The sequence below is a fragment of the Zophobas morio genome, unplaced genomic scaffold, assembly GCF_036711695.1.
Source record: "Zophobas morio isolate AGI-343-1 ecotype UQ-CSIRO unplaced genomic scaffold, CSIRO_AGI_Zmor_V1 ptg000007l, whole genome shotgun sequence".
Lineage (NCBI taxonomy): Eukaryota > Metazoa > Arthropoda > Insecta > Coleoptera > Tenebrionidae > Zophobas > Zophobas morio.
Window position 1 is genome coordinate 7,510,856 of NW_026972112.1, and position 72,089 is coordinate 7,582,944.

The window sequence follows — 72,089 nt, forward strand, 5'->3', positions numbered from 1 at the left end:
GACAAGACTGATTTTGGCAGATGACATACCTTCCAAGAAAATGGAGGGTGGGTGGGCGGGGCTAGTACTTGTTAAGATAAGACTGATTTTGGCCCTTCTCACATTTCGCCCATTTTTCAACAATTAACTGTAACAAATATTTATGGCTCACATCAGTTCACCCGAATTTATCGGAGAACATTTAGCAGGGCCTAGATTGTTCTGCTTTCTAACATCTGGGGATTACCGGCACGCGACAACTTTAAGTTGTAAATATCTCATGCTATTGTACTACTGTCCGTCTCGTTACTGCAAATAAAATTTTATAGGGTAGAATGAAATTTCCAAAACTAGACCACGCATTTTCTGATTTGTAATAGATATTTTTATTTTTAAAAGATTAACTTTCTTTTTAAAGTGACAGCTTTAAGCAACTTTTAATTTGTTTTAGATAAAAATAATAAAAATAAAAAAGAACGTCGTCACACGATAACTGAAATGATAACTGTATCAAAAGCTTTTATTTTTGTTACATAGGTCCTTGTTTGTATTTTGTGTAAAGTAAAACATTAGTTTTAAATCCTGTATTTATAAATAATAGATTGTTATTAACTTTAAATTAAGCCCTTTATTAATTAAAGTATAGTAAGGCTTATTTTCCCATCTTTTGATTTACGAAATGACGTCAATGGTAGCGATTTATTGCAAATAAAGCTTTGATAAGAAAGGAAGTATTATAATGTGATCAAAAAAGTATGACAAATCATGGCACGCGAGATATTTTTAATACTAGTGTAACACAGGGTATCAAAAATTATTGTCAAGAATAGTTTAAAATACTCTTAATAACCCATGATATTTGTAAATATTTACATTCCAGAGTATTCAAAGCATAAGAACAAGTACAACCGTTGACAGATCTGGTTGCTCAACACTTGATTTTAAGTTAAATATGACTAGGTACTATTTACCTATTGTAAACCACAAAATTGCATTCAATTAATAAATTAATCAACTTGTTTTCTAGATATCTGTCCATTGTTTCTCCGAAACGATATTATTTTATAATTATCACTTAAACACATATCGTGATTAATCGTTCACCATCCATCATTCAGATACAGATCGACGTCTCCAAATCAGTTGCCTCCAGTTCCAAATATCATTCCTCATTATTCTACATACTCATCCAACTCGGGCAAAACCACACATGGTATATTTTCAAGAGCCTCCTTTTAATCGTAGGTAAACACGCGTCACCTGCCTCGAGATTCTCTAAATCGAATCAATTAACCAGAATATTTACTTTTAACAAGACACTAATAGCTGCTTGAAGCTTTGCTTTATTTACGTACGTGTCCAAGTGGCAGCATCCCAGACACGAATCCTCCCTTTCATTTTAAACAAAAAATAAAAAAATCTCGAAAGATTTCAATCAGGATCTAATCCTCAATCTTTCAAGCTTTCATTACTTTACAATCAAAACAAACATATCGCTCGCGCTTATCGATAATGGGGATTTGTTTTTATCAGAAACATTGTTGACCAAGTGATCCATCAATTTCGCCTAATCTAATTAGATGCCTTGGGAGATACGATTCAAATACTTAAGAACCTGCTCGTAGATCGCAATTAATCTTGTAATTACATGTAATTGACAAATAAACACGTAGATTAGTGAGGTGATTGCACAAACGTGGCCTTAAATCAGATGAGAGCTTCCAAGTGGTTTATCTTAGTCATTTCGTGGGGAAAGGGAAACTATTTGGTAACACAACGAGCCATAAGTTGCCTTACACTTATCACTTAATTAAAATTAAACTATCGATTAAGTGTTGTTTTTCTGAGATTGGATGCGACATGACACACTTATGGAATTATGTTTTAAGTAATATCAGAATTTGTAGGTTGGAAAAATTGAAAATTGGCACATGTTTCGCAGGCGTGTAATTTATTTGTGGTTCTCTTTCTCAAAATAATTCTTCTAACCTATTAGGAAAGCAATTGAAGATGCTGCTACAAGTGTATCTCAAATAAAGTTGAGTGCGTTTCATACATAAGAAGTCCATTAGGCGGACGTTTAACTAGTGTTAATTTGTTTGCAACAGACATGTTATACCAATAACTGCATAATTATCGATGGATTAGTTAAATAATTAGCGTCAGTCGAGAGCTTGATGGAACGTAAATACGGGATCAAATTTACAAGAATGTTCAGCTACCGTTTACCAGATGTATTTCAATAATGCGGTCCAACCGTGGGATTGTGTTTGAAAAAAAGTATACATAATTATTATTGTGTAATAATAAAATGTCTGTAATTAAAAAATATTTAGCTATTTTTTTTTTGCAAAAAATGTAGTTTTCAATTGAGAACATATGGCGAAATGTTAAGTAAACAGAAGTCATAAAAGCGGAGATTCCAGAAGTGCATACTTGTGCTTAGTTGTGATTTTTTACCTGGAATCTAACGGCAAATATTGAGCAAATTATTTCAATGTTTGTGAAGACTATTGTCCTGAATTTTCTAAATTTATGCATATTGATAATTTCTATTTTGTGTGGAAATTTTGAGATTTCAAATTTTATGAAAACATACATAATAGTATTGTTATTTTCTAGTTATTGTTTTCATCACGCAGGTGTGATACTAGTTTTGTAACAACAAAATTAGATATGGACTTATCTTTTATTAGTTAAGTGGCCATGTCCTGTAAACTTCAAGACAAATAATTACATCGCTGATTGAAATCTTATAACGTACCTATAATGCTAGAATTTTTAAATTTCATTAAATTGGCAGTTAAATGACGCACAGATTGATTAAGACTGGCAGTTTGTTATTTAAAAAATATATCAAATTCAATATTTACCTTGTGTTAATCGTGTTATCGAATTGCATTTTTGCCTGAATTTTCATAAGTTTGAGACACGATTTGATTTCAAACATACTTAATTGGAAGAAAGACTTCTTATTGATTGTCTTAATTTTTTAAAATAATTTCTATATGTTACTGAAACTTTATTTTTAATTAAGACATTAATGTAATTATAATTGCAGTATAGTTACATTGTTAGAATCAGCAGTGTTTGTCTACATTATAGTTAAAAAACTATAACTATGAAATTTTAATAAATAAAAATCAAATTTTAATACGAATAGAAAAGAAAGGAGAAAAACTAGCATCAACGTCTACAGGAATCGGTAGAATTTTGATAACTGACACCGCCGTGAAACGAACAAAATATTACATAATAAAATGGTTATACAAGCTATCTCAATTAGTAAAACATCAGCTTTTGCATATTTACATTCATTTGAAACAAAAAAATACTTATTAGATACTAAAGTCAGGTCAGGTAAGACCAAAGTTCCATCAGTGAGATACCAAAATTCTGTAAACGCCATTTAGAGAAGCTTAACTTATTGTGTCACATAAATGAAAAACTATCTTGTCAACTGAATAAAAATATTTGAGTGTACCTACATTGAGTGTTAAAACCTTAAAGTGTTACACGTAGGTACGATAATCTTTTATGTGACTTTGGATGTATGTTCTACAAGTAGATGATAAAGCAATAACTTTGTCGTGGCACTTAATGATATCTAATTGTAACTAAAACTATATCTTGTCATATCCAGAACATCCACATCGCGGATAAAAAAAAAGTCGAATCACTCATTGAATGTGAAACGCTTTTATTACAACATATTACTCACCAGTTGTAATCAAGATTATTTAGTGAGTAAAACTTTAAATTTATTTATTTATTTATTTATTTATTTATTTATTTATTTATTTATTTATTTATTTAGGAACAGATTAGAACAAATTTAGGTTGGATTTTTGAACATTTTACGCGAGTAAAAATTATAACACTATGTTTATTACGACTTAAAATTACTGTGTTAGAAGTTAATATAAATAATTAACACAATGGAATAAAACCTGAAACAATTAACTAAGTAAGATAAAAATAAAAAAGTTTGAAGATAATTCAGCAACATCTTTGAGATTAGGATTTATAAAATTATACTTTTATATTGTATATTGTTTGAATGTCACTTGTGCGTCAGTGCATTGTTTTCCTATGATTACGTACATTTAATCCATTGAACACTGAATCACTAATAAAAAAACTGTATATGATAACATGTATTTATTTAATAAAATACTAGGTATATGCTAGTGCCATGCTACAATATTATGCGATAGTATAATAAGTAGTATGTAATAGTATATTAACCATAATAGTTAAATTAAAAACTGTCCAATATCTATCGACACAACGGTTCCTTTTAAATTCACTGTTAAAAAACCTCTATTAAAAATGCGTCATTTACCCATTGTCATCTGTAAACTCTGTCTCTTATATAAAAATTTCCATTTTTTAGAACTGACGTAATAACACCGTATCTGTGATTTATTATCTACTAATAATTTGATTTTATTGAAGATTAAAAATAATTAAATGATAAAAATTTTGGCAAGAAATTAATTTTGTTCGATTTTCGAGTCCTGTGAATAATTTTCGGTAATTGTTTTAACATTTCACTTAATTTAATAACTCAAAGTTTAATTTATTACTTGGTAAAATTAGAATCATCAATTTTGTTTGTCGTTTTTGACTAAAACTACCAAATTATTTTCCATTAGTAAATTTAACTTAACTCAGAAGATAGATAGCCATTTTTTAATTAGTGTAATTATAGTGTCAATAGTATAAAATAAGTCATTTACTAGTAATAATATCCCAATATCTATAAAGCTCTCTATCCTAAATGACAGTTTCAGTAGAATTTACTCTATACTGCTAAGTAAGTTATCGATAATCCACATTATTTACAGAATTACCACGATTTAGTAATTTCCAGCTATCGATAGTCGACTATCGGATACAAGGCTAATTAGAAAAGTTCCAGTTTGTCGTGATCGATAGCTATTTATTAATTAAAATAATGGTGGAGACTATCAGTACCATTATCACACACTATCGATGGCAAAAGCTATTGAATCATTCCACAACTTAAACCTATAGAGAGAGAAATCTAGGGATTTATTTCTAAAACCATAACACTGTGTTTGTAAATAATTATGCCATCAAGGGTGACTCTGGAATTTTTTTATTAATTATTTCGCCGCTCGTTTTCTTATAATACACTTCTCTAGTCATATAAATGTTATAAAAATCTTCCAAAACCTCAGGTTTTACAATTATTGTTTGTAGAAATATCCACACTCTCGACAACACTGCAACTATTTTTGATTTAACCAATAAAATATACCTATTGTTGCTATTTTTTATACACTATGTTCTATAGGGTGAGTTCCTAAGCACGTGGTCGTCGATACTTCATTAATTGTTTGATATATAAAAAAAGGATTACGTATAGGTACTCTAAAATTATTTGTAAATGCACAAAGTGTTCTGTTCTTAAGAAGTAACACACAATTTGGTTTTGTTAATACTTTGTGGTGCTGTACGCATCATTTTGCTGTGGTGTCAGTTTAATCAAATTTTAATGTACTGAGTGTTTATAAAAAAAATAAACTTTACAATTTTCAAACATCGGTATTTCAGTTTTTTAAAATAGAACACCCTGTATGTCATTCTTGTATCTTATTCTTCCAATATGTGTTAAAAAAGTAAAGAATCGCACTAACCATCAACTTTAAATATGGGAAACATTTAACAAAAAAAAAAAAAAACAGAGCAAGAAATAAAATAAGATGCAATAATAAAATACAGATACAGGGTGTTCTGTTTGATAAAACTGAAGTACCGATATTAGAAAATTGAAATAATTATTTTTTATAAACAAATTTTATTTATACCACAATAAAACGCGTAGCTTTATTTATTTCTCCACAAAATAATGTAACACAAATTTAAAAAATTGGTCGAAAGTTGTTTCGGCAGAACTTCCCTCGCGCCTAAAGTACAGTGAAATATATCCAGCTTTTGAGTTGAGTTTTTTATTTACAGGATATTGTGATGACGTCATCAACATTTTTGCAAGGACACCTTGTATTAGTGCACTGTAATACTAAAAATAACAGTATTGCATTCGCAAAATTTTCTGGGAAAATGGAGTGAGCCGTTCCTGATTTAATCAATAAAATAAATTGACTCATTCGTTAATTTTTTTTTGAGCCACCTGTTTAAGCAAATCTGAAAAATACGAATGGATTGATAAATCACAAGTAAAAACTCATCATATTTTGCAAATTTCGGTTAGATTTAGGAATTTAACTCGTTACTACTGAAATTTGCAATTTAACACCTTTAAATTTCACAAGTTTTTACAAGATTAATAGGGGCAAAATCAGGTCAATCAAAGTACCAGAACCGCCCACCCGTCCCCTATTTTCTTAGAGGATATATTATTTGCCAAAATCAGTCATATCTTAGCAAGTACTAACCCCACCCACCCACCCTCTCTTTCTTAGAGGACATGTGATTTGCCAAACTCAGTCTTATCTTACCAAGTACTAGCCCCACCCACCCACCCTCTCTTTTCTTAGAGGATATGTCACTTGCCAAAATCAGTTTTATCTTACCAACTACTAGCACCACCCACCTGCCCTCTATTTTCTCAGAGGGTAGTACTTGCTAGTACTTGCTAAGATGTCTTATTTTGGCAAATGACATATCCTCTGAGAAAATAGGGGCGGGTGGGCGGGGCTAGTACGTGCTCAGATAAGACTGATTTTGGCAAATGCCATATCCTTTGGGAAAATATAGAAGGGGTAAATAAAGTTATAAGTATTACAATTATTGTATTCAGTTTTAAAGTTTTTCTAAAAATTCTAGGTGTCGGGTAAAAATTCAACACGGATTCACACACCATAAGTACAGGACTATCTTATTTTATAAAATTTAAAAAACTTTTAATTATAAATTTTGAAGATGACGTCATCAAATTGTTAGTGGGGATAATTAGCCAACTGTTGGTTAGTATTTAACCATCTAGATGATATTTCTAACGTATGCGTAAAATTTGACAACAATTGGTCCAGCAGTTTCGGAGATTACGTATCTAATTTAAATGCATACAGACAGACAGACAGACAGACGAAAACGGGAAACCACGATTTTCGTACTCCAGAGGTCATGACACGTCGAAAAAATATGAAAGTGGCAATTCGACCGATGGACTCGATTAATATATTTTCTTACGCTCGGGAAGTAAAAAACGAAAAATTCAATATCGAAAAATAGAAGGAACAAAATTTTGAAAAATCGAAAAAGTTGAAAAGTCGATAACCTGACGAGCTCTGACCTGACCTGATAGGGTATGTCATTTGCCGAAATAAGTGTTATCTTAGCAAGTACTAACCCTGCCCACCCACCCTTTACTTAGAGGGTATGCCATTTGCCAAATCAGTCTTATCTTACCTCCTATTTTCTCAGAGGATATGTCATTTGCCAAAATAAGACTTATGTTAACAAGTACTAGCCCCACCCACCCGCCCTTTATTTGCTCCAAGGGTCATACTTGCTAAGATAAGTCTTATTTTGGCAAATGGCATATCCTGTGAGAACATAGGGGCGGGTGGGCGGGGCTAGTACTTGCTCATATAATACTGATTTTTGCAAACGCCATACCCTCTGAGAAAATAGCGAGCGGGTGGGCGGGGTAAAACTTATTTTGGCACATTTTGGATAGGAATTATTCGGCAAAATTTCAGGATGACGTCATCAATTTTTTGGGAGGGATTAAAGAATAAATTGCTTACCGATTTACCATGATTACGATAACCTTCAAATATTTACAAGACTTCCGAGCCATCGACTTTGCAGTTTCAAAGTTATATTGCAAAATATTCTTATTCAGTTTTAAATTTTTTCTAAAAATTCTGGATGTCTAGGGTGAAAATTCGACACGGATTCACATACCACAAGTACAAGAGTAGGTATAATTAGACAAATTTTAGTTAGTATTTAACCATCTACATGATATTTCTAACATAGGGTAAATGTGTACAAGAGTGCGAATATGTATAAGAGTACGCACTGATGATTTCTGCTTATTAGTGCCATCTGGGTAAGATGAAGTTATACCATTCAGAATTTAATACTAAACCTGAGATAAAAGTGCAAAAGTGATCTGAATATAGTTTATAGTTTGGTCGTACTGACGATTTTATGTTCACACGTTGTGTGGATGTAATTTTTACCGCTCATAGTTTTAGTTTTTTGTAAGCTACGTACCAGTTCTTTTATTTTACAGTAATAATTTTCATTAGCTGTAACTTTTAAGGTCTCGTTATACACTAACAGTTTTATACTTTCTATCCATCAAAAGCTTTTAACTTTGAAAACATTAGGTTATGTACAAATGTACAAGAGTGCGTAGCGAGGTATTGTATAAGAGTGCGCATTGCTTGCAATACGTAGTCTAATAGTCTTGGAGATACATATCATACGATTATGAATTATTTAACTCTACTACTTTGTATTGCTTCTCAAGTTGTGTGGTGGTGGTTATGGTTAATTTTTTTTTATTTTTACTTCCTGAGCGTGTTGTAATCGAGTCCGTCGACCGACTCTCTACTTTTACGTTTTCTCGACTTTTCAAGACCCCTAGAGTACGAAGAAATAGGTCTCCCGTTTTATCTGTAGTCTGTAGTCACTTATTCCCATTTATTTTCACCTTAGAAACAAAGATTTTTTCATAAAATGTAATGCGCACTCATAAGCGTTCAAATGCGTACTCTTGTGCAATGAACTATCTAAGAGTGCGCATTTACACATCTTGACAAAAATTGAAATTACTCTTAAGATATAGTGGTCTTGGGACGTACAATTAAATATATCTGATCTCTAAACATGTATATAACGAACCCATATCATAAAATTTGTGTATCTAAAAAAATTAAAAAGTTGTTGACAGTTTTACACTAAGTGCGTACTCTTGTACACATTTACCCTATGTACCAAATTTGACAACAATCGGTCCAGCAGTTTCGGAGATTACGTGTCTAATACAAATGAATGCAGACAGATAGACAAACAGACAGACAGACAGACAGACAGACACACAGAGAGAGAGACGGAAACATGAAACCACTTTTTTGTACTCTAGAGGTCATGACTCGTCGAGAAAATATGAAAGTGGCAATCCGGCCGTTGGACTTACGCTTACGCTTACGGTCGGGAAGTAAAAATAACCCGACTACGATTTTTTGTGAAACCTTCCATTGCAAAAAAATTCAAGAAAAAACCAAAGAAGAAGTTAATCAGAATATGGAAAAACACGTAAGATGTTTCAGTTTTTTTTTATTTTTAATAATAATAATAGTTAATGTGATATCGAGGAACGCACGCTTAGTGACTCACCTTGTATAAACAGTTCAAAAAAATATGGATATATTAATTGACCACAAACTAAGGAACGAGTCATATTATAGACTTTAAGTCAGATTTATATAATAAAATTTTAAGATGACATCATTATGTTTTTGGAAAGGGTTAGTAGGTGAATTCTGATTAGCGTGTGCAAATTTCAGAACAAACTGTGTTGTAGATTTTAAGTTAAATTGTAAACATTTTGATTTTTTTTCCAAAAATTCCGAGGTTAAAATGGCCTTATATCTACCAAGTACGTATTTTAAAATTATTACTAAGTACTACTAAAGCAACTTGATAGGTACAGATGTAAAAAATCAACAATTTACCTCTAAACTCATACTTACTAGGTCTTCATTTTCTACCCTTCTGGAGATACTAGTACATATATATCACATATTTTTGATTATCCACTAATTATTATTTTTAGTTGATTTTTTTCATTAAAATCTAGCCACAAAAAAGATTTAAAAAAGTTACAGTAATCAGTAATCACCGGATCAAAAATAATTTATACTTTTACCAGGCTTGGATTCGGTGAAATTTTACTAGAACCTATACCTACTTACAAAAATAGGGAACTTATAATAAGAACAAATTTTCAAATGACGCATTTGGTTGGCAAAATGTAATAAATTTTGCTGTTAATTTTGATGATATCTCAAAAATTGTTAACAAGGAAAAAAATACCATACACTAAAGTCGGTGTGTCTTCGATGGTTTTTAATGACTACAAAATATTTTTCTTGTAGGTAAACGTAACCAAGCTATTGTAAGACTGAAAAATTATTCATTCTTATTAGCACGTCTTATATAAATTAAAGTCTTATATAAATTAAATATGTAACTTATGTAGGGTGATTTTTTAAAATTCTGCTCTAGTTACCCATGATGCTTATGCCAGTAGTTTTAATTTAACTGCTGACGTAAGCGTCATCGTCATGGGTAAATCGAATCAATTAAAGCTGTTTCATTTGTTTCTATGGAGATATATATATCTATAGAGATTTCTTTTTTTAATGGTTAAATCACATATAATCAATCAAATTAGCGCAAAGTAAAGTATTGAGTTAATTCAGTTTTAAATTATTCCGATATGACGTAATTTATATTATATAGGCATTAGAAAAAAAAAAAAAAACCATTACACGTGTTAGTAATAACAATTCAGTTTAAACTAAAAAATAAATTTTTATATTATTACTGTTTATTTAAAACAACATAGTGAAATTAAAAATATTTTTCGATAAAAATTGCGCAGACCATTTACTACCAGGTAATTTAGTGTTATGATTACGCAAAAAAAATTCGTGCTCATCACCAGCCCCCTCGCAATTAATTTTCTCCGCACCGCACACCGCTGCATCCCCCGCTTTATAACAAAAGTAATTTTTCCACCCCTCCCCTCCACGCGTCATAACTCATCAGTTTTATCGACAGAGAAAATAACTTTCCAACACATTCGGCCTTACAATAAAGGCCGAAAAACAAGCTACAATTAACCCAAATCGAAACAACTTGCAAAAACCACAAAAATAAATTACCTCTCGCCGAAATATATCCCGAATCGGACCCGCTCCTGCGACTTTGACACAAAATCAAAACAAAAGTACCAACACACAGAGTCGCAAGTCCCCTGAAACGGACGCGGTGGTTGCCACGCAACTGCGGGGGTAAAAGGCGTGGCCCGAAACTTTCCCGCCAATCACACTGCGCCATTTCCGCGCACTGCTCGAGTGTGTGTAATGTATCGTCTAATGTCGCTGTAATGCATGATATTATTAGGATAATACATTTCAAATCGGTTAGTCTATGTACAGCTCGGCTGCTGCTAAGTTGGCGTTGGAGCGATTATCACCTGCCACCCATTGATAAATACACACCGACCATGGACGAGTTTAAATTCTTGTAACGATTGTTTTTGACTGTGTGTGGTGACTGTGACTGCGAGATGGCACAGTATGTGGAGGAGGCGCACTTGGTGCATCATCAGGACTCTTACCAGTCGAAACCTCTAAACATGGACACGAAAATCCAGGAAAACAAGGGTTCTTTCTGTATAGATGCTCTTCTTTCGCGGACCGATGATAGGCCGACGTCGCCCGATACCTCACGAAGTATATCGCCGACATCTACAAGAAGTCGAAGTCCTCCGATTTCACCAGGAAGCGAGGAAGTGCCCCAAACCGCTTTCGTGCCAAGGCCGGGACTTTTGAACCATATTTACCCGAATGGGGGCAATTTTTACGGGTACCAAGCTCAACCGCAGGCTTCTGCGTTCCACAGTTTAGATGGTGCTATGATACAGAAGGTGCAGTTGCCTGTTAACCACCATAACCACAGTCAACTGCACCAGATGCAGCTGGAGTGGCTGGCCAGGACGGGGATGTTCTACCCGAGGTTACCGGACTTGACAGGTTAGTTCCGGTTTAAGAATAAGAAACTAGGAAAAAACTAAGAACTAAGTCAACCCTGGAATTAAATGAATTATACAAAAAAGTAGCACTATCTTGCAACACATAAATGTAGAAGTCGTAAAGGAGAATTTCAGTTTGAAGTTTACGGTTGCTGAAGTCTTGAAATCAGTGGTTCTCTGTGTCCGTTTCCAAAAAAAATGATGTCATTAATCTTTAGAGAGAGTTTTATAACTTTTATAACTCTTAATGTTAAAAAATAGTTCAAATGTTTATTTCAGGTTTGTGATCTGAATAGGTTGAAATGTAAAAATAACATAGTAAAAATTTCCTTCCTCTAAGTATCCTTATCTGACAGAGTTCAAAAAGATTTCCTCTTTTTTTTTTGAAGCGGAAAAACTAGTATTTGGGGAAAAACATGAGGTTTAGAAATATTTTACCATAAATAAAGACGAAACAGAATTGGCGGGTAATTAAAACAACACGAATAACAAATTCTGTTTTCGAATTGAAAATGAGTTGTGTTTGTATTATTATTGCTGAAATTGTTAAAACCTTCTATAAAAAGGAAACATCCTGTATATTGGTGTATCCCATTTGCAAATACACTACACTCGATTATGTCAATATCCAATGACACTAACATCCAGAAACGTGTTAATTGTATCATATATACCTATACTTACTCTAGAATGTGATTGGTAGACGACTAATAGGTATTGGGAGACAAATCTGTATATACAAGAAATAATCATTAGGTATATCAACTTTTAGCATTTCTTTTTGTCAAAAAATTATATAAAACAACTAATAGGTATGTTTTCAAAGGAAAAATGCTGATCAAATTGTATAGATGTCAGTAAAGAATAATTAGTTTAATAAGAAACAAAAAGTTTGTTTTGATTTAGTTTTATTAAATTTTTTACTTATACAGGGTGTACCTACCTAAAGTTTACAAGTCTAAATTTGAGAGAAATTATTTACAAAAACAAAATATCGATTTATATAGCTATATTGCAGAAGGTGTTGTCAGATACATTCTGAACAATTTTTTTAAATTTTTGTAATCTTATTATAAAATAAAGAAAAATATAGATAAAGATGTGATACGTACTTACAGGAAAAAAAACGAGTGATATGGTTAAATATCTGAAAGAAAAATGAAGTTCTACATTCGGACCAAAAGATTTTTTTAATCACCCTGTATACAGGATACCTCATTTAAGAGTTAGCTGACGTTGTTAAAAAGTAATAAATGTTTTTGCAATTTAAAAGGTTCAATAAACGAACAATCGGTGAGTTGGGTTCAGGACTGTGGTAAATCTTTATCTTTTTGAGACAGTGAACATTGGTTTAACAGATAAGCGTATTTAAAATTTTTATAAAACAATGAATGCTAACTTAAAATTTTATCAATGAAATTAGATTTAAATCTTTATATTAAATCCGAGATAAAAAGCTTAATTTTAGTATTAATAGCCGTCTTTCTTATAAAAGCTTTAAAAATAATCAGCTAATAAGATTGCCTACAAGTGGATAAAAAACTTGGTCAAAGGTTGTTGCCACAAAAGTTACAACTTTTCCAAAAAATATAAAATTTGATTTTGCTAATTTTATTTTTTATGATAACCGCTATAAAATAATATGTGTGCAGTAAATGTTCAATGAATTGTTCCATTACAAAATTTGTGATGACGTCATCACCATTCTAACAAGGACACAAATGTCAATTTGAAAATGTAGGGTGTAATACTAACAATAACAATACGATATTCCTAAATTTCCTGGAAAATTCGGTGAACCATTCTTGATTTAATCAATAAAATGGCTTCATTCATAATTTTTTTTGAGTCATGCTGTAGCAATTCTAAATAAGGTGTCATTTACAACAACCATACTTTCACATTAAAATATCAGAGAAAACAGTGAATTGTTAATGGCTGCTCTGCTACCGAGGACTAAATTTTGCATCGACACAAACGCATTTTTCCAAGAAACCATAAACTCAGAACAGGAAGCGGTAACGGCCGACGTTCACAATAATTATTTACGATTGTTTCCACTTTTTTGATAACTTGTCTAATTTTTGGAATGCAAACAAATATATTTTCGCATTTTGTTATTAAAGAAAAAAACAATGTTCTTAATACAAAAAAAATGGTCTAAAGTGAAATGCGTTTTTTTTATTTTTTTTTTCATAACACGAAACCTAAAACATGTTTAAAATGGTAAAATTTATAGGGAAATATCGATTTTGTAATTACGCTCCGCCCTTCGGCCTGACAACGAATGAGAGATTGATCCCGATTGAGATCGAAACGGAAGGGTGGAGCTTATCATTTCGCTATTTTTTTCCTTAATACACTTAGGTTCCTTTGAACAACAAGGCCATATTTCACAAAAAAAATAAGGATTTTGCAATTAAGCTCCGCCCCTCGGCTTACGACGAATACAAAAAATTCATCACAATTGAGATCGGGTGGGTGGGCGGGGCTTATATTTTCTTTTTTTATTAATACATCTACGTAGTCATTTTTTCACAACAAAGAACTTAAAACACGTTTAAAATGGTACATTTTAACAACAACTAAGAAAACATTAAATTTTGGAAGAGAAAAATAAAAAAAAATTGTTGACATCTTGGTTTTCGTCACACCATAGCCGTAAACCGACTTTCACGGTACATATTTGTCATATGGAACCTATTACCACACCTTCCTGGAGTACACTTGGGAAATATTCGTAAACGTATAAATATTTAATAAAATAAATTATTAAATATTATTAAATCCCTTCAAAAATTATTACATTATTCACAATAAAATAAATATATATTTGTAGTTGTGACTGTTACAAAAATAATCAAATTTAAGTTATTTGTTAAAAAATGTTTTTTGTTTGGTTATACTGGTGCATTGTGTTTTATCAAAACAAGGTAAAACATCAAAATTATCTAAAAAATGTTTTCGAAATTCTATTGCTACAGCTAACAACACATCCATTTTTAATAGATTACAAGTAATGTAAACTTGATAGGATAAGGATTAAATTAAAAATCAGAAAGAATTTTTACCGTTTCCTAGAATTTTCTTCATTCCGTTAATACCTATCAAATGCTGATGCCCATTATGCGACTGATTTTAGAAAAAATGCAAAAATTTAAAACAAACAGACTTTTGCAGTAAACAGAGATTTTACATTCAAATCGCTACAAATAACTCAAAAACGATAAATTATTTAGAACAAGATTAACACTACAAATTTCGGTTTCAAGCTTGCAAACAATCAATCATCATCACAGTTGACAAAGCATATCGAAATTATCATTTATTTGTTTTTAGATGGCTTGTTCTATTTTTCCCCTGTCTAAGAAATCTAGATACGTAAGTTCGTGTTTTTAAGTACAACACTTGTCATTTTCTGGAAAAAGATTTTTTTAAATTAGTAAGTGTCAAATATCACAAGTTTACAATAGGTTCGATAACAAATAAAAGAAAATTGTCATGTACGGGTTTTTAATCAGATTGGGCATATGTTATCATCAGATTTTAGTCACCTATTTTTTTTTTAATTTTTAATTTGTTTCTAAATTTGATTCAACTGGACGGAAAATCGAGATGTACTCAACCTAATCTAAGAACCAAAGTTCATGTTGCAACATACATTGATTCCGAACTGATATTTTCTTACATAACGTTTATATTTATTTTTATAATAATATCGTAGGTACCATTTTTTCACTGTATCATATGTTTAATATAAAAAGTAGAACTAGTGGTGTTCAAATTTAAAAAAAAAATTAACATACTTTCCGACGGATCAAGGTTCAAAGATGAATCAAAAAGAACGCAATTAATGAAAAGCTCAAACAAAATTAAATTAGTTCTAAAAAGCAACACACACAATGTTGTATCTAGCTTAAAAAAAGTTTTATAAATTCCCACACGTTAATTTAATTTACTGAAATAATTAGTAAAATTTTATGATTCAACCAATTTTTTTGGTTGAAATCATTACAATTAAGAATGAAATTATTAAACTACAGAGTTCACCTAATAAAATAAAAAAGTTATTTAATAATGTTTTCAAATCATATCTTTGTTTATTTCAAAGAGACGAATCAACAAATTTTGGTTTTTCCCTGCAATTTTCAGGTATATTTGAAGTTCATAAAAATCAAACCGATAAAGAAAGAGACGGCTCACAGAGTAGGTATTGGAAATCTGTTTATTCGTATTGACTTTATAAATCACTTCAAGAAATTAAAACTAATCAAATATACAATTTCATAAGAACAATACACTTCAGTTTTTAAAAATCGCGGAAACATTTAATTTCACTTAACTGATAATAGAAAGTACACAATTTTATAAATGGAAATTCAAGTTTTATGTTTTTCGGCTAAAAGTAAGTGTTATAGATATGCTTTTACATTGTATAACTGGCGAATTATACAATAAAAATAGTGTCTTTAATAAAATTCGCCACTTCGGCTAGCGCAAATGATGATTTTTTATCTTCATAAAAGCCCGAATTTACTGCGAAAATCAACAAAACAAAGAAACAGATAATTCATCATCCCCGATCCTTAATCGCCTAATATGCTTTCGCCTTCCAAGCCAGAAAAACAAATTTAATCCATCCGAGGTTTCAGAATCCACTGAAGTAAATTAAAGCTCTCCGAAAATTGCCCTGAAAGCGCGTCATTACCGTTAAAACGAACGACCTGCAGTAAAATTACTGACATTACTACGAATCCATTCAAGTGTTTTTGTACCTACTCGAAAATCCTTGCCTCGAATTGATTGACAGGATTATCGAATTGATAAACGATAATAGCCTTTTGATTGATTAATTGCTAATTCGAACACGATTTGTTTGTCTTTTTATAGAATTATCTTTTTTCGTAATTGCGAAAGCGCATTTCTAAAGGTTAGATATCGATCTTTTGCTAACTAGTGTATTTCCGTTGCTAATTACTGATCTTTAATTCAAATCGCGTCGTGCGCTGAAAACAAAGCGCAAATTTTCGTCGAGTAATCAAGTTAGCTCCGAACTAAAGGAATAAAGACGCAGCGGAACAAAACATTGACAACACATTGTGAACAGATCCCCGGAAAGGGATCTCCCAAATCAAGTTAGCTAATTGCAGGGGCAGAACGAAGCAGCGGTGCTAAAATTTCGGAGAGAGAGGCGAAAGAGGAGGACGCAGTGGCGTAGAGGCCGATCAAATATAATCACTAGGCGCGCCGCAAAAATAGACTTACACTGGAAAACTAACCATGTAAAACTGATTTGTAGTTTTACAATATCGCGACATTTATTTATACCAACACTACACAACCGAATTTTTCTCAATCTTTCTCAACAAATCTGTGATTTTATAAATTTATAATCTGAATTTTAATAGCGAAAAACCTGAATGTCGCTTCGCAAATATACAGAGTGTTTCATCGCAAATAGTCAACATACCTGGTCAGATTAAGGCAGGTCAGAACAGGTCAGGTCAGGTTAACTCATGATTCCGTTAAGCTAAAGAACATAAGACATCCTGTACACATACTATTATCACAGAGCACATTATGCGCATTAAATCTAATCAGGGCCGGTGCTAGAATTTTTTAAAGAGCATTGTTGCAATAAGGTTATAATAAATCATTTAGTCATTATCACATCCCATGTGACAACAAAATGCAAGTTCCTATCAGCGTCATTTTATCCATTAGTCTTTCATAGATTACTTTGTTAAGCCACTAATGCAATTTTCCACACAATTTTTTTCCTTTATTTAAATATTTTATATGGTTAATTTTCGATTTTTGTATATATATTTTTAAAACTACTCAGGTTGACAATATGTACCTAATTGCGAGATTGCGAGTTTTTTTTTTAATAAAATATTTAGTAGAAGATTCAAAATTATCAAGAGTTATAATGTTATAATATAATGTATTTTTTTGCTACAAATAAGGTAATATGGACGAATTTTTTTCAGTCTTGAAATTATTAAATTGGCGGCATTTTATAGCTTTTTTTTAATTTTTACGTTTTGTCTTAAAATTCAATTTTTGTCTTTCATCTCAGAATGTTTCAAAATTTTTATTGCACAACATTTGGGTTTTTACAATCCGTTTAATATTGTTATTGTTTCTTTTTTAGTAATGTAGTAAGATTTAAAAAAAAAATTAGGATGTAATTAACGTTTCGTTAGCCCACAAAAATAAAATAAAAAAAAATATTTCGACAAGATTTCTCTCGCCTCTAAAGCACAATCTAACAAATCCAACTTTTTTGTAATGATACTTTATATATATTTTTAGAGATTGTTGTGGAGCTGCTTTTTCTGAATTCATTAATGTATAATATTTTAATCAACCATACCCCGCCACTGTCTATGATTTGAATGCATTATGTTACGAAAACATACTTGTTAGCTTTGGTATATTTGGTTTGGGGTTCACTTTTCCTCCACCAATGATAGGAAGCAGATTAATAGTTGTTCCAAAAATATGAATGCATTGATAAAGAGCAAATTTCCAGTGAGTTTTCCCAATTAAAAATATTTCTTTCAACGTTATTTCAGTAAGGACTCGTATATCAGTTCCGACACGTGCAGTGTAATAATATTAATAAAACACTGGGGTGTACTGTTCTTGAGATTTGATACTTACCACGAAAAATTTTGAAGCGGTGTTATCACATTGTTGTTAGGGTGGACTAGGCAAATTTTGGGTAGGATTTTACCATCTACACTATATTCCTAAGATACATATAAAATTTGACAATAATAGGTTCCGTAGTTTTGAGCATTCTCTGTACAATAAAAATCTGGACAGAAGACGCCAGAAAGACATTCAGACAGAAACGGGAGACCTATTTTTTTGTACTCTAGGGGTCATAAAATGTCGAAAAAAGACGAAAATATCCAGTCGGGAAATAATAAGTAGGTAACACTAAACCCTAGGTGACAAAAGTTTCAACATACAACTTTAAAACTAAAAAAATCTAAAAACTGCTGGATAGTACTAAAATACAAGTGATTATAAATGATCATATTTTGGATCAAGTTGGTTTTGAAATGTTGTAAATTGTCAATCATAATCTAACTTTTCAAGCTTTTTATTCCACTTGACTATAGAAACAATGTTTGATAAATATTTTAGCATCTTGAGCAAAAAATTTAACCTTTTTCTTTTTTTATTTTTTACGTGTTTTGAGTTCTTGTCGTGAAAAAAAAACAACTTACATTAGGAAAATAATGAAGCAAAATATAAACCCCGCCCACCCGCCCCAACCACAACTGTGGATACATTTTTCATTTGTTGTCAGACCGAGGAGTGGAGCTTAATTGTAAAATCGATGTTTCTCTACAAAAAATTACCTTGTCGTGTATATTCAGAAAAAGAGACAAAATATAAGCCCCGCCCACCCGCCCACATCTCAATTGTGACGAGGTTTTTTATTGGTCGTGAGACGGAGGGTGGAGCTAAATAAGAAATTACCATTTGAAGCATGTTTTTCAGTATGGTTGGAAGAAACCTGCATATAATAAGGAAAAAAAGGAAAGAGCAAAAACTAAGCCCCACCCACCCGCCCTAATCTCAGTTGTGATGAATTTTTCATTAGTTATTAAGCCGAGGGGTGGAGCTTAAATGCGAATATTTCTGTACAAGGAGTTACCAACACATGTTTTAAGTATTAAATCGACTATGTAGTCCTCCCACTTATAACATGATTCTTAAACATAATATGTTTCAAATGTTAAATTTCTTGTAGAAAATCAGGATTTTGCGATTAAGCTTACGACAAATAAAAGAAACACCACAATTGATATGTGGGCGGGTGGGCGGGGCTTATATTTTGATTTTTTTTCTTAATATACGTAGTCTTCTTCTCACAATAACAAGTAAATTAAAACATGTTTAAAATGGTAATTTTTTTAAGGAAAATATGAATTTTGCAATTATGCTCCGCCCCTCTGTATAACAACGAATGAAAAATTTATCGCAAATGAAATCTGGACAGGTGGGTGGGGCTTAATCTTTGGCTTTCTTTTTTACTCAATACATATAGTTTTCTTTGAACAACACGATTTACTTAAGAACATGTTTAGTATGATAATTTCTTGTAAAAAAATAAAGATATTGCAATTAAGCTCTGCCCCCGGGCTCATGGGGAATAAAAAACAAAATCGCCGCAATTGAAATGGGGGCGGATGGTCGGGGTTTATATTTTGCTTTGTTTTATAATTAAACCTGCATCAAGGAAAAAATAGGAGCAAAGATTAAGCCCCACCCACCCTCTCTAATCTTTGTTGTGATGAATTTTTCATTCGTTGTCAAGTCGAGGGGCGGAGCTTAAATGCAAAGTTCATATTTTTGTACAAGAAATTACGAAAATATGTTTTAAATACATCATATTGTTGGCAAATACATCATTTTCAGAAATAGGGGACTCTATGATAACAACACGATACTTAGACATAATATGTGTTTCAAATGATGATTTCTTGCAGGAAAATCAGGATTTTGCAATTAAGCTCCGCTCTCAGGCTCAGGGCCAATAAAAAAATCATCACAATTGAGATGGGGCGGGTGGGCGGGGCTTATTTTTCTTAATATAGGTACGTAGTCTTCTTTTCACAACAAGTAACTTAAAACATGTTTAAAATGGTAAATTTTTAGGGAAATATTAATTTTGCAATTATGTTCCGCCTCTCGGTCTAACAACGAATGAAAAATTTATCGCAAATGAAATCAGGGCGGGTGGGTGGGGCTTAATCTTTGTCTTTCTTTTTTACTTAATACATACAGTTTTCTTTGAACAACACGATTTACTTAAGAACATGTTTCACGTGGTAATTTCTTGCAAAAAAATAAAGATTTTGCTATTGAGCTCCTCCCCCGGGCTCATGCCGAATGAAAAACAAAATGGCCACAACTGAAATAGGGGCGGGTGGGCGGGGTTTATATTTTGCGTTATTTCTTAATTAAACCTGCATTAAGCCCCACCCACCCGCCCTAATTTCTATTATGATGAATTTTTCATTCGTTTATATTTTGCTTTGTTTCTTAATTAAACCTGCATTAAGGAAAAATCAGAGCAAAGATTAAGCCCCACCCTCCCGCCCTAATTTCTGTTGTGATGAATTTTTCATTCGTTGTCAAGTGGAGGGGCGGAGCTTAAATGCATAGTTCATATTTTTGTAGAAGAAATTAGGAAAACATGTTTTAAGTACACATATTGCTGAAAAATACATCATTTTTAGAAATAGGGGGCTATGTAACTCCTCTCACTTATGACAACAACACGATACTTACACATATATGTTCAAATTATAATTTCTTGTAGAAAAATCAGGATTTTTCAATTAAGCTCCGCTCCCAGGCTCAGGGCCAATAGAAAAATCATCACAATTGAGATGGGGGCGGGTGGGCGGGGCTTATTTTTCTTAATATACATAGTCTTCTTTTCACAACAATTAACTGAAAACATGTTTAAAATGTTAAATTTTTTTAGGGAAATATGAATTTTGCAATTATGCTCCGCCCCTCGGTCTAACTTACTTACTACACATGGTAATTTCTTATAAAAAAATAAAGATTTTGCTATTAAGCTCCGCCCTCGGTCTCACGATGAATAAAAAAATCACTAGAAATGAGATGAGGGCGGGTGGGCGGGTTTTATATTTTGCCTATTTTTCTTAATATACGTAGTTCTCTTTTCAAGACAAGAAACTGATAACATGTTTAAGATGGTAAATTTTATTCCCCACACGTCTCAATAAATTTACCATTGACATGTTTTCAGTTTATTTTGTTAAAAGAAAACTACGTATTTATAATAAGAAAAATAGGCAAAATATAAAACCCGCCCACCAACCCGCATCTCATTTGTGACGAGTTTTTTATTCATTGTGTGTCGAGGGGCGGAGCTTAATTGCAAAATCTTGATTTTCTACAAAAAATCACCACGTGAAAGATGTTTCAAATATCGTGTTGTTGAAAGAAAACTATATATATCAAGAAAAAGAGGGGGATATAATATAATCTTCTACATTTGGACAAAAAGGGATTTTTTAAATTATTTTCTCTCTGCTCCATAAATGGTCCTGAATAACGTGTCATAGAGTTGGTGCACCATTTTTTGAACAACCTGTGTGTTAAGAAAAAAAGTCAAAACATGAGCTCCACCCACCAGCCTCAACCTTTTTACTTCTTAATATATACTTAGTTTGTTTTCATCAATACAATACTTAAAATATCAGATGGTAAATTTGAGGTTAGAATTAAGTCGAAAAAGCATTTGGCAACACTGCGCCACGTATAATGACGTCAAAAATAATACAAGATCATCATAATCGAGTTGTTCATCATAAACGAATTGAAACAGTTCAATAATGTAAGAAAAACAAATTTCTTCGATGACGTTAAGTAGTTAACGTCGAACTCCCTCTTCTCTGTAACACAAAAAGTACCGTTTTTGTAGAGAATTCTAACATGTACAATGTAATTATTTTCATCATAACGTTGCTTAATCTTACGCTCAAATCCAATTCGTGGTTCAATAAATAAATTATACGCTTCTGAAGACACATTTTGCAAACATTTCGGTATTCGTGGAAAATAGGTGACATAAATTCTAAATATTTAATTATGATTTTTCAGTATACTGTCCAGTAATTGCACGTGTAAGTGTTGCTTTACACAACTTCTCACAGCCATTGTTCGAAAACTAAAAATAACAAACAATAATAACAACATATCTGGCAATTTTAAGTTTACACATCGACGTTTTACTTTTGTTGAGTTCTAATCTGCTTGTTCAACACGAACTCCTCCACTTTCCCCCCTAAACCCCAAGCTCGCTAAATTCCCGTTCCGCCTCTGCGCCTCTGCTCAAGACACCAGCCATCTCGTAATATCATGTAAATCATTTCAAAATGGACGGATGAATGTGAAATGGTGAAACTCCGGCGTTCAGGATTTGCTTAATCCCCATGAAATATTGTTTATTTTTAGTCTCGCCCTCCTTCCCGTTTTTGTCTCGAATGATCCGTCTTTTTGTCGGAAACGTCAAGTCTCGGGATCGATGTTGATGTTGATGTTGATGTCGCGTTTTTGAGTATGCAGTGGGAGGAGTGTTGAGCGAGCGAGAGGAGGATCCCGGAGTTTTCCGGTTAGTTTAGCAGCGTAACAGAGACGCCCGGACCTAATGTAGTGCTGATCATGTTAGAATGTGTTTACAAGCCCAATTTACAATCGTCGTCCTCGCCTTGCGACGGCTCGTCAGCGGGTTTGTTTGTCTTACCAATAAGGTGACGCACACTCTGATGGATGCCGTAGGGGAGGGTGGGATGAATAAAACCGCCGCTGAGGGGGAGGTCACTTTTTACGAAGACTGAACAATGTTTTCGTAAATTAAAATTCATTTTTACAGGGTTAAATGATTTTGCAAAGTAACCTTAGATATTTGTATCCTCGTAGAAGTTGGCTCGAATTATATATCTTATATGTTTTTATATTGAATGAGGCTACTAATATTTCAAACTTCACTTAAGGTCACTCATGGATGAAGAGATTTTAAAAAAGAAATTGATCAAAAGTTATTTCGACAGAACTTCCCTTGCCCTTGAAGTAGAGTCCAACAAATCCTACTTATTTGAATTATTATAAAATTGAATCTGTTTTTTTGTGATACCCTCTGTGGAGTAAAAACAATATAGAAGAGTACTAGTGCCAATATAAGAGAACAAAAAAGGTTTCACGTTATTAAAAAAAAAAGATAACTGTGCCTCCGACAAGGTTTCAGATGCGTAAAAAATCACAGTTGAGGTTCCTGAGAACGTTTCACATCCTAAAAAAAAATGTTGGAGCCCCCGAGAAGGTTTCAGATGCTCAAAAAAAACAGTTGGAGCCCCGAGAAGAATTCACCTTGTTAAAAAAACAATTGGGGGTCTTGAGAAGGTTTCAGATGCTTAAAAAAACAGTTGGGGCTCCCGAGAAGGTTTCACTTTTAAAAATAAAAGACAGTTGCTGCCCCGCTGGTTCACCGTTTTAAAACAAAGATAGTTGGGGTCCCAGAGAAGGTTTCACATTCTTAAAAAAAACATTTGGAGCCCCCGAGAAGGTTTCGTCTTCAAAAAAAGACAGTTGGGGCTTCCGAGAAGGTTTCAGATGCTTAAAAGAATACAATTGGAGCCTTCGAGAAGGTTTCACTTTCTTCAAAAAAAAGGTCATTTAGGGGCCTCGAGAAGGTTTTACTTAAAAAAAAAACAGTTGAGGCCCCCGAGAAGGTTTCACCATCTTAAAAAAATCAGTGGGGACCCCCGAGAAGATTTCACTTTTCAAAATAAAAGGCAGTTGGGGCCCCGTTGATCCACCTTTTTAAAACAAAGATAGTTGAGGTCCCCGAGAAAATTTCACATTCTTAAAAAAAAAAACAGTTGGAACCCCCGAGAAGGTTTCATTTAAAAAAAAAAGACAGTTGGCGCTTCCGAGAAGATTTCAGATGCTTAAAAAAATACAATTGGAGCCTTCGAGAAGGTTTCACTTTCTTCAAAAAAAAAAGGTCAATTAGGGGCCCCGAGAAGGTTTCACTTAAAAAAAAAGACAGTTGAAGCCCCCGAGAAGGTTTCACCATCTTAAAAAAATCAGTGGGGACCCCCGAGAAGATTTGACTTTAAAAAATAAAAGGCAGTTGGGGCCCCGTTGGTTCATCTTTTTAGAACAAAGATAGTTGAGGTCCTCGAGAAGATTTCACATTCTTAAAAAAAAAACAGTTGGAACCCCCGAGAAGGTTTCATTTTCAAAAAAAAAGACAGTTAGGGCTTCCGAGAAAGTTTCAGATGCTTAAAAAAGTACAATTGGAGCCTTCGAGAAGGTTTCACTTTCTTCAAAAAAAAAGGTCAATTAGGGGCCCCGAGAAGGTTTCACTTAAAAAAAAAGCCAGTTGAAGCCCCCGAGAAGGTTTCACCATCTTAAAAAAAAGTCAGTGGGGACCCCCGAGAAGATTTCACTTTTAAAACTAAAAGGCAGTTGGGGCCCCGTTGGTTCACCTTTTTAAAACAAAGATAGTTGAGGTCCCCGAGAAAATTTCACATTCTTAAAAAAAAAACAGTTGGAACCCCCGAGAAGGTTTCATTTAAAGAAAAAACGGTTGGGGCTTCCGAAAAGGTTTCAAATGCTTAAAAAAATACTATTGGAGCTTCCGAGAAGGTTTCATTTTCTTCAAAAAAAGGCCAATTAGGGCCCCCGAGAAGGTATCACTTAAAAAAAGACAGTTTCGAGCTTCGAGAAGATTTCACCATCTTAAAAAAAAGTCAGTGGGGATACCCGAGAAAGTTTCACATTCTTAAAAACACAAGTTGGTGCCTCCTAGAAAGTTTCACCTTCTTTAAAAAAAAATACAGTTTGGATCCCCGAGGTTGAAGAACTCCTACATTTTAAAATAATAGAGTCATTTAAAATTTTTAAATTACGTCACCAAATTTTTGCTGGGGATGAAAATCAATTATGTGATAATATCAAAGGACATTTTAACTATATATCATAATCTGGCTACCATTTTATTTATTCATAACAATACAATGCAATAACCATATTGAAAATATGGTTTTCACGTTTATTTAATTCTGTGGTGTTGTTACATATTTCCCAAAATTGTTCTTTATTAAATCCAGTTTTTGAACAATTTTGATTATTTTTCTACTGCTCTCATGGATAAGAAAAATGGTCTAGTTATTTATAACTGTTCTACTCCTATATCTTTTTATATTGATCTATATCCTTCTACATTTGTCTGCATTTGTCTATATCCCACTATATCCTTCGCTAACCGTCTATATTCTTGCATAACGGTCTATTTTCTTCAACTTCTTTCCATATCCGTTATTTTTTTATTTTTCGATTTTTTAAAATTTCTATTTTTATGTCTGTATCCTTGTAGATCGGTTTATATTCTTCACTATCATTCCATATCCGTCTATATCCTTCGGTTCCTGTCTATATCCGTTTTTTTACGATTTTTTAGTTGGGCCCCCAGAGGGCGAGATAAATCCTTTAAACTTCAACCGTCAAAGTGACAATAAACCAGAGACTACATTTAAATTTTCAAAATTACAGAAAAATAAAGTCCAAGATTTTCTGACCTCAGCTGTATTTACAGCAGATAACTAACAGGAAAAATGCAGATATTCTCAATTTCTCAGTACATGTTTAACTTCCACCGTATGTCTATACATACAAAAGTTCGACTATTAGCACGTTCAGATTATAAGCATCAGCGATTAAAAAGAAATGAAATTTATTTTGTCGTCCTAAACCTGCATATAATAACGGAAAAAAAAGGGAAGGGGAAAAATTAAGCCCCACCCACCCGCCCTAATTTCAGTTGTGATGAATTTTTCATTCGTTGTTAAGCCGAAGGGCGCAGCTTAAATGTGAAGTCCATATTTCTGTACAAGAAATTACCAACACATGTTTTAAGTATTAAGTAACTCCTCCCACTTATGACAACAACACGTTACTTAAACATAGGTTTCAAATGGTAATTTTTTTATATGAAAATCAGGATTTTACAATTGAGCTCCGCCTCCAAGCTCACGGCAAATAAAAGAAACACCACAAATGAAAGAGTGGTGGGTGGGCGGGGCTTATATTTTGCTTTTTTTCCTTAATATACGTAGCCTTCTTTTCACAATAAGAAACTGAAAACAGGTTCAAAATGGTAATATTTTTAGGGAATTATGAATTTTGCAAGTATGCTCCGCCCCTCAGTCTGACAAGGAATGAAAAATTCATCACAAATTAAATCAGGGCGGGTGGGTGGGGCTTAAATTTTAGTTTTCTTTTTACTTAATCCATCTAGTTTTCTTTGAACAACACGATTTACTTAAGAAGATGTTTCACATGGTAATTTCTCGTAAAAGAATAAAGTGCTTGATTAACTTCGACTGTTTATGTTTATACATACAACAACTCGACTATTAGCACGTTCAGATTATAAGCATCAGCGATTAAGAGAGAATGAAATTTGATTTTGTCTCCTGAACGCAGAACAGAGGACTGATTAATTAATTAACCACACTTAGTTTTTTCTGGATGTCTAGGGTAAACACTGAACACGGATTCATAAACCACATGTGAAGGAGTATCTTATTTTATAAAATTGAAATAATATTTACTAGTGTAAATTTTCGAGATGACGTCATCCTATTGTTGATGGGGATGTTTATCCAAATTTTGGTTAGCGTTTTACCATCTATACGATGTTCCTAATACAGATATAAAAATTTAACAACAATCGCTCCAGTAGTTTCGGAGATCATCTGTGTAATAAAAATCTTGATAGACATTTTCGGAAAAAAAATTTGATTCAACTTGTATTGCACTCATGATCCTGCGAAAACCCATCGATTTACGAAAAACCTAGACCCCGCCGCCCTCCTTAATTTCTCACAGCACCCCCCGTTTTATTGCCCTTTTTATCGAATAAAAACTTTTTTAACGAGCATGCCGCAACTTTACGATTGCGGCATATTCGTTTCGATTTAAGTGTCTTGTGAACGAGTTTTGTGATGGCGGCAGCAAAGGCCGATCCGGAGTCCGGAACGAGCGTCGCGTTCATTGTTAGCTGTAATTTGATTACACTTCATCAAGAGTGCGCTGTTTTCAGCAATGCCGCTTAGATGAGCTGCAATTTGCATTTAATTATCACATATAATGCGCATTAAACGGCCCGTGTGCTAGCAGTTCGCGTAACCGTGAAATCGGACCTCGACGAGGATTTGAATTTGTAATTTCCATCGTTATTCTGACGTACAGATTTCGGGAAGGGGACGCATTTGGAGGTCGTAGGAGAGAACAGGGAGGCGCTTGATGGTGGTTAATTGAAATGGTTGTTTTAGTGGATTTGCGGTGGTGTGATGGAGTATTGAAGAGGATTTACAAATCTACATTGATAGCAATAAAGAATTTGTTGCAGGAATGAATAAATTAAAATATAGGGAAGATTTCTGCTCTAAGAATTTTTCTAGAATTTTTTCATTTTTCATACTAAAGAGGATATCATAGGATTCTTATTTTTATATGTCCACGAACTATAAAAGAAGTCACCAAGTTTATCTATTTGCGTAAGATTAGGGGAACGAAGTGGAAATCCCGGATTAATTCTCAGGTTATAACTCGATTGTGATAAAACTATTCCAAAAACCTGTACATGCTGTTGCTCCATCCTGCTGAGTTCTTCATTATCCAGAAGTTGTAAACCTTAAAATAATATAAGTTTATAAAATTGTCTGCGAGAAACTCGGGAACTGCAGCCTTACGTCAACCTTCTGAAGATCCAGAGGAGTCTCACGCAAACTGTGTGGGTTTTTAGTAACCCGGGCTCTAAAATTATCATAAACAAATAAAGGCGACAGCGTTTCATCATTAATAAATGTTAAGTCATATTCTGTCGTCGTGAGATTATTCTGAAACCAGATACAATATTCAAGACGATGAGGGATTTCTGCACCAAAAGTTTATATAGTGTAATAATTTTGTATGGATGAACTTACTGTCAAGAAGTTTATAACTTGTGAGATGTTCGAAGTTTTTCTTTCAAACAATCAAAAATATTATCTGAAGATCTCATGAATTTCAACTTCTGGGAATCTTCTATAAGTCGAAATCTACAAAAAAATATATTCAAGTAATTTTCAAAGGGTGTTTCTGAATCTCTTAAAAACTGTCATTTGTCATTCTATCGATTGTGGAAAAGTTGATTGAAAATTTAAAGAAATGAAGCCGAAAATAACTTCACCGATATCTAATATCTTTCGGTAATGATGCTTGAAGGCGAAAAACGGTCAAAAATTCATACGGGGAGTAGTGAAAAAATGAGTTTCCAGAAATGTTGCCTAAAAGTCCACAAAAAATTTTGCACCGAGTTGTTCGAAATCTTCGTTTTCAAAGTAGATTTTTTCAAAATTCTAAAAATTAATGTATTTCATTTTGACGATTCTAGAAATTTTCGAAAAAATAAAGCCGAAAACATCTTCTGGATGCTCCGATTTTTAAAAAAATCTTTTTAGGTAATTTTCTAAGGTGCTCGAAAAAGGGCAACAATTTTGTAAAAAGTTCAATTAAAAATTAAATTTTTGGAAAAGTTGCCTAAAAATACACAAAAATTCCGGCATGTTCCACGAGCTGAATCGAACAACATTGCTTGTTAATGGTCCCGGACAAAGTTTTTCGAAATACTCGCCTTTAAAGTCGTATTTTTTTAAATTTTAATTAATTCTGTATAAATTGATGGAATTTTCGAAGAAATGAAGCCAAAAGTAACTTCACCGAAACCTAATGTCTTTCGGTAATTTTTGAAGGGTGCTCAAAAAACGGTCAAAAATTCATACGGGGAGTATTGAAAAATGAGTTTTTAGAAATGTTGCCTAAGAATCCACAAAAAATTTTGGACCGAGGTGTTCGAAATCTTCGTCTTCAAAGTAGATTTTTGCAAAATTCTAAAAATTACTATATTTCATTTTGACGATTGTAGGAATTTTCGAAAAAATAAAGCCCAAACTACCTTATGGACGCTGTAATTTTCAAAAAAATTTTTTTAGGTAATTTTCCAAGGTGCTCGAAAAAGGGCAAAAATTTTATGAAAGGTTCTATTAAGAATTGAATTTTTGGAAAAGTTGCCTAGAAGTCCACAAAAATTCCGGGATGTATTTAGATTTCCACGAGCTGAATCGAACAACATTGGATGTTAATGGTCCCGGACTAAGATTTTCGAAATATTCGCCTTTAAAGTCGAATTTTTAAAAATCCTAAAAATTGTAATGTTTCATTTTGTCGATTTTGGAAAAATTGATGGAATTTTCGAAGAAATGAAGCCAAAAATAACTTCACCGAAATTTAATGTCTGTTGGTTATTTTTAAAGGGTGTTCGAAAAATCGTCAAAAATTCATCCGGGAGAGTATTGAAAAATTGAGTTTTTAGAAACATTATCTAAAAGTCCACAAAAAATTTTCGAACATTGCGTGTTTATAATCTTGGACTGAGGTATTCGAATTCTTCGTTTTCGAAGTAAATTTTTTCAAAATTCTAAAAATTACTATATTTCATTTTGAAGATTGCAGGAATTTTCGAAAAAATGAAGCCGAAACATCTTCTGGAGGCTGAAATTTACAAAAAAAATAACTTTTTAGGTAATTTTCCAAGGTGCTCGAAAAAGGGCAAAAATTTTATAAAGGGTTCTATTAAAAACTGAATTTTTGGAAAAGTTGCCTAAAAATCTACAAAAATTCCGGGATGTATTTAGATTTCCACGAGCTGAATCGAACAACATTGGATGTTAATGGTCCCGGACTAAGATTTTCGAAATATTCGCTTTTAAAGTAGAATTTTTAAAAATCCTAAAAATTGTAATATTTCATTTTGGCGATTCTGGGAAAATTGATGGAATTTTCGAAGAAATGAACCCAAAAATAACTTCACGAAATCTAATGTCTTTTTTGAATCTTTTTGAGAGAGCTCGAAAAAACGGTCAAAAATTCATACGGGGGAGTATTGCAAAATTGAGTTTTTAGAAACGTTGCCTAAAAGTCCACAAATTTTTTTCGAACATAGCGTGTTTAAGTATAATCTTGGACCGAAGCGTTCGAAATCTTCGTTTTTAAAATGGATTTTTTTCAAAATTCTAAACCAAATTTCATTTTGACGATTGTAGGAATTTTCGAAAAAGTGGAGACGAAAACATCTTCTAGAGGATGCAATTTTCAAAAAAATCTAAGGTGCTTGAAAAAGGGCAAAAATTTTATAAAAAGTTCTATTAAAAATTGAATTTTTGGAAAAGTTGCCTAAAAATCCACAAAAAAATCTGGGATGTAGATTTCCGCGAGCTCAATCGAACAACATTGAATGTTAATGGTCCCGGATGAAATTTTCGAAAAACTCGGTTTGAAAATCAAAATTTGAAATATCTCGATAATTCTCATATTTCATTTTGGCGATTTCGATGAAATGACGGCACAAATAACTTCTGGAACTTCAGGACGAAATTTCCGAGAAAAACTCTTTCGGTAATTTTTAAGGACGCACGAAAAAAGGTCCAAAATCTAAAAAGGAGAGAACATTGAACAATTAATATCTTTGGAGAGCTGCGAAAAAATTCTTTAAAAAAACTAGGAGATACAGACCTCGAAGAGCTGATTTGAAAAACATTACGTGGTTACATGATCCCAAACCAAGATTTTCGAAAAATTCGGTTCAAAAATGACACTTTTGAGTAAATACATATCTTGAAAATTGTCATTTTAAATATTATCGGTTCTGGAAAAAATATTGAAATTTTTCTAGAAATGAAGCCTAAATTAACTTCTACAAGTTGGAATTTACAAGAAATTGCCTTTATTCGAGGGGCTTTGAAAAAAATGAAATTTTCGAAATGTTGCTTAGAAATCCACAAAAAAATTGGAATATGAATCTTGACGAGCTAAATCGAAAAACGAAATTCTAAAAACAGCCATATTTCATTTAGGATTCTGGAAAAATCGTAGCTTTCGAAGAATTAAAGCCGAAAATAACTTCTTGAGGTCGAAATCTGCAAAAAAAAATCTCTTGGCAATTTTTGAAAATCAAGGAAAAGAGATCAAACATGTCATATTGAAAAATAGACACTTTTGAAAAGCTACCTAAAAATCCCCATAAGATTATTTAGGATATAGATCTCGAGGAGCTGAAAAATATTTATATGTTCAGTCTCGGACCAAATTTTCCAAAAATTCGGTTTGAAAATCAAATTCTGAAATATCTCGAAAATTCTCATATTTCATTTTGACAATTCTGGAAAAATAGTAAAAATTTTCGATGAAATGAAGTCACAAATAACTTCTGGAGAACGAAATTTCTGAGAAAAACTCTTTCGGTAATTTTTAAGGATACACGAAAAAAGGTCAAAAATTTAAAAAAGGGAGAACATTGAAAAATTAAGATCTTTAGAGAGCTGCCAAAAAATTACAGATACAGAACAGCTGATTTGAAAAACATTACATGGTTACATGCTCCCAAACCAAGATTTTCAAAAAATTCGGTTTAAAAATGACATTGTTTCAGTAAATACATATCTTGAGAATTATCATTTTTAATTTTATCGATTCTGGGAAAATTATTGGAATTTTCCTAGAAATGAAGCCTAAATTAACTTCTACAAGTCGGAATCTACAAAAAAATATCTTTATTAGAGGGATTTTGAAAAAAATTAGATTCTGGAAATGTTGCTTAAAAATCCACAAAAAATTCTGGAATATGATTCTCGACGAGCTAAATCAAAAAACAAATTTCTAAAAATTACAATATTTCATTTGGCGATTCTGGCAAAATGATAGCTTTCAAAGAATTGAAGCTGAAAACAATTTCTGGAGGGTGAAATCTGCAAAAAAATCTCTTTAGGTAATTTTTGAAAATTAAGGAATAAAATATCAAACATTTCATATTGAAAAACTGAGATTTTTGAAAAGCTGCCTAAAAATTCTCAAAAAGTTATTTAGGATGTAGATCTCGACGAGCTGATTCGAAAAATATAATATGTTCTTAGTCTCGGGCCAAATTTTCCAAAAATTCGGTTTGAAAATCAAATTTTGAAATATCTCGAAAATTGGCATTTTTCATTTTAACAATTCTGGAAAAATTGTTGGAATTTTCGAAGAAATGTAGCTGTAAAAATAAATAATTTCTGCAAATAGGAATGTACAAAATACATTTTATATATAACTTCTGGAGGTTGAAATCTGCAAAAAATTCTCTAGGTAATTTTTGAAAGTTAAGGAAAAAATATCAAACATGTCATATTGAAAAACTAAGATTTTTGAAAAGCTGCCTAAAAATCCTCAAAAAATATAACATGTTCATTGCCTCGGACCAAGTTTTAGAAAAATTCTGTTTGAAAATAAAATTTTGAAATATGTCGAAAATTGTCAGTTTTCATTTTAACGATTGTGGAAAAATTGTTGGAATTTTCGAAGAAATGTAGCTAAAAAAATACATAATTTCTGCAAATGGGAACGTACAAAAAAATTTATTTAGGTAATTTTCAAGGGGTGTTCAAAAAATGGTCAAAAAATTATTTTAAAAATTTTCGTTTTTCAAAATTTAAATATTTTAAAAATTTTCGTTTTATTCATCCATTCATTTATTCACTCGTTCGTTTTATCGATTTTGGATATAGATTTCGAAAAATATATCGAGTCAATGGTCCCTGAGCAAGTTTTCCGAGGGGCTTTCAAAAAAATGAGATTTTAGAAATGTTCCTTAAAAATTGGAACATGAATCTCGACGAGCTAAGTCGAAAAACAAAATTCAAAAAATTGGCATATTTCATTTAGCGATTCTGGGAAAATCGTAGTTTTTCGAAGAATTGAAGCCGAAAATATATAACTTCTGGAGGTTTAAATCTGCAAAAAAATCTCTAGGTAATTTTTGAAAGTTAAGGAAAAAATATCAAACATGTCATATTGAAAAACTAAGATTTTTGAAAAGCTGCCTAAAAATCCTCAAAAAATATAACATTGCCTCGGACCAAATTTTAGAAAAATTCTGTTTGAAAATCAAATTTTGAAATATCTCGAAAATTGTCAGTTTTCATTTTAACGATTGTGGAAAAATTGTTGGAATTTCCGCAGAAATGAAGCTGAAAAAATGTATAAGAAATATATTTAGGTAATTCGAAGGTGTTCGAAAAATTGTCAAAAAATTAAAGTTTTTCAAAACTTGTCTAAAAATTAGAGCAAGATTTTCGAAAATTCGTTTTATTCATCCATTCGTTTATTCATTCGTTTCATTAATCGATTTTGGATATAGATCTCGAAAAATATAACGAATTAATGGTCTCGGAGCAAGCTTTCGGTTTCATAACCAAATCTGTTATTATCTGAAAAATTTTCGTTTTTAAGTTTATTGATTCTGGAAAAATTGTTGGAATTTTCAAAGGAATAAAGTCGAAAAAAACTTCTAAAAATCGAAATCTGCAAGAAAATGTCTGTAGATAATTTTCGAAGGGTGCTGGAAAAGTGGTAAAAAAATTCATTGAAAAATTAAGATTTTTGCAACGATACCTAAAAATCCACAACCAAAAAGATTTTCGAAAATTCGGTTTGATAACGAAATTTGTTTAAACATCACAAAAGTTTTCGTTTTGGATTTGAAGAAATGAAGCCGACAATAACTTCTACAAGTTAAAATCATACACAAATTCTGTAATATAAATTTCGAAAAATTCGCTTTCAAAGTGAACATTCTAAAAAATATCTCTAAAATCTTATCGATTCTGGAAAAATTGTTAGAATTTTCAAAAAAATAAAGCCGAAAGTAACTTTTACAACTTTTACAAGCCGAAATCTAGAAAAAATCTACTCATCTCAGTAGAAGTGCATTGAGTCATTGAGTAAATCCTTTCACCAGTCTGGAATGTTCTATTAAAATAATAAACACTACAATAAATGTGTCTAACGCTAAAACACAACTTGAGATAAATTGGGATGTTTTAATGCCAAACACATGAATATTTTTTTAAATATTTAACTTAATGTGATGAGTTCAGTTTTTAAAAATACTTTTTGATTTGTAATCGCTTATAATAAAAATGTCAAAAACCCAGTGAAACAACAAAACAATTTTACTTTAAAACGAATGTAACAGAAAAGAAATGTCAAATGTCATAATTATTTTGAGGGATAACATATTCGTTGTATATTTAATAAAAATTGGAGATCAAGTACACACTAAATACCCTGATTAGAAAAAAAGATTATCCAATAACATATTAACCTAAATATGTTTCCAATCAACAAACATAATGGATCTTTGTTTAATTGATTACCACACATTTCTAATGATTAGATCAGGAAAAAATAATGTATTATTGTAGATATTATTGCAAAATGTTTATTACATCAAAATTTCATACAATAATCTTTATAGAATAAGATAAGTCTTAATTTTCTTATTACTTCAATAATTATAGACAATATATCGCTCCCATTTTTCTCCTCCATCTTTTTTAATTGCATAAAACCAAATATTAAATTGTAATTCCGATTAAACATTTTTTAATACCTTGTCACAATTTCAGTTCGGTTATAAATCTCTCGTGGATGAACGAATAGGAAAATGATAACAAAACTAAGTGAACAAATAATAGAAGAAGAATAAAAAGTTTAACAAATACGTATTAAACTGATCAGTGATCACCTTTTTCCGTAAAAACACTTGATTGTTTACCACAATCCAAAATCATTATCTATTTCAATTTAAAAAATGGAATAAATAAACGGCGGTCTGATAACAAGAGATAATTTCGTACCATAGTGTAAAAAGCTTTATGAGAAACGGAAAACTCCAGTAAGGTGTTAATCATTCCATATTCATGATAAATGGTAAATAAAAACAGTAAATTTAAAAAACGATCTATCCTTTACCTTATATTCATTATTTACCACATCAAATTCACTTGGCGACATTGAACATGCACACGAATTTGTCTGTTGAAATGCTTTGCATATGCATATCGATACCGGAATAAGTTCTAAAGATAGTGATTCAAGTACAAACAGTTTTACGATAAGTGCTTAATTCTGAGAATTCCTATAAATGCCCCCTTATGGAAAGATTTATTTTTATTTGACCTATTATTCGCACTTGCAGCGTAATAAAATAAAGTTCGTGTTTGGGAGTAATATAAATAGGGAAAATTGAATTAAACCGTGAAGTTATTTTATCGCATTTTATTGTATTAAGTCGTTGTTAATTAGCGTTACTATATAGCGCATTAGTCGTAATATCAGCAGGTGAAATAGGCACCCGATGTGCGCGATAAAACTTTAATTAAAAATAATCTAATGTGTAAGTATTTTATTTATTGGCTATCCCGGCCATAAATAATACAAATATTTGATTATAAATGGAACTCGCCAAATTATAGCATCCATAATGGTCGTAATTTTATATTAAATTTTGAATCATATCACCATATGTCTTGGATTGAGATAATAATTCAGAAATAGTGTGTCATTATCTTCAAACGAGCTTTAGTTATCGACATAATTGAATATGGGGCTTAATAAATGGGTTTAATTATGATAAGTTCACAATAAAATTGGATTAATTATTGATAAGGCCAATCAACCGTTATATTTTTATTAATTTTGATTTCATGCAGAAATTATTATTTGTTGTCCATAAATATTTGCAGTGCGATTGGATGCTTTCCGACCGATTGAAAAATTCTTTCCGAGTTATAAACCGCCAAGGGTGAACAGTCGATAAAGGCTTTAAAATCAATTAATCATAATAGAATTACCGCTTCTGTCAAATAACATACTGAAAATTCACACACCCCGTCGCAATCCACGTGATAATAAATAAATTGCTACAAGTTGAAAATAAACAAAGTGATGATGGGGTGGTAGAGCGACAGATGGCCACCTGCTAATATAACTTGTATAAATACAGGGTGATTCTAAATAGGAGCGAATATCAACAATCCATTGAATTATAATAGGCCGACCGTGAAATATATGACACCTAATGGGATCAATTGAGAGCACGATGAGGGGCTTTCGTCCATTATCATTAAACTTTGTTTACAGTTATCCTGCGCTTTGGATCATGAAATTGCGTCCTGACACTATAATTATTGCCATTGTTAACATTAGCTCTAGGAGGGCTGTAAAGCAACATCTAGCTGGACTTTACGTAAATCGAGATTTGTCAGGTTGAACGTCAAAAGCACAAAGCGCTGTTCATTTGGCATTCATACAAATACAAAATCATGTAACAAAAAAATTGTTTCTCTATTATCAACATTCGTTATCACTTATTTCCTTTACATTATTTATCTATGTGCGGTTGACGCTCCTTTTAAAAAATTGTCAGTTTATTGATTAATTTTTTATATCAAATGAACTTACCCACGAGGACTTTTAAAGCAGATAAACCCTCTCTTTGAGTGCATTACATAGCTCATCGACTAAAATACAAACTGTATGGCGTTTGATTCAATAACCATTTGTTGAACTATAATGTTAACAAATTTTTACCTAGGTAAGGTAATTTTATTATAGATGTAATATAATTCTTAAGGGGACTCGCTAGAGGACTTACGATAATTTTTTCCTTTTTTCTATTATCAGATGTATTATACATCAAACTACAACTTTTTTCATGTTCTAAGCTCCTGAGAACAGTTGAGTCAACCAAATTCGAAATTTTCTGTAATCAAACCAGGAATTTTTTATCCTTGTCCACTTTATTCTGTCTAAAATTTAGGGATTATGGAAACCTGTAGTGAGGAGGCGGAGGAGTGTAATACCCCTCGCTGCTGGGTACCGACAATACATTTGCGTGCGATAGATCTTTCTTTAGCAATCAGTGAATATTCTAATAAGTTGTTTAGATGCAAAAAGAAAAATAAAAGAATTTCAGCCAACAAAAAGTATAAAAATATATTTATAAAAACTAGATTTATCTACCAACGGAAGAGCATTGAATTTTATATACACAAAAACAAAAAAAAAAGTTGCAGTTAAAACTAAACACATTAACATGAGGAAATTATTAAACGTCTGAGCGAATTTCAGAGAATCTGGGAAAATCTACAAAGATCTAAAAGAATCTAGAAAAATTTGAAAGAATTTGGACGAATCTGCAGGGACCTAGAAGGATCTGTTTCTAAAAAATCTGTACGAGAGAATTAGAAATAATTTGAAAGAAAGAATCGTAAAGAAAATGAAAGAATCTGAAATCATCTGATAGAATTTGGAGGAATTTGAGATAATCTGAAGGAATCTGAGTTAATCTAAGAGAATCTGAAGCAACATGAAACAAAGAATCAGGAAGAATCAGAAAGAATCAGAAGAAATGGAAAGAAATCTGACAGAATCTCAGAGAATCTAGAAGAATCTGAGAGAAATTGAGAGTATCTATAAGAATATAGAAAAAATTGGAAGAATCTGGTACAGTTCGCAGAGGTCTGAAAGGATCTAAAGCAATCTGGAAAAATTTGAAAAGATTTGAAACCATCTATTAGGACCTAAAAGCTCATGAGAATTAACGAATGATGAATCCAGAAGAATGTAAAAAAACTGGAAGGATCTGAAGCCATGCGGATAATTTTGAAAGGACCTAGAAGGATTTTGAAACTATCTGAAAGATGAACAATTCTGAGAGAATCTGCGGTAACCTGAGGGAATTGGGAAAAAGCTGAAGGAATCTGAAAGAGTCTGAGAGACTCTAGGAGAATCTCAAAGTATCTCGAAGAATCTGGAAAAATATGGAACGATTCGAATGGAACTGAAAATTTTTAAAGTATTTTTTGTAAAAATCTAAGAGATTCGGAAAGAATCTGAAGGAATCTGAAGGAACCTGTGAGAATTCTTAGAGAATCTAGGAGAGCATCGAAGAATCTCGAAGAATCTAGAAAAATTTGGAAGGATCTGCAGGAATCTTAAAGGATGTGTAAGAATTTGCAACGATCCGAATAGAATTGAATAGAATGGAATAGAATCTAAAAAAGAAAATCAAAGAATCTGGAGGTATCTCACGGGACCTGAAAAGATAAAAAACGATCCGTAAGGACCTAAAAGATCATGAGAATTAATGAATGATGAATCTAGAAGAATGTAAAAAACCTGTAAGAATCTGGAAGAGTACAATCTGAGACTCTGATACAATCTTAGAGAATCTGGAAGAATCTGAAACGATTCCAATAGAACTGAACATATTTAAAGAATTTTGAGGATTCCTGACGGTATTTTTGAAAGAATCTGGAAAAATTCGAAAAAAACTAAAAGAGAAAACCAGAAAGATTCCAAAAGAATCCGAAAGGAAGAATCATAAAGAAAATCAAGGAACCTGACGGAATCTGAGATAATCTGATGGAATATGAAATAAAGAATCGGAAAGAATCAGGAGGGGTGGAGAGACTTTCAGGTTTCCAGACGAATCTAGAAGAATCTAGATAAATTTGTAAGAATCTGAGACAATTGGAGAGAATCTAGAAGAATCTAGAAAAAAACTGTAAAAATCTGGAACTGTTTGCAGAGATCTGAAAAAATCTGAAATGATCTGGAAAAATTTGAAAGCACTCGGAACGATCTGTAAGGACCTGAAAAATCGTGAGAGTTAATAATGAATAATGAATCCAGAGAAAAGTAAAAAAACTGGAAGAATCTGGAAGACTTCAACGATCTCAAGCCATTTCGATAATTTTGAAACTATTTGAAAGGTGAACAATTCTGAGAGAATCTGGGGGAATCTAAGAGAAACGGAAAAAATCTGAAGGAATCTAAGGGAATCTGAGAGAATCCGAAACAATCTGTGAAAATCTGAAAGAAACTTGGAGATCTGAAAAAATCTGAGAGATTCGGACAGAATCTGAAGGAATCTGATGGAACTTGTGAGACTCTGAAAGAATCTAGGAGAACCTCGAAAAATCTCGAAGAATCTAGAAAAATCTGGAAGAATTTGTTGGAATCTGAAAGGATCTGAATAGAATTGACAAATTTTAAAGAATTTTGAGGATTCCTAACGGTATTTTTGATAGAATCTGAAAAAAATCGAAATTATCTAAAAGAGAAAATCAGAAAGGATCCAAAAGAATCCAAGAGGAAGATTCGTAAAGAAAATCAAAGAATCTGGAAGAATCTGACCAAGTCTGAGATAATCTAGTGAAACATGAAACAAAGAATCGGAAGGATTCAGAAAGAATCAGAAGGGGTCGAGAGACTTTCAGGCTTCTAGACGAATCTTGACGAATTTTAGAGATTCCAGAAGAATCTAGAAAAAAACTGTAAGAATCTGGATCAGTCTGCAGAGGTCTGAAAGGATCTAAAAGGACCTGGAAAAATTTGAAAGGATTTGAAATAATTTGTAAGGAACTGAAAAATTCTAAGGAAATCTGAAGAAATTTGGTGGAATTTGAGAAAATCTGAGGAAATCTGAGGAAATTTGGTGGAATTTGAGAAAATCTGAGGGAATATGAGACAACGAATGGGAAAAAATCAGGAAGAATCAGAAGGGATCAGAAGGAATCGAAAGAAATCTGACTGAATCTCAGAGAATCTAGACGAATCTAGATAAACCTAAAAGAATCTGTGCGAAATTGAGAAAATCTATAAGAATCTAGAAAAAACTGGAAGAATCTGAAAGGATCTAAAGCGATCTGGAAAAATTTGAAAAGATTTGTAACCATCTATAAGGACCTGAATTACCTGAAAGATTATGAGAATTAATGAATGGTCAATCCAGAAGAATGTAAAAAACTAGAAGAATCTGGAAGAATGCAAGGATGTGAAGACATCTGGATAATTTTTAACGGATCTAAAAGGATTTTGAAACTATCTGAAAGGTGAAAAATTCTAAGAGAATCGGAAAAAATCTGAAGGAATCTGAAAGAATCTAAGAAAATCTAAGGGAATCTGAGAAATTTCGAGAGAATCTAAGGAAATCTGAGAAAATTCGAGAGAATCTGTGAAAATCTGAAAAAACTAGGAGATTTGAAAAAAATCTGTGAAATTCGGAAAGATTCTGAACGACCCGAATAGAATTGAAAATTTTTAAAGAATTTTGAGGATTACTGACGGTGTTTTTGAAAGAATCTCAAAATACCAAAGAATTTAAAAGAGAAAATCAGAAAGAATCCAAAAGAATCTAAAAGGAGAAATCGTAAAAAAGTCAAAGAATCTGCAGGAATATGAAACAAATGAGCGGAAAGGATCAGAAGGCGTGGAGAGAGTTTCAGATTTCTAGACGAATCTGGAAGAATCTAGATAAACCTGGAAGAATCTAAGGGAATTTGAGAGAATCTAGAAGAATCTAGAAAAAAAGTGGAAAATTTGGAACAGTCTGCAGAGATCTGAAAGGGACTAAAGCGATGTGGAAAAATTTGAAAGGATCTGAAACAATTATAGGGAGCTGAAAGATTATGACAATTAATGAATGACGAATCCAAAGAAATGTAAGAGAATTGAAAGAATTTGAAAGAGTGCAAGGATCTAAAGCCATCTGGATAATTTTGAAAGGATCTAGAAGGATTTTGAAACTATCTGATAGGTGACAAATTCTGAAAGAATCTGGAGGAATCTGAGAGAATCGGAAAAAATCTGAAGAAATCTGAAAGAATATAAAGGAATCTGTGAGAATATAAAAAAATCTAAAGGAATCTGATGGAACTTGTGAGACTCTGATAGAATCCTAAAGAATCTGAGAGAATCTAGGAGAATCTTGAAGAATCTCGAAGAATCTAGAATAATGTGGAAGGATCTGCAGGAATCGGAAATGATCTGTAAGAATCTGCAACGATCCACATAGAATTGAAAACTTTTAAAGAATTTTGAGGATTCCTGACGGTATTTTTGAAAAAATTCTAAAGAATCTGAAAGAGAAAATCAGAAGGAATCCAAAAGAATCCGCAAGGAAGAGTCATAAAGAAAATCAAAAAATCTGGAGGAGTCTGACGGAATCTGAGATTATCTGATGGAATATGAAACCAAGAATCGGAAAGAACCAGAAAGAATCAGAAGGGGTCGAGAGACTTTCAGGCTTCTAGACAAATCTAGAAGAATCTAGATAAACGTAGAAGAATATGAGAGAATTTGAGAGAATCTAGAGGAATCTAGAAAAAAAACTGGAAGAATATGAAACAGTATACAGAGAGATCTGAAAGGATCTAAAGCGATCTGGAAAAAAGTGAAATAATAATAATTAATCAATAATATTATGTCTACCTATTCCATTTCACTGCACCATTTTTAGATTTACCCCATTTAATAAAATTTGCATTTTTTATTGAATGCAGAAATTTATATCACTGATGTTTCCGTTTTTATATAATTCAGTATAGAGCAGCAATGTGTATAATATTTAAATAAATTAAATAAATAAATAGACATGTATTTTCCCAACAAAATAATTCCATTTACAGGACAAATTAATTACACCTCTTAACCAATATTAAGATACAATAAAAAAAATTTCTAAATATATAAAGACACCTTCAAAATATAATTAATAGATTTAAATTAGCCTAAGTTTGACTTGCTTGTCGTCGAGCGTTTTTACTAATAATCGTAAAAATAAAAATAAAAATAAAAGCGGGTTAATAAACCACAGCAAAATTGAGATTATGTTGAAAGTTAGACTATGGAACGATATCATTAAGATTGGGGAACGATAAGCAGTAAATTTTAGAATAAATGGTAAACTTATTCTTGAACATGACTTCTTGAAGAAATTTCTAGCTGACAGATGGGGGAACCACAGACAAATTAGTATTAGTAGTATAAAGGTTATTGAAATAAGTATACCGGATTTTTTTATTATTACTTGACCCAGCTGAAGATCCTTGACATTTTAAAGCGTGTTCACCTAATTTTGAATAAAGATATGAACAATTTTTGGTTGTGAAAGATAGAGATATTTAATCAATTAATTAGGAGTTTTACCGTCAAACTGTGCCTGGCTTTGGAAAATAAGTGAATCACGTCGCCAAAATCCCCAAAACCGCAATTGGAAATATGCGGCATTAAAACGGATAAAATTGTTACTAATTTAATCCCACTTGAAAACTTCATCAAATCAACAAAATCTGGCATGACCGAGCGATTAAATCTGATTGTCATTCATATATTGCATTTTTGATAAAATTTATCTCCACTGATAGCTATTTATTTTTAACGACCACAAACACTCGTAATGAAAACTTTTTAATTGCCGTTTCTGTTTATGCAAGCAACTATACATCAAAACCCGGATCGAAAAAACCTGATTTAGCCAAACACATCGGCATGCAAACGGTCAGATTGTATAGGTGGAACACATTAGCAAAGTTAATGACGGCAATTAAAGTAATTTATCGGAGAGCACTTGCCGTCAACAACACGGCAAATTGAAGGGGGTTTCCGACTCAACCCATGTGGTTAACTGGGATTTTCTCCGCTTAATTTATACCGTACGTAACGCCACATGTGTTATTTGCTTCGACGATATGTCACGAGCTTTCTGATGCGAGCGTTTTGTGAGTAGGGCCACCATGTTTGTTTTGGAAATTAGCATCCCCTATTTTAACGGTTTGCTGATTTCTGATATAACTAATTCTGATGCTTTTTGCGAGATTAAGGGAGGGACGACGAGCCGAGCCTATTTGTGAAAGCCACAAAAAGATCATTTTTTAATTTGGAAAGAGGATTTGGCCGCTTTTTCGGGGTAATTTTGGATGCACGGACTGGCAGTCGTTTATTAGGTCAAAGCGTCTGCTTTTTACTTCCAGAGAGGAGGGTATGGGGAGGACTGTGCAGGGGTCAGTTTGACGAACGTTTAATTTTCTATTTTACTGGTGTTTAGCAACTTATAGAATACGAAAATTCAGGTTTCTGTGTTTTTTCTGTCTTCATTTATGGTGTTGGTTAGTCGTCTGTTGAATTTTTTTAGCTGAAAATTACACCAGATTTTTTTCACAAAAGAATTAAACACATTTCTGTGAACATTAAAAAATACATCTTAAAGTGACTATGGTACTCGTTATGCTCCATAGACATTATGAAAAACGTTGAATACAGGGAAGCCTGCAGATTTTTTAAAATAGAGAATCTGAGAATCTGATTAAGTAAAAGCACTGATAAATAGAAACAAAGCTGAAAACAGTTTGATAATAATCATAGATAGCTCCTTGAGACAATGTAATTAGCTTTGTTTCAGTAGATATTTTACAATTTTATCAAAGTTAGAGTGGAAATATCATGCGAAGAACGTGTTGAATCATCAACTCATCACAATCTGGTACTTAGACTTTGAGCAGAAACGCATCATTCACATTCTGAAATGGCAACATTGTAAAAAATACGTTATTAAGAAGGTTCTGAAGAAGTTCAAAAAACGGTTAAAAAATTTCCATGAACCAAATTTTTGAAAATATTAAACTTCAAAGTGTACAATGTAGATGGTAAAACGGTAATCAAAATTTTATAAAATAACGTACTCTTCCATTTACGGTTTATTTATGATTTTCCGATCTTTGTTAAAAAATGAATTACAACATTTTACAAATTAATTTTAAAATTGCAAAATCGAATGCTTCAAAATCTTACAAATGTTTTAAGGTTGTCGGAAGCATGGTAAATCCTTGTTAAATGTCACTTAAAGGTCAAAAAGTAACTTAGTCCTAAACTTGTGGTTTCTGAACCCGTGTTGAATTTTTATCCGTGACATTGAATTTTTGATTTCCCGATTTTTCAGCTTTAGATTTTTCCCAATTCTCGATTTCTCGACTTTCCAATTTTTCAGTTTTTCAATTCTTCAATTTTCCGATTTTCCAATTTTTCGATTCTCAGGTTTTTGATTTTTCAATTTTTCGATTTTTGGACTTTTCGATTTCTCGCTTTTTAAGTTTTAGAGTTTTCAATGTTTCGATATTCTAATTTTTCAAATTTTAAAATTTTATATTTTTTGATTTCCTGATTTATCGATTTTTCAATTTTTCAATTCTTCGTTTTTCAATTTCTTGAATTTTTAAATTTAGATTTTTCAGTTCTTTATTGTTTTCGACCTTTCGATTTTTCGGTTTGTAGGTAAATTTTTCGATTTTTCAGTTTTTTGATTTTTCAGTTGTTGTATTTCTCGATATTTATCGAGATTTTAATGATTGTTTTTTTTAATCGTTCCATTTCTCGATTTATCGAGTTTTTTTTTAATTACATTTTTTTCGTTTTTACTTTTAGATTTTTTGATTTTGGCCTATTTCGATTTCTAAGTTTTTTCATTTTTAAATTTCTCGATTTCTCGATCTTTTGATGTTTCGATGTTTGGGTGTTCCGACTTCTCGGAGTTTCGATTCTTCGACTTTTTAACTTTTCTATTTTTCAAATTTTCGAGATTTCAGTTTTGGAATTTTTCAATTTCTCACTTTTTAAGTTTTTTGATGCATCAGTTTTGGAATTTTCCAGATTTTCGTTTCTCCAATTTTTCTTCCATTTGTCAATTTTTCGATATTGCAGTTTTAGGATTTTTCAATATTTCGATTCTTGAATTTTTCGATTTTTTGACTTTTTGGTTTTCCGCTTTTTAATTTTAGATTTTTCAATTTTTCTATGTTCTAAGTCTTCAATTTTTTAAATTTTAGACATTTTGGTTTCTCGATTTTCCAAGTTTTCAGTTTTTCGATTTTTCAACTATTTGAATTTTTTATTTTAGATTTTCCGGTTTTGAAATTTTTAGGTTTTAAAATTTTTATGTTTTCGTTTTTTCAATTTTTCGGTGTGTAAAGTTTTCGATTTTTCACTTTTTCGGTTTTTCAGTTGTTCTTTTTCTCGATTTATTGAGATTTCAATGTTTTTTGATCTTCCATTTCTCAATTTTTGGATTTATCGATTTTTTCATATTTAACTTTTCGGATTTTCGATTTTGGCCTATTTCGATTTCCCAATTATTCGATTTTTCAATTTCTCGATTTCTCGATCTTTTGATCAGTTTCTCCATGTTTCGATTTTTCGGATTTTCGATTTTTCCACTTTTTGACTTTTCAATTTCCCAAATTTTTGTGATTTCAGTTTTGGCATTTTTCAATTTCTCTATTTTTACAGTTTTTCAATTAACCAATTTTTGGATTTTCTAATTTTTCAATTTTCAGGATTTTGATTTTTCAATTGGTCAATTTTTTGACTTCGATTTTTCGACTTCTCGTTTTTAAGTTTTTGGAAGCTTCAGTTTTGGGATTTTTCAGATTTTCGTTTTTTTAACTTTTCGTCCATTTTTCAATTTTTCGATATTGCAGTTTTGGGATTTTGCAATACTTCTATTCTTCAATTTTTAGTTTTTTAGACTTTTCCGTTTTTCGTTTTTTAAATTTTGGATTTTTCAATTTTTCGATATTCTCAGTATTCAATTTTTAAACTTTTAGATTGTTTGATTATTTTATTTCTCGATTTATCAAGTTTTCACTTCTTTGATTATTCAATTTTTTTTATTTTTAAATTTTAGATTTTTAAGAAATTTATTGTTCTCGATTTTTCTATTTTTCGACTTCTCGATTTTAGACTTTTCTGATTTCAATTTTTAGATTTTAAAATTTTTGATTTTTTGATCAATTTTTCGGTTTGTAAATTTTTCGATTGTTCAGTTTTTCGATTTTTCAATTATTCTATTACTCAATTCATCGAGATTTCTATGTTTGGTTTTTTGATCTTCCATTTTTCGATTTTTCGATTTATCGATTCTTTTCATTGTAATTTTATTATTTTTCACTTTTCGATTTTTCAATTTCTCCATTTCTCGATCTTCTGAAGTTTCGATTTATCAGTGTTTCAGTGTTTGAATTTTTCGATGTCTCGACTCCTAAGTTTTCCGATTTCCCAAATTTTCGTGATTTCGGTTTTGAAATTTTTCAATTTCACGATTTTCGATTCTTTCGATTTTCAGGTTTTTGATTTTTCTACTTCTCGATTTTTGGACTTTTCCATTTCTCGCTTTTTAAGTTTTTTAATGCTTCAGTTTTCAGATTTATCAAATTTTCTATTCTTCAATTTTTCTTCCATTTTACAAATTTTTTGATACTGCAGTTTTGGGATTGTTTCAATACTTCTATTCTTCAATTTATTCGATTTTTAGACTCTTCGATTGTTCTCTTTTTACATTTTAGAATTCACTTTGCGATTTTTTTTTTAATTTTTACATTTTAGCTTTATCAGTTCTATATTGTTTTGAGTTCTAGATCTTCCGATTTAAAAAGTTTTGATTTTCCGATCAATTTTTGGGTTTTTAAATTTTTGGATTTTTCAGTTTTCGCTTTTTAATTGTTCTATTTGCCGATTTATCGAGATTTCGATGTTTGGCTTTTTAATCCTCCATTTCTCGATTTTTGATTTATCGAATTTATCGATTTTTTTAATTTTGAATTTTGTTATTTTTAACTTTTCAATTTTTCGATTTTGGCCTGTATTTAAGTTTCTCAATTTTTTGATTTTTCAATTTCTCGATTTCTCGATCTTTTAATGTTCCAGTTTCGTTATGTCTCGATGTTTTTCGATTTCTCGGTTTTTCGATTTTTCGACTTTTTGACTTTTCGATTTCCCAAGTTTTCGTAATTTCACGATTTTTCAGTTTTTCAGTTTTAGGATTTGGATTTTCTATTTTTAGGTTTTTGATTTTTCAATTTTTCGATTTTTCGACTTCGAATTTTCGACTTTTAAATTTCTCGCTTTTTAAGTTTTTTAATGCTTCAGCTTTCGGATTTATCAAATTTTTGATTCTTTAATTGTTCTTCCATTTTTCAAATTTTTTGATATTGTAGTTTTGGGATTTTTTCAATACTTCGATTCTTCAATTTTTCGAGTTTTTGACTTTTCGATTTTTCGACTTCTCGCTTTTAGATTTTGAGGTTTTTCAATTTTTGCATTTTAAAATTTTTTATTTTTCGATCAATTTTTCGGTTTTTAAATTCTTCGATTTTTCAGTTATTCGATTTTTCAATTATTTTAAGTATTTCTTGATTTATCGAATTTCGATGTTTGGGTTTTTTGATCGTTCAATTTCTCGGTTATCCTATTTTTCGATTAATCGATTTTTTTACTTTAAATTTTTCAATTTTTAACTTTTCTATTTTGGCCTATTTCGACTTCTCAATTGTTCGATTTTTCGATTTCTAAATTTTAAATTTATGAATTTTTCAGTTTTTCGGTGTTTTGATGTTTAAATTTCTCGAGTTTTTAATATTTCAATTTTTTAAATTTTATAGTTTTAGATTTATCGACTTTTCAGTTTTTTGGTATTTCTATTTTTGAGTTTTTCGATTTTTTAGATTTTCGATTTTTGTTTTACGGTTTTCTTTATTTTTAACATTACTTACAAAATTTTATTTTGACTTATTTAACCTGGTAAATGCCACATTTCAAGTTAATTTACTCAAAGCGGATTCATAAACCACAAGTAGAGGGGTATGCTATTTTATAAAATTTAAATAGTATTTATTACGAAAAATTTAAAAATCACCATCAAATAGCGGTGGTTCATGAAACATTCAGAAAACATTAAAGTAGCCGTCGTGCTAAGCATTTATCTACATTAATCAAAATTTACTTTTCCCTTCAAAACCGAAAACTCCCACAAAATAAAAATAGAAACCTAATAAGAGTGTCTTCTTGTTCCCGTTGCCAAATTAAGGCGGTATATGACTGCGTGTAATGCCCTTTGTCATGAATACTAACCATTTGGCCCTCCACCCTCCCAACAAAGAATTCCCCGAGTGCTTTTTATAACATTAAACAAAACAACAGTCCGTTAAGCGCGTCCAATCACCCATAAAATCACCACCACCACCGTCACCTCCAACCCCATAGTCTTAACGCCGCATCTCCTAGGGTGAAATTAGGGTGTCGTTAAATGTATTACGATATTAAATTATCATGACAATGGCACAATCAGGGGTCCCAGTGATAAATACACTGCAAACATACGGCCCTTCTGGCCACAGGTTTTATACGCAATATGCTGACAAATTAGAGAAGGCCAGCCAGCACTATGAATAATTAAATAAACACGTCGGCGCAGCGCAGAGCCGACCCTGGACGAAAGGTCACACTCGTGCGGGAATCGCGCTTTTACCTCACTCGTGGAGTAAATAACACTATGTAAGTTTTTCACTGCCGACAAATTGAGTTCCGCCAGCGCTATGAATAATTAAATCAACACTGCGGCGCGAGGCCGGCCCTGGACGGAAGGGGCTTCATTTTCCAGTCGGTTCGGCTAATTGCGGCCGGGCGATATTTCACCGGAGCAATAATTCCCGGAAACGTTTTCTTGCAACAAACATAAAACAAGTTAAGGATAATACCATGGATAATGGCTCTGAAACGTGGAATTTCAGCTGTAAATCAGACCGAAACGATCATCAGAATGTTTTAAAGCCCTCCTGCGATTCGGCCGATTGCTTCCTGATATATGGCGATATGCGAGCGCTCAATGCTTATAAATTGCCGGCATTAGGGCGCTCAATCGGACTTGCGAGACGATTTCAGACGTGTATTCGAGCAAAAAATGCAAATTAGTTTAGTCAGGTATATGCTACTGATTTATACAAGGAACTCTTAAACGGTGATTCCTGTATTCAAATAACACTTATTCCCGACTCAGAACTGAAAGATTTTTCGATTTGAAGGTCGTGCGTTGTGTGAGAGTTAGTTACATTATGATTAGTTCGATTTTTTAATGTAAGAAATACGGAGTTTACAAGAATTCGCGGAATTAGTAAGAAGACCCCGACTGTGTTTACGCTTAAAACATAATCAATACATAAGAAACGCTAAAAATGCTCAATGTCCTGTGAATTAAGTAGCGTTTTTCTGGTTCGTCTGCAATTGTTATTAAAACAGCTATAAACTCTCTGAAACACTGCCAAAGAACTCGATGACTTTCGGCTATTAAACTTTATAGCAGATTATGTAATGGCATTGTACTAACACTAGAACCACTTAAAGGAGGGTCGAAACAGCAGTTACTGTGTTATTGTTAACAATACAACGAAAATCGGACAAGCAAAGCTATTTCCGCAACATAGCTATAATAAGTAAGTCGCTATAATCCATACAGATACGTCAATATTAATTTCATTAATTTAATAAATCTGGTATATCTTCATGCAACTGTTACGGTATTACCGTGATTGAATTTGCACATATGCAAGCAAAATGAATTTCTAAAAAAAAATTACAGAAAGTTAGTTCGGCAAAATTTCGCACCTGAAGTATATAACAACAAATCCTGCTTCTTTGAAAAATTATAAAATTTAATTTTGGGTTTTCACCTACACAGTTAAGGAAGAGAAGATTTTACATTCTTTAGAAAAAGGGCGAAAGGGGCCCCAAGAAGGTTTCATATTCTTAAAAAAATTTGGGGCTTCCGAGAATGTTTCACATTAAAGAAAAAAGAAACAGTTGGGCTCCCGAGAGGTTTTCAGATGCTTAAAAAAAGTTAGTTGGGACTCTCGAGAAGATTTCACCTTCTTAAAAGAAAGACAGTTGGGGTCCCCCGGAAGGTTTCAAATTTTTAAAGAAACAGTTGGGGCTCCCGAGAAGGTTTCACGTTCTTAAAAAAAATAGCAGTTCGGATGCCCGAGAAGGTTTCACATTTTTAAAGAAAACAGTTGGGGCCCACGAGAAGGTTTTTACGTTCTTAAAAAAGAAGACAGTTGGGATCCCCAAAAAGGTTTTAGATTATTCTTAAAAAAAAAACAGTTGGGGCCTCCGCGAAGGTTTCACATTCCTAAAGAAAACAGTTGAGATCCCCGAGATGGTTTCACCTTCTAAAAAAAAGACAGAGAAGGTTTCAGAGTCTTAAAAAAAAAATTGGGGCTCCCGAGAAGGTTTCACATTAAAGAAAAAGAAACAGCTGGGCTCCCAAGAGGTTTTCAGATGCTTAAAAAATATTTGGGGCTCCCGAGAAGGTTTCACATTCTTTAAAAAAAGACATTTGGGATCCCTGGGAATATTTCAGATTCTTAAAGAACAACAGTTAATTTTCTAAGTCTTTGAAACTGTCGAAATCATCCAAATCCTTCAAAACCTTCCAATATTTAAAATCCTTTGAATCCATTGAATTTTTAGAAACCTTGGATTTTATACAATTTTTGGGAACCTTGGAATATTTGGAATTCTTGCAATTCATTAAATCGTTGAAATTCTTGGAATCTAATCCTTAGAATTCTTAGAGTTTATTAAATGCTTCAAATCCTTAAATTGTTCGGAGTCTTCATAATATTGAGAATCTTTTGACTCAGTGCTGTAAATCTTTTGAATCCTTAGAATATATATTTAGAATCCTTAGAATCTTTGGAATCATTGGAATCTTTGCAATCCTTGTAATCTCCGGAATCCTTAGAACAGTTGGGGCCCCGAGAAGTTTTCAACTTCTTAAAAAAAAAGACAGATGACGCCCCCTAGAAGCTTTCATATTCTTAAAAGAAAGACAGTTGGAGTTTTTTCAATGCTTGAAATCCTTAAAATTTTTAGAGTCTTCATAATGTTGAGAATCCTTTGAGTCCTTTCAATTCTGTAAATCTTTTGAATCCTTAGAATGTTTAGAATCTTTGGAATCATTGGGGCCTCCGAGAAGGTTTCAGAGTCTTAAAAAAAAAGTTGGGACTCCCAAGAGATTTTCAGATGCTTAAAAAAAAATAGTTGGGGCTCCCGAGAAGGTTTCACATTCTTTAAAAAAGATAGTTGGGATCCCCGAGAAGGTTTCAGATTCTTAAAGCGCAATAGTTAATTTTCTGGTGCGATTTTTAGTTTATTTTGACTCGAGATAATGTCATTTTAGAACAATGTAGACCACCCAAAAATTAAAACAACAAAAAATTGACGATGACCCAAATAAAATGAAAAAAAGAAAGTCCTCCAATCGACTTTAAATCTTCAGGGTCTTTTGTGTCTTTGGAATCGCTGACATATTTAAGATACTTAAAATATTTGAGGCTTTTATAATCTTTAAAGTTTTAAAATTTGTAGCATTTTTAGAACTTTCAGAATTTTTAGAATCTGTAGAATCTGTAGTATCTTTGGAATGCTTGGAATCCTGAGAATCTTCGGAAATCGGAATCCTTGAAACTGTCGGAATCCCTCAAATCCATCAAAACCTTCGAATCCTTAGTACCCTTTTAATCCATTGAATCCTTAGAAACCCTGAATTCTATAGAATTTTTGGGATCCTTGGAATATTTGGACTCCCTGCAATTCATTAAATCGTTGAAATTCTTGGAATCCATGCACTTCTTGGAATCTGGTCCTTAGAATTCTTGAAGTTTTTCGAATGCTTCAAATCCTTAAAATTTTCAGGTTCTTCATAATATTGAGAATCCTTTCACTTCTTTCAATTCTATAAATCTTTTGAATCCTTAGAATCTTTGGAATCACTGGAATCTTTGTAATTCTTGTAATCTCCGTAATCTTTAGAACAGTTGGAGCCCCGAGAGGGTTTTGCCTTAATACAAAAAAATAGTAAAATAGCTGGAGCCCTCGAGAAGGTTTCATATTCTTAAAAAAAAACAGTTTGGGTGCCCGAGAAGGTTTCACATTCTTAAAGAAAGCAATTGGAACCCCCGAGAAGGTTTCAAATTCTTAAAAAAAAAGACAGTTCGGGTCCCCAAGAAGGTTTCACCTTCTTAAAAAAAAGGCAGTTGGGGTCCCCGAGAAGATTTCATATTTTTAAAGAAACCGTTGATGCTTCCGAGGTTTCACATTCTTAAAAAAAAAACAGTTGCGGCCCCCGAGAAGGTTTCATAATCTTAAAAAAAAACAGTTGGGATCCCTGAGAAGGTTTCAGAGTCTTAAAAAAAACAGTTGGGGTCCCCGAGAAGGTTTCAGAGTCTTAAAAAAAAGTTGGGGCTCCCGAGAGGTTTTCAGATGCTTAAAAAAAGATAGTTGCGGCTCCCGAGAAGGTTTCACATTCTTTAAAAAAGATAGTTGAGGTCCCCATGCAGGTTTCGGATTCTTAAAGGGCAGTAGTTCATTTTCAGGTGCGGTTTTCAGTTTATTTTGACGAGAAATCTATCATTTTAGAGAAATGTAGACCACCCAAAAATTAAAACAAAAAAATGGCGATGACGCTAAATAACATGAAAAAAGAAAGTCCTCCGGCCGACCTTAAATCTTCATGGTCTTCTGTGTCTTTGAAATCGCTAACATATTTAAGATACTTAAAATGTTTGTGGCTTTTATAATCTTTAAAATTTTAACATTTGTAGCATCTTTAGAACTTTCAGAATCTTTAGAATCTGTAGAATGGAATCCTTGGAATCCTGTGAATCTTCGGAACCCTTGAAACTGTCGGAATCCTTCAAAACCTTCGAATAGTAGTAATTAGTATCCTTTTAATAAATGGATTAAATAACATGAAAAAAGAAAGTCCTCCGGTCGACCTTAAATCTTCATGGTCTTCTGTGTCTTTGAAATCGCTAACATATTTAAGATACTTAAAATGTTTGTGGCTTTTATAATCTTTAAAATTTTAACATTTGTAGCATCTTTAGAACTTTCAGAATCTTTAGAATCTGTAGAATGGAATCCTTGGAATCCTGTGAATCTTCGGAACCCTTGAAACTGTCGGAATCCTTCAAAACCTTCGAATAGTAGTAATTAGTATCCTTTTAATCCATTTAATCTTTAAAAACCTTGGATTCTATAGAATTTTTGGGATTCTTGGAATATTTGGAATCCTTGCAATTCATTAAATCGTTGAAATTCATGGAATCCTTGCACTTCTTGGAATCCAATTCTTAGAGTTTTTTGAATGCTTCAAATCCTTAAAATTTTCAGAGTCTTCATAATATTGAGAATCTTTTGACTCCTTTCGATTCTGTAAATCTTTTGAATGCTTAGAATCTTTGAAATCATTGGAATCTCCGGAATCCTTAGAACAGTTAGGGTCCCCAAGAAGGTTTCAAGTTCTTAAAAAAAAAGAGTTGGAGCCCCCAAGAAGGTATCAAATTTTTAAAGAAACAGCTGGGGCTCCCGAGGTTTCATGTTTTTAAAAAAGACGGTTCTGTCTCTTGAGAAGGTTTCGCATTCTTAAAAAAATAACAGTTGGGGTGCCTGAGAAGCTTTCACATTCTTAAAGAAAATAGTTGGGACCCAAGAGGTTTTACGTCCTTAAAAAAGAAGACAGTTGGGGTCTTCGAGAAGGTTTCACATTCTTAAAGGAAACAGTTGGAGTCCCCGAGATGATTTCACCTTTAAAAAAAAAACAGTTGGACCCCACGAGAAGGTTTCATATTCTTAAAAAAATATATTTGGGGCTCCCGAGAAGGTTCCACATTCTTTAAAAAGATAGTTGGGGTCCCCATGAATGTTTCAGGTTCTTAAAGGGCAATAGTTAATTTCCGATGCAATTTTCAGTTTATTTTGACGCGAAATCATATCATTATAGAAAAATGTAGACGACCCAAAAATTAAAACAAAACAAAAAAATGGCGATGACGCAAAATAAAATGAAGAAAGAAAGTCCTCCGATCGACCTTAAATCTTCAGGGTCTTCTGTGTCTTCGGAATCGCTGACATATTTAAGATACTTAAAATGTTTGAGGCTTTTATATTCTTTAAACTTTTAACATTTATAGCATCTTTAGAATTTTCAGAATCTTTAGAATCTGTAGAATCTGTAGTATATTTGGAATCCTTGCAACCCCGTGAATCTTCGGAATCCTTGAAACTATCGGAATCCTTCGAATCCTTAGAATCCTTTGAATCAATTGAATCTTTAGATACCTTGGATTCTTTAGAATTTTTGAGATCCTTGCAATATTTTGAATCCTTGTACTTCTTGAAATCTAGTCCTTAGAATTCTAGGAGTTTTTTTAATGTTTCAAATCCTCAAAATTTGAAATTCTTGAAAATCCTTTGACTGTTTTCAATTCTATAAATATTTTGAATCCTTAGAATATTTAGAACTCTTGAACAGTTGGGGCCCCTGAGAAGGTTTTGCCGTCATAAAAAAGTAGTAAATTAAGTTGGACACCCCGGGAAAGTTTCATATTCATTAAAAAAACAGTTTCGGTGGCCAAGAAAATTTCACATTCTTAAAGAAAACCGTTGCAGCCTCCGAGAAGATTTCAACTTCTCAAAAAAAAGACAGTTGGGGCCCTCAAAAAAGGTTTCACATTGTTAAAAATAAAACAGTTGGGTCTCCTGACAAGGTTTCACATTGTTAAAAAACCAGTTGCGGCCCCCGAGAAAATTTCATATTCTAAAAAAAACACTTGGAGCCCCAGAGAAAAAGGGCTCTTATCCAGTGAACCACAATCGAGATATCTTACTCTAATGATAAACTGTTATTACAATGTGCAAATGTTTTTGCGAAAATTTGAACCATTAGCAAAAAAACTGAAAAAGGATTCGTACATACAAGTATATGAATATATTGTTGTATAACATTTAAATCATATAAACATAGAATTCTTTGAAATGATCTCATGAAATTGTTGGTGGGTTTAACCTTCTACATGATGTTTCTAATATACATACATAGATTCAAAATTTCATAATCGGTCCAGCGGTTTGGGAGAATACATGTCTAATAAAAAAGTGGATTCAAACGCCAGACAGACTGACAGACGGAAACAAGAGACTACTTTGTTCGTACTGTAGGGGTCATGAAACGTCAAGAAAACATAAAAGTGAGCATTCGTCCGATGGACTCGATTAGTGTACATCCTTAACTTACGCCCGGGAAGTAAAAAGACAGTTGGTACCCTAGAGAAGGTTTTACCTTCTTTAGAAAAAAAAGACAGTTGGAGCTCCCGAGAAGATTCTAACTTCTTTAAAAAAAGACAATTCAGACCCCAGAGAAGGTTTCACGTTCTTAAAAAAAAAAACAGTTGGAACCCCAGAGAAGGTTTCACATTCTTAAAAAAAAACGTGAGAGCCCCCGAGAAGGTTTCAGCTTATAAAAGACAGTTAGAAGCCCCGGGAATATTTCACATTTTAAAAAGACAGTTGTTGCCCCCAAGAAGATTTCTTCTTAAAAAAAAACAGTTGAACTGCACTTGTCTACAAATTGAAAACATTTTTGTGCTTCACAAAAACTTATGCCTAATTTTGATAGTGTTACGAACTCCAAGCCAGAGACTACTTGTTAAGACAAGACTTATTTTGGCAAATCACATACTTTCTAAAAAAATAGAGGGTGGGTGGGTGGGGCTAGTACTTGAAACGATAAGACTGAACAGTACTAAGAGTAGTAAGTGAAATGAAATGGGTGGAAGTGGGCGGGGCTATTGCCTGTTTATAAAAGACTCTATAGAAAAAAATTAAACTTATACCCGCCCACCCACCCGTTCCCTCATTTATTGTTCTTCTGAAATAAAAAAAAAAAAATTTAACAAATAATTACACGTCAAGTTTTTTGGTGAGATAGAAATTTCTATTGTTACAAACATTGTATCAAAACGTATTTTTACTCACCTATAGAGTAAAGACTGTTACAAAAGTACAAAAAACTTGAAAATTGTTTACGATGAATCAGACGACAGTAGCTAAATTTTCATGTTTTTTGATATCAATCAACACATTGTTTCTTCTTTAAAAAAAATCTGTTGAAAATTATCTCCACAGAAATTTCTTCGTCCTTGAAGTGTAGCCCGACAAACGCTGCTTGTTTGAAAAATTTCATAAAATATGTTTTTGCAAATTTCGTTTTGTTATAATATAAAGTAAAAACTAGTGGCGTAAAAAGTGTGGACAATATGAAATATACAGTCGCAGCCAAAAAATCTTGAACGTCAATTTCATTCCACTGTCACTAAGTGTGAAACACCTTTACGTCTTGTACCTACCCTTATTTTTTTAGTTTCTTTATTTTTTTTTGCATGCGACGCGACAAAACTTAAAGCGTCAAAGTAACAATAAAGCATAGACTACATCAAAATTTTCAAAATGAGAGAAAAAGATGTCCAAGATTTTCTGGCCTCGACTGTATTTAAAGCGGACAACTAACGGAAAAATGTAGACATTCTCAACTTCTCAGTACATACTTAACTTCGACTGTTTATGTTTATACTTTGAAAAAATTCGACTATTAGCACGTTCAAATTACAAGCACTAGCGTTTAAAAGGAAATGAAATTTGATTTTGTCTCCTTAGCATAGAACAGAGAGTTGATTAACCACACTCAGTTTTTTCCTCAAAACACTCATAAATTTGGAAAGCATTTATTCGGCAGAATTATACGATTTGCAGAGTTTCAGAGCATTCGAATTTGCAATTTCAAAGTTGATTTGTAAAAACTTGTTAAACAATTTTGAATTTAGGTTAAAAACTCGACAAGGATTCATAATGCAGGAGTACATAATTCAATACAATTTAAAACTTACACTATGTAAGTAAAAAAAGTCTGTAATAAATTTGTAATGATAACGCATTCAGTAAATTCTCAAAGCTCACATTCAATTTTGTGTTATAGTTTGCAACTATGCACTTCATTAGCACTAAATACCGTTAATTTGTTCAATGGTCCCAACGTCCAGCACGTTTCACACTCGATTGATCCGTCATCTAAACAGGGGAGACCGGAGCAATTACCCAAATGTCATAACTCCTTTCAACCGTGTTCGCCCATCAAGTTTCCAGATTATCAAGCAATCACGAGTAAATCGGTAGTAGTCTCACGTAGTATTAGTGTTCGAGATAATGTTATTGTTTAAAAATGTATAGTGTGTCCAGCGAAAATTGAGATATAATGACTTGTCATAAGGAAATTAATTCTTAACTGAGTATATTACGCCGAAGACAGAATTGCCAACCCCGCTTTTAAAACGACGGTCGATTCTAATTCCTTTTTTTATCTTTCATTTAAGTACTTCCCTTTGTGTCCGTGGTCAATAGAGGCCATAAATACTAAATTTGCGCTTCTCTTTTTCAGGCTGTGGACCCGGCCACGCTCTTCTGGGGAAAACCAGACGACCTCGTACAGCTTTCACATCACAGCAATTACTAGAGTTAGAAAAGCAATTTAGACAGAACAAATACCTCTCAAGACCCAAACGATTCGAAGTAGCGACAAGTTTGATGTTGACGGAGACTCAAGTAAGCAAACTAACTAGAATAGAAAAGTCCGGTCGCGAAGACAAGAATTCTATAAACTAAAGCCGTAGACGTGATAAATTCGCATCACATTTCCTGCAGTTAGTCATCACAATCCTAAAATATGACTTCTGTCTGTTTGTTTGAAGTTGGGCTTAACCCTGCCATAACTCTCGCGGGAAGAAAACAGTTTTGATTTTGTCTTATAGTTGGGGAGGGATCTAATCTTATCTAGTCGGTTTCGCCATTAAATAACAGTCTTTTTGTTTTTGCAGGTGAAAATCTGGTTCCAGAACCGCAGGATGAAGTGGAAACGGAGTAAAAAAGCGCAGCAGGAAGCGAAGTCGTCGTCTAAGGATAACGATTCACTTTCGAATAAGCAGGCGGTGACCTCGTCGCAGGGAAGCTGCAAGCCCACGTCTTCGCAGGAACCTTTGGAGAGTCAAACCGTCGACGATCCGAGCCGAAAAATCCAAGATGGTGAATCTCTGTACAGACCCTATGTTGTGTAAAGACGGAAAAGTGATAAGATTTGTTCGCGTTTTTTATTTAAACGCGTGTAGGTGCATTATGATTTTGTACTGTAAATATTTATTGAATAAAGTGTACTGTGAAACATGATCTCATTGATTCGATAAGTTTTTTTGTGATGCTACCTCATTGTGTTGGAAGTTTGAAATTAGAGAGAGTTGTACATATTTGAAGTTCCTAATTATAAATTACTATGTAAATGGAAAATGAGAAATAAAGTTTAAAACAGTAATTTTACAACGCTGTTTTATTTATAACGTTGCAGGAAAAAGCACACTTTTTAACACGTGAATGAATTTTTTCCCGTTTAACATTGCAATTTCTTGAGTAAACAATTTGGGATTGTGGTTATAAAAACCCTTAGTGACATATCGCATTAAATAAACATTCAGTGTTTATTCAAAGTTGTAACATTTTGAATGGTGTCCTTATTTGCAAATTTGTGAAAACTGTGAAATGTTAGAATGTAAACTTCATTCACGAAAAGTTAAAAATTCGTATCCTTGATAAGACTAAACAAACATTTTAGTCTCGATTTGTGTCACACTTCTTTTCTAGTAGCTGCTAATGTTTACTGAACAAATAAAGATCAGTAGTGTATGAATTTAAAACGTTATCAGTTTTTTTCAAATCTATCTATTAGCAACCACTTGCGTCAGTGTCTGGACAAAAAGAAAATATCGTGAAGCTTTTTCCTTAGCATTATATATATATATATATATATATATATATATATATATATATATATAGTTGTTATACCGCCTATACAGTCCCGACTCGATACATCTAGTAAACGTTACCAGACCTTTTGAGACGTTACCAGACCCGGGTTCGGGTCTGATAACGTTTAACCATGTATATCGCCTTCTTGGGCCCAGTACAATTAAAAATTGAAATAAAAAAGTGGGTCTGGTAAAACTGTTGAACGTCAAATTTTATACAGAAATAGTTCATTCCCCTTTTCTGCAGAGGGCGTCGTGTCGCTTAGCTGTATATAATATCTGCCTGCATAAAATCGTCTACATCGGACCAACGTTACCAGATCCGTAAATCTGCAACACTGCATTCTAGCAGATCAGTTCAGTATTTAAGAAAATCATGAGTACTTTTCTTATTCTACTTGTATCTGACTGCTTGCATTAAGTAAAAATATGTTATTTGAATTAATAAAGCATTTTTACAATGAATCGTTTGAGGAATGGCTAGTTTCATGTTTTCTCAATGTTACATAACTCTTATTAGACCTAGAATATGAAAAATTATGTCTTTCATTGTCATTTGTCCGCCGTTCTTGTTAGAGACAATTTCCAAAATTATATACTATACAGATTATTTTGAAATTATAGATACAGTTTAGGATTATCGTGAAGACGGGGGTAAAATGCTAATTAACTAAATACATAATTCAGCCTTATGTTTAATAAAAATAATAAAGATAAGGTTTTTTAGTTTAAATATACCATATGTTCGAAAAAAAATAGCCCGGGACCGTAGCTATCTTATTTTTTTGAATAGATCAAATTAAATCATTTTAAATGCATTGCGATCTTAATTGTAAAACTGATTTTTAACTTTCTTTTTTTTGCCTATGACATTCAACTTTTGTTTTTTAAATGACATCCTAGATATTTTTTTTAATTCTTGTGATCTTTTTTTTCTGAATACATTGATGTACCATGTTTCGCATTTTGTTAAAAAGTTGTGGTAAAAATTAATTTAATTTTTTTAGCAAGGTAACTGTGACGGAAAAATGTACCAAAATTTTTGTTACATAGCAAGTTTAATACGGTATAACATTTATTAATGTATAGGAGTTTTAAATTTGAAAATTAAACTTCTATACGAAAACATTATTAACTAAAGACATTTTACTGCAAATATGATGTATTAAATTATTAATGTTTGAAAATATTAACGTATTATGTACACTATGATACATCAATAAATTTAGAAAAAAATCTCTACATGAATCTTAAAAAAAATATTCAGAGTGTCTGGTGGCATTTAAAAAACAAAAGTTGTATGTCGTAGATAAAAACAAATGAAAGTTAAAAATTATTTTTTTTAAATCAGATCGTTGTATTTATATTTAGTAGACGATATATGCAAATTTTTTGAAAAATATATAAAAATTATACAACATTTGACAATTAATTTCAGAAATTAGAAAACGACTCCTCAAAATTTTGCATAATTATGCCTTAGTGCTCATTCACAATGGGCATAAAGCATAAGGTGTCATAAGCATTAATGCATATGAATTTATGTTTAGTGCTCTATTCGTTCACAATAAGCATAAGTGCTCATTCACAATAGGCATAAAGCATAAGGATGTCCTAAGCATTATGCTCATTGTAAACGAATAGAAGCATAATAGAGCACTAAACATAAATTCTTATGCATTAATCCTTATGACATCCTTATGCTTTATGCCCATTGTGAATGAGCATTTACAGTTATAATGAACGTGGTCAGGTCAAGTCACCAAAGCGTTTAACTGAATGTAATTTGAAAAGTGCAAAATTGTATATTTCTGTAAGTGTAGTATTTTTTTAATCCTCTCTTATTTTCAAATTCGCTATAATGATCTACGTATCCATATTTTACTTAATTTTTATTTGGATATAGGAACTTGATTATATTCTAAATTAATTGATTCTCACTTACTATTAATTGACAGAGATCATTCTTTTAGCTACATCTAATTTGTACATCTATTGGTAAATTTCGACAACAATCTTTTTAAAGCAACATTTAGTTTTTATTCCATTTTTTTTTAATGAATATATTTGTCGGCAAATGTTTTATTTATTTCTGTTCGTTAGAATTTCGCATTTAGTTAATTTTTTACTTACTGAGCGTAAGTAAAGGAAGTATTGTAATCAAGTCCATCGGCCGACTCTCTACTTCTACGTTTTCTCGACCTTTCATTACCCCTACAGGACGAAGAAATAGGCCTCCCATTTCCGTCTGTCCGTCTGTCTGCAGCCCCGGATTTTTATTAGGCAGATAATCTCCTAAAGTACGGGGCGATTGTTGTCAAATTTTGTATTTACGAGTATATTAGGAATATCATGTAGATGGTAAAACGCTAACCAAAATTTGTCTAATCGTCCTCACCAACAATGTGATGACGTCACTTTAAAATTGCACATAGTAAATGGGTTTTAAATTGTATGAAATAACATAGTCCTACACATGTAGTTTATGACTCCGTATTGAGTTTTATCCGAAAAGTGCAGAATTTTGGAAAAAAATCAAAATTATGAAACATCAAAATTTTGCGGTATAAATTTTATTCACATTTTTTTAATTTGCATAAACAGGATGACACAAAAAAAATATTGAATGCGTGATTTATTTTATTAATTTAATCAGGAACTGCAAAACCGAATGTTTTAAAATCATGGAGATGTTTAAGATTATCATAAACATGGTAAATCTTTGATCAGAATGTATTTGCTCATCCACCCTAAAAAACAATTGATGACATCACCTCAAAATTTTGCTAAATAAATCCTATCTTAAATATGCAAAATATGATGGCAGCTGTCTCAAAAAAATTAATGACTGAATTAGTATTTTCTTAAAATTCAAAAAATAACGCTTGGCAAACAGGTATCAAATTCCCGCAAGGGTGTCCAAAATGCGAGGATAGCAGTTTTTTGTTCCATAGCAACCTATCCTTTAATAATTTTTGGAATTATTTTCGCAATAATTTATCGGTTTGGCTAACCAGACGTATTTCGGAGATGAAATTTTGCATACAGTATTTATTTTTCATGTTTAATCAAGTGATGCAAATTAATTAAACTTAATTATTTAAAAATTAAATTAAGGCATGGAAAATTTACTTTTTCAAGATAATGATTATTCTCACCGGTTCATATTAATCCTCACCTATCAAAATATCTACATTTCAAATTTCATAACAATCCGTTCAAAAATACCTGAGTTATTGCGCCCGAAAGTGTTACGTGGGACACCCGGTATACTTAGATGACAGACAATCTAGAGAAAGATGAAAGTCTTAAAATGCGTCTCAGCAAGCATAAGGATTATTTTGCAGAATTCATATGGTTCAGACAAAATATGTACACGAAAACTAAAATGACCCATGGACTTCACATGCACTAATTTCATTGTGGCGTTTGCCACGCTAAGTATTATTAAGGGATCGAGATCCTTCGAGGGCCTGTAAATTTGCAAACGTTTTATGCATTGAGTTTTGACACTAAGATTACCGATAATTCATGAAATTATTTTTTTCTATTTAACAATATAGACAGAGACAAGCTTAAAATCGCAAAAAATTATAGAGAATTTTGTTGTGCTTCTAAAGCTGCCAGCTAGGCTTAAAAACATTTTTTGGTGATTCTGTCTCGAAATCATTCATTAATTACGGCTATTAATAAACGATTTATATATTAATGGGTTAATACAGCAATCAGATATAACCCCGCGCACTTGATGTGAAATTTTTTATTTAAATGTTATAAATATCATGAAATTGGGACTGATTTTTAGCAGTTTCGTGTATGAAATTGCAATCACCGGAGAAGTATTGCAACCAACTCGTTTGTTAATAGGCGATTATTAATCGCCCTTATTAACAAGTATTGATTAAATAATTGCTATGGAGCATTGTAACTCTTTTGAAGAGGGTCTTTTTATTACTAGTTTAGCGTTCTTAAATTTTTCAATTAATAATTTGAAATATTAAAGTTACGCTTAAAGAATATGCAATTTTAGTTCTCTAAATCAATTTTAAAGTTTCTAACACATATTGTACCATTTTGTGGTCAAAATTTCGATTTTTTTAGGATTTCAATATTAAAAAATCTTAATTTGTGATTTATGTTATGTGTAAGAAAAGCTTAGATATCATTTAAAAACTTTATGAAATAAACTAGAAAATTTTTGTTCTAACATTTTTTCTACAAATCTGTAAGCCTAAGGTCAAATAAAAATTGCATTAATAAATCGCAAGTGTAAAATTATGTTATTTTATAAATTTTCTTAAAATTTTAGGTGGAAATAGGTATCCAAATTTTGGTTGAACTAACTCGGTACACATGTACAACTAGTAAAAAGAAAATGTTACTAATGTCTATCAAACTTGCATATCTGTTAATAAAAAAATCGCCTTGGCGTTAATTTTATTAATGAGTTATCCGTTTGTCTTGGCGCTCATGGCGTCAAAAAGACAGGCAGATAAGATATATTTTTGGTTTTCCTTATTTTCTTTTGTGACACTTTTGCATATCCACTGGTTGTAAATCCAACTTTCAAGATACACAAGAAATTTTACAGATCAGTACAATGTGAAGCGATTTTCCATAAATTTAATGTGGCAACAATGTCGGGATTGATAACGTCGGTTTACTGTGTTATTTATACTGAAATGGGACTGAGAAAGCTGTTGGACATAGTGGGTCTGGTAACGTTGGATGAATATGGTGTTAACTTTTTTCAAGGAATAATTTTACCCCTCTACTTTTTTTTAAGTTTGTTATTGCAAAAACCATTAAATTTATTATATTATACTCGGAAAAACAGCCGGGTTTGGTAACGTCTGTTTAATATGTTGGGTCTGGTAACGACGGTTGGATACGTATGTATATATATATATATATATTGATTTTTTTAGAAGTTGACTGAACTTTCTTAAGTAAGTAAAATACACAAAAGAAAACTGAAAAACTTACAGAACAAAAAATATTTGCTTCTGATTTTTCGTATCTTATCTATTCATTCCAATTAACCCAGTCCACTGAACTTTGCCACTACGTCTTTTTGTAGGCTCTTTGAAGTACTTTGAACATCAGTTCTTATTTTTTAATAATAGATCTTCTTCGCTATTATTTGGTTTCCTATACGCCTTTTATTGCTCTTGATGCTATCTACTTATCACTTCAGTTATTTCTTCTTCCTACGGTGTTTTGGTGTCTTCTGTATTTATATTTTCTGCTACTTGTTCATCTCCTATCAGTAGTTTGTTTCTTGTTATTTCTTCGTCCAGTAGATTTTCAAAGTATTCGTTCGTGTTCGTTCTTCAGTACATTCTTTCCCCTACAGTACAAAAATTTTCCGTGTGTTTGTCTGTCTGTCCGCCGTCTATGTCGATTTTTACTGGACAGGTATTATCCGAAATTACCGAACCGATTATTATTGTCAAATTTTATATACCAACGATAGAATAACGTTATCTCCAAATTTTACAATAGTAAAATGTTATTTAAACTTTATAAAATAATGTACTCCTCCACTTTCTTTTTTATAAATTTGTGTGGAGATTTTTGGAAAAAAATCGAATGCTTTGAAATCTTGCACGCGTTTTAAGATTATCGGAAACAAGATAAATTGTTAATCAAAATTTATCATACCCCCCCCAGAAATTGATGATGTAATATTACAATTTTGTGAAATGTATGTTATTTAAATGTAAAAAAAATTGCACAGTCCTAAAGACGTGGTTTATAAATCCATTTTAAAAGATTTTTAGAAAAAAAAACAAAAGCGAATAACAATTTTTCGATTTCTCGACTTTTGGATTTTACGATTTCTGAATTTTTTGAATTTTTGATTTCTCGATTTTTTATTTTTCGATTTTTTAATGATCCGATATTTCAGTTTCACGATTTTTCTATCTTCAAATTTTTCAATTTTTCAATTTTTGGTGTTTCTAAATTTTCGATTTTTCCATTTCCCAATTTTACGCTTAGTCGATTTCTAATTTTTTGACTTTTCGATTTTTCGACTTTTTGATTTCCCGATTTTTTAATTTTTCTATTTCTCAAGTTTTCGATGTCTCAGATTTGGGACTTTTCAATTTTGGGATTCTTAAATTTTTCGATTTTTCGACTTTTCGATTTTTTTATATTCTTCTTCTTCGATTTTTCAAATTTTTTCGATTTTTTATATTTTCGCATATTCAATATTTCAATATTCGAATTTCCGTTCTCCAAATTTTCTGATTTTCAATTTTTCGAATTTAATTTTAGAATTTTGATTTTTCTGATGTTTCGACTTCTCACTTCTAGCGCTTTCGGTATTTCAATTTTTCGATTTTTAAAATGTTTGATTCTTCGATCTTTCAGTTTTCCGATTTTTGAATTTTTGAATTTTTCGATTTTTTTAAGTTTAAATAATTCCGATTTCTCAATTTTTCCATTTTTTGACTTCTTGATGTCTTAATTTCTCGATGTTTTGTTGTTTCGATTTGTCGATGTTTCAATTTTGCAATTTCGATTTCTCGGTTTTTCAATTTTTCGATTTTCGAATTTTCAATTTTTTAATTTTTCGACACACCAGCTTTGGGATTTTTTAATTTCTAGATTTTTCAGTTTTTCGATTGTGTAATTTTTCGATTTTGGGCTGTTTCGACTTCTCACTTTTCGACTTCTCGACTTATCAATTTCTCGAATTTTGATGTTTCGATTTCTCGATGTTGTAATTTTTCGATTTCGATTTCTCGATTTCTCGGTTTTTCGATTTTTCGACTTCTTGATTTTCCGATTTTCGAACTTTTCAATTTTTCAATTTTTCGACACTCCAACTTTGGAATTATTTAATTTCCCGATTTTTCACTTTTTCGATTTGTCAATTTTTCGATTCATCAATTTTCCGATTTTTTTAAGTTTAAATATTTCAGTTTTGAATTTTTCAATTTGAGGTTGTTTCAATTTCTCAATTTTTCCATTTTTCGACTCCTCGACTTCTCAATTTCTGGATCTTTTGATGTTTCGATTTTTCGATGTTTTAATTCAGTTTGAATTTATCGATTTTTCGGCTTTTCTATTTTCCAATTTTTCAGTTTTGTAATTTTTCGACACTTTGGATTTTGGGATTTTTCAATTTCTCGATTTTTCTGCTTTTTGATTCTTCACTTTTCGATTTTTCAATTTTCCGATTTTTAAAATTTTAAGTTACGTTTTCTCGGTTTTTCGATTTTTCGACTTCTCGATTTTTCGATTTTTCATTTTTCGACACTTCAGCTTTGGCATTTTTTAATTTCTAATTTTTCAGTTTTTAGATTTTTCAATTTTTCGATTGTTTTTAGGTTTAAATATTTCAGTTTTGAATTTAATTTTTCGGTTTTGGGCTAATTCGATTGCTTAATTTTTCCATTTTTCGACTTGTCAACTTCTCAATTTCTCGATTTTTTGATATTTCGATTGCTCCATGTTTCAATTTTTCAATTTTGACTCTCGATTTCTCGGTTTTTCGATTTTTCGACTTCTCGATTTTTCGATTTTTCATTTTTTAAATTTTCTGATACTTCAGTCTTGCGAATTTTCAATTTCGCGATTTTTGAGTTTTTCGATTCTTCTATTTTTCCATTTTTCAATTTTTCCATTTTTTTAAATTTAAATATTGCAATTTTGAATTTTTGAAATTTAAGCGATTTCGATTTCTAAATTTTTCCATTTTTCGACTTCTCGACTTCTTAATTTCCCGATCTTTTGATGTTTCGATTTTTTAATGTTTTAATTCAATTTCGAATTCTCGGTTTTACGATATTCCAATTTTTAAGCTTTTTCATTTTTTGAGATTTCAGCTTTAATGGGGTTCTTTTAATTTTTTCAGTTTTTCGATTCTTCAATATTTCGATTTTTCAATTTTTCTATTTTTCTATTTCGATTTCTCGGTTTTTCGATTTTTCGACTTTCAAATTTCGCATTTTACTATTTTTTGACACTTCAGCTTTGAAATTTTCTAATTTCTCATTTTTCAGTTTTTCGATTTTTCAATTTTTCAGTTTTTCGATTTCTTAATTTTTCCATTTTTCGACTTCTTGACTTCTCAGTTTCTCGAGCTTTTGACGTTTCGATTTTCGTTGTTTCAATTCAATTTCGCTTTCTGGATTTTTCCGTTTTTCGACTTTTCAATTTTTCAAGACTTCAGCTTTGGAATTTTTTAATTTCTCGATTTTCTAGTTTTTCGATTCTTCAATTTTTCGATTTTTCAATTTATCAATTTCGATTTCACGTTTTCTTTTTTAAATTAATTTCTTATATATTTCAGTTTTGAATTTTTTAATTTTAGGCAATTTACATTTTCGATTTTTCGATTTCTCGCTTTTTCTATTTTCCAATTTTTCAATTGTTTCATTTCTCGACACTTCAGATTTTGATATTTTTCAATTTCTCGATTTTTCTGTTTTTCGATGATTCATTTTTGGACTTTTTAATTTTCCGAGTTTTTTAAATTTTACATTTTCGTTTTTTTCAATTTTCGATTTTACGTTTTTTTTTTTGATGTTTCGATTTCCCGATTTTAAAATTTTTAAAATGTAATTCAGTTTATGATTTTTCGAAGTTTTCATTTATTGATTTTTAAATTTTGTATTTTTTGATGTTTCGATTGCTCGATCTTTCGACTATTCAAATTTCGATTTTCGGTTTTTCAATTTTTTTATTATTAAATTTTTCATTTTGTCGATTTTTAAAAATTGTTTCATATCTCAATTTATTGATATTCCGATGTTTTAGTGTTTCGGTTGTTTGATTAGCGTTTTGTCTTCATTTCTTGTTTTCCCTTTGCCAGTATCTCTTCTCTGTATTTCCGTACTGCTTTTTCTTTTTAGTCTCTTCATTTCATATCTCGGCTTTTGAGTCCTTAAGTTTTTCTATTTTTAACAATGGCACGATTAAAATATTATCAATTCTCGAAGATTTAATATTTCAAGATTAAGTTTACAACATATTGTAAAATTTAATATCACCATTTCGAAAAAAAAGTTGAAAAAGGGCATTTTCTTTGATAAAAAGTACTTAGGTACTTTATTACTTCCCTTTTATGTTTTCACAACGTGTCAAGACCGCTAGGGTAGGAAAAAATTAGTCTCCCGTTTTCGTCTGTCTGTCACTTGTTTGTGTCCGTTTTTATTAGACAGATAATCTCCAAAACTACCGGACCGATTGTTGCAAATTTTATATGAACATTAGAAATATTGTGTAGATGGTAAAACGCTGACCAAAATTAGTTTGATCACCGCCACCAAAATTTTATGCCGTCATCTAAAAATTTTGCATGGTAAATGTAACGTATTACAACATATTTTTATAGTTTTTGAAATTCTTAAAATTAAGGATAAATAGGAATTCTGATTAGCGATTTATATACTATGTTTAAGATAATTTTAAAGCATAATCAAAATTTGAACTATATAGTTTTTCAGATTTTAAATTAAATAGTAAAAAAAATAGAAGTATATTATTTTTGATAAGAAAAATCAGAACAACTTTTGCTACCATTTAGACGATATTCTAAAAGTATAGGTACATACAATTTTACCACAAACAGCCTAGTAGTTTCGGAAATTATATTTGTAGAAATAAATCGTCAACAGAAGAAAACGAAAAACAAATATGTTGAAGGAAATAATACAAATATATGGAAATAAATAACTTTCAGGAAACTCCAACCATAAAGTTAGAACAGACGAAAAATAAATTTCAAAGACTGAGTTATCTACAATAAAAAAATCTCACTCCTGCCTTTTGTCGTTTCAATGTAGGTGTGGTGCAAATTAGTTAGTGAAAAATTAAAGAAGGATAGCTTAGCACCAAGTAAGCTAGATCTGAATAGTGAACTTAAGCCATTTGTTACACGAAAGTCCTGTCACTTAAAACATGCGGAAATAGAGCGGAGTTGCTTTATTTCGAAAATTTATAATGATGGTACTTGCAATAATAATAAAATCGCTATATCTTTTTTATAAAATAAGTATTTGTGTTTTCGTGTATTGTATACATACGAAAACAAGCCGCCATAAAATATTCCCCTTCCTGCTTATACTACTCCCACAAAAAAATATTTTGCATTCCAAAGCTTGCCAATATTTTCTATTAATCCAAAAAATTCCATGACCTTCGTTCGGACCGGCGACGAAATAATAATTCGTACCCCGTTTGGCATTAATGGCATCATCGGAATCTAAGTAGGGATCGCTGAGCACATTTCCCTAATTTGATGAAACAAATTGCGAGGCCAAGTCAGCCGAGACGCCGCTAACGTTTCCTGAACGGAAGTGCCCGTGGCGGATGTTGATTGGTAATTGTTTCCCCGCAGATACTGACGCCCAATCAACGAGCGAGAGTAGTGGTGCGGAAAACGGCACTCTGGATCTACTCCGACGGAATAACAATGGGTTCGCTGGTGGTGAGATCTCTTCCAGACAATGGATACTTTATGTTATTGGAAACAATGGAGATGGATTTCAAATGGATTGGGGGTATCTCGAACTAAAAACGCTCGGCCAGTTACCTGTTCGTTATTACCATTAGAGGTAGATTTGCTGGAACGGGTGATTCTGGGTTTTCCAAAAAGTGTAGGTAAGTAGTAATTTCAAGTATGTATTTAGTTAGGAGTGAAAGTTATAGTGTATTTCTGGATTATTAAATATAATAAAAATAAGGATTCTTTTTTAGTTTTAGTGCTATTAAGGAGAATCTCTAGAACAGGTATATTTTTTCCCTTTTTTTTAAATAAATTATTTAAAAAAAATGGATTTGAATTCAACAAATTCGATTTTATACAAATCGTCAAGAAGATAGAATTTAAAAACTGAAACATCGAGAAATTGAAGCCTCAAAAGATTGAGAAATCGAAAAGTGGAAAAAATAAAATATTTAAACAGGTCCACATCGAAAAATCTAAAAGACAAAATTAAAAAATTCAAAAAATTTAGAATAGAAAAAATCGCTAGAACGAAAAATTAAAAGTCGAAAAGTCAAAAATTTTGAAAATCGAAAAATTGAAAAAGCTAAAAGCAGGAAGTCGAAAAATCGAAATATGGAAAAATCGGAAAATTCAAAAATCAAAAAACTAAAAAAATCGAGAAATTGAAAAATTGCAAAACTGATTGATGAAAAACTTGGAAAAGGAAAAATTCAAATACTAAAACAAAAAAAACTAAAGATCAAAATAATAAGACAACATCGAAAAGAACCCCAAAGCTGAAGTCTCAAAAAATGAAAAATATTTAAAAATTGGAAAACCGAAAAACCGAGAAATTGATAAATCGAAGTTGAATTAAAACACTAAAAAATCGAAACATCAAAAGATCGAGAAATTGAGAAGTCGAGAAGTCGGAAAATGAAAAAATTGAGAAATGGAAATCGCTTAAAATTCAAAAATTCAAAATTGAAATATTTAAACCTAAAAACAATTAAAAAATTGAAAAATTGAAAAATCGAAAAACTGAAAAATAAAAAATTTAAAAATGCCAAAGCTGAAGTGTCGAAAAATTGTAAAATTGTAAAATTCTAAAATCAAGAAGTCGAAAAATCGAAAAACCGAGAAATCGAAATTGAAAACTTGAAATATCGAAAGATTGAAGAATCGAAAAACTGAAAAATCTAAAATTAAAAAGTTAAACTAAAAAATTGTAACTAATATGGAGAAATCGAAACAAAATATCAAAAAATTTGAAAACTTGTAATTTAAAATTCGAAAAATTGAAAAATCGAAAAGTAAAAACTCGCAAAATCGAAAAGTCAAAAAAAAGAAAATCGAAATATTGAAATACTTCAAAATTGAAATATCAAAAAATTTAAAAATGGAAGGAAAATTGACGAATAGAAAATTTTAAAAACGCCAAAACTGAAATATCCAGAAATCGAAAAGTAGAAAAATCTAAAAATTGAAAAATCAAAACTCTGTTAATTCGAAACATTGCAAAAGTAGAGAAATAGAGTAATGTGAAAATCAAAAAATCGATTATTCGAGAAATTGAGGAATAGAGAAATTTTAAAAACCAAGAAATGGAAACATTAAAAAATTGAAAAACTGAAAAATTCAAAAACCTAAAATTTAAAATCCGAAGTCAAAAAACCGAGAAAAACCGAGAAATCGGGAAATCAAAAATTCAAGATTTAAAAGGAAAAACTGAAACACGGGAAAACGAAACATCAAAATATTAGGCCAAAACGAAAGTTAAAAGCTGAAAAAATAAAATTAAAAAATAAATAATCAAAAAGTAAAATTGAAAAATTTAACAATTGAAAAATTGAAATATGGAGAAAGAGTCAAGAAAAATTGGAAAATTGAAAAATCGAAAACTCGATATATATAAATTGACATATCAAAAAATTATGAAATTGGAAATAATTGAATGAAAAAATTTAAAAATCCCAAAACTGAAACATCAAAAAATCTAGAAATCGAAAAGTCGAAAAATCCAAGAGTCAAAAATTTGAAAATCGAAAAATTGAAAAAGAGAATCAGGAAGCCGAAAAATCGAAAGAGAGAATTCGAAACATCAGAAAAGCGAGATATTGAAAAATAAAAATCTAAAATTTAAAAACTGAAAAATCGGAAAATTGACGAATCGAAAAACTGAAAAATTGCAAAACTGAAATGATGAAAAATTGGGAAATAGAAAAATTATAAAGTCGGAACAACTAAAAACTGAAAAATCGAAAAATTCAGAAACTGAAACATCGAGGAAACGAAACATCAAAATAATACATTGAAATTGAAAAGTTAAAAACTGATAAAAATAAAATTAAAATATAATTAATTAAAAAGTAAAATTGAAAAATTTACCTATTGAAATATAGAGAAATCGAGACAAAAATCGAAAAATTGAAAAATCGAAAAATCGAAAAATTGAAAAATCGAAAAGGTAAAAACTGGAGAAATCGGAAAATCAAGAACAAATGAAAAATTGAAAAATCTAAAAATGTATTGAAATATCCCAAAATTGCAATATCAACAAATTATGAAATTGGAAAAAAATTGAATCAAAAAATTTAAAAATCCCAAAACTGAAAATCGAAAAATCTATCAATCGAAAAGTCTAAAACTAAATTTAAAAACTGAAAAGTCAAAAATCGAAAAGCCAAGGAATCGGGAAATCAAAAATTCAAGAATTAAAAAATCGAAAAATTGAAAAATCGGAAAATTGAAGTATCGAAAAAGTAAAAAAATCGAGAAATTGAAAAATTGCATAACTGGAATGATGAAAAATTTGGAAATAGAAAAATTGAAAGATCAAATCATCTAAAAATTGAAAAATTAAAACAAAAAGAAAAAAAACAAAAATAATAGGCCAAAATCGAAAAGTTGAAAACTGAGAAATTTAAAATTAAAAAGTAAGTAATTAACTAAAAATAAAATTGAAAAATTTAAATTAAAATTGTAATAGGTACGCAGAAATCGAAACAAAAAATCAAAAAATTTGTAAACTTGTAATCTGAAAATCGAA

The 72,089-nt window shown here is 31.6% G+C and overlaps 1 protein-coding gene across 1 annotated transcript; it reads left to right on the forward strand.

Annotated features, from left to right (window-relative positions):
- The first annotated feature begins 11,134 nt into the window (after positions 1–11,134).
- On the forward strand, positions 11,135–57,964 carry LOC135124402 (brain-specific homeobox protein homolog). The gene is made up of 3 exons (XM_064049449.1): positions 11,135–11,750; positions 57,183–57,346; positions 57,619–57,964. Exons 1-3 carry the CDS (start codon positions 11,285–11,287, stop codon positions 57,853–57,855), a joined length of 867 nt encoding a protein of 288 aa, XP_063905519.1. The 5' UTR covers positions 11,135–11,284; the 3' UTR covers positions 57,856–57,964.
- The last annotated feature ends 14,125 nt before the right edge of the window (positions 57,965–72,089 follow it).

Coding starts and splice junctions, on each gene's coding strand:
- LOC135124402 (XM_064049449.1), top strand. CDS start 11,285: ATGGCACAGTATGTGGAGGAGGCGCACTTGGTGCATCATCAGGACTCT. Junction 11,751..57,182: donor GAGGTTACCGGACTTGACAG/GTTAGTTCCGGT, acceptor TCTCTTTTTCAG/GCTGTGGACCCGGCCACGCT. Junction 57,347..57,618: donor TGATGTTGACGGAGACTCAA/GTAAGCAAACTA, acceptor TTGTTTTTGCAG/GTGAAAATCTGGTTCCAGAA.